Source organism: Xyrauchen texanus, chromosome 4, assembly GCF_025860055.1.
Source record: "Xyrauchen texanus isolate HMW12.3.18 chromosome 4, RBS_HiC_50CHRs, whole genome shotgun sequence".
Classification (NCBI taxonomy): domain Eukaryota; kingdom Metazoa; phylum Chordata; class Actinopteri; order Cypriniformes; family Catostomidae; genus Xyrauchen; species Xyrauchen texanus.
The window spans coordinates 31,365,324-31,426,532 of NC_068279.1; the positions used below are offsets into that span (position 1 = coordinate 31,365,324).

At 38.4% G+C, this 61,209-nt stretch overlaps 1 protein-coding gene across 2 annotated transcripts; it reads left to right on the forward strand.

The window, feature by feature from the left end:
* Window positions 1-4,888: 4,888 nt before the first annotated feature.
* On the forward strand, window positions 4,889-60,617 carry LOC127635178 (rho-related BTB domain-containing protein 1-like). 2 transcript variants are annotated; one of them, XM_052115052.1, is made up of 12 exons: window positions 4,889-4,966; window positions 6,150-6,508; window positions 33,212-33,413; window positions 33,754-33,857; window positions 37,712-37,897; window positions 38,466-39,267; window positions 39,812-40,031; window positions 43,857-43,975; window positions 54,795-54,945; window positions 55,975-56,063; window positions 56,298-56,403; window positions 57,705-60,617. In XM_052115052.1, exons 3-12 carry the CDS (start codon window positions 33,222-33,224, stop codon window positions 57,884-57,886), a joined length of 2,151 nt encoding a protein of 716 aa, XP_051971012.1. In that variant the 5' UTR covers window positions 4,889-4,966; window positions 6,150-6,508; window positions 33,212-33,221; the 3' UTR covers window positions 57,887-60,617. The 2 variants fall into 2 exon arrangements, with proteins under 2 accessions (XP_051971012.1, XP_051971005.1); XM_052115045.1 differs by lacking the exons at window positions 4,889-4,966; window positions 6,150-6,508 and adding an exon at window positions 22,935-23,267.
* The last annotated feature ends 592 nt before the right edge of the window (window positions 60,618-61,209 follow it).

Consider the following 61,209-nt stretch of genomic DNA (forward strand, 5'->3'; position numbering starts at 1 on the left):
AACTTGCCCAGTACTGGACAGTTTTTTCGGGCAGAAGGGTTGGGCCAGGGGGGCAGAATCTATGTAAATAACAGCTTTTGTAGGTGATTGTTCAAGCTCAATTGGCACCTCTTTAATGGGCTTTTGTAAAGTGGATCAGTGAAGAGAATGGCACGGCTCTGTGCCACAAAAAACAAGCCATTGTGGGCTCTGCCTATTCAGTGCCAGGGACACAGAGAGTTGCTGAGAGATATTGATCTGGCCGGGCTTAACCCCAGTCTTTCATCTGTCTATGGCTTTGGCCAGGATTGTCTTTGTTAAAATCAGCCTATGCAAGGTCTTTCTGACCCAATGATCAGCACTTTACTCCCCTGGGAGAAGGGAGAGAGGCAGTAGACTGCACTGAAGCCACCTTTATTCCCTATTATGTCCATGGGTACATCAATTGTGCCGGGTAAGGCTGAGCAAAAAAAAAAAAAAACTGCTGGGAAAGACACTTTGGAATAAAAACCCATTTAGGAGTTGATAATACTTCGGAAATCAGCAACTTGTTGTTGTACTGTAGGCTGTCTATAGACAAAAAAGACTACACTACAAAGCATTTAACCAATTTCAAAACAAACAAATTTAACTAGATAGATAATGTTTGTCATGACCAGCTTTGATGTTTTCTTGAGAAAGATTGTCTGAAAGTTAGTTTTAAAAATTAAAGTTTTAAGGACAGACAGACATACGCTGTCCGTAATTCCAATCAATTAGAAAAGTCATTGCAACCCAGATCAGGACAGTCTGAAGGTCTGTGCAGAGTCTGGTGGATGTAGCTTGAAAGTTGCAGGATAAGTTACAATAGCTGGGTTTCCATTCAACTGTGCATAAGAAATCCTGAATGGAAACGCTTGATATGCGAATAATCTCTCAAAATTTGTATACAATTGAATACACTATAGGAGGAGGATTTTCTATAGTTTCGCATTATTTCAAATGCACATTAAGATAATGGAAACCATTGACATTCAGAAGTGTTTAAACCCTAGCTGGTCTTTTGAGTGGGTCCTCACAATCCGCTAGAACAGTTTTAAATGTGGGCGCTCAGGTATGTGGAAGCTGGTGGCGTATGGGCATCACATCCATTTCAGTCCTCATTAAACTGTATCAGATATTACATTTTTCCTGAGGCCTATCCTGGCAGCATTTAATTACTGTACAATTGCTCCAAGCAAGGAGATCGTTCAGATGCTCCATCATGATATGGCGGCTCCCTGAAGATAATGTGCATGGCGTAGTGGATGGAAATGTGCAACGATTCACATTTTCTTTGGCTCATGTTTAGAAATGCACATAAAAAATGCAAAACATTTTGATGGAAACCCAGCTAGTCACAAGTTTTGGTCGTGGTTTAGGGATTTTGAAAACTGCAAACCTAAACCTAGTCTTTAGAATAGCAGTATGTTGGCTTTGGAATCTATAATGATTCAGGTAGAATACTTACAATATCTCTACCGAATAAAGACAGATTTTTCAAATACTTTAGTGACACTTCATATCTTAACTGAGAGGGACGAGTCTGGACGCATCCTACTGGCCTACTTTAAAAAACACTTTGTGGAGCAGACTGGCAAATGTGAGGAAGGTTTTTTCTTGGAACAGATCCCAGGATGTCTGAAAACCCTGGTGAAATTGCCAGTTGCCACAAGGTTAAACAAACTAGGTCATTAAGTTTGGACAGTGACTGGTTTTAAATATCTCTACCTGAAAATATCTCCTGGTCTATATATGTTCTTCCAAACTCCATTTTACTCTGTGAAATGAAACTGTATTACAGAAATACATTGTTTTATAGAGTCAAAAATCTGAGCTAGATTAAATCTATTTTTGTCGATTCACAATTAAAACTTGAAAAAGTCATGCATGATGTATCATACACTCACCTAAAGGATTATTAGGAACACCATACTAATACTGTGTTTGACCCCCTTTCGCCTTCAGAACTGCCTTAATTCTACGTGGCATTGATTCAACAAGGTGCTGAAAGCATTCTTTAGAAATGTTGGCCCATATTGATAGGATAGCATCTTGCAGTTGATGGAGATTTGTGGGATGCACATCCAGGGCACGAAGCTCCCGTTCCACCACATCCCAAAGATGCTCTATTGGTTTGAGATCTGGTGACTGTGGGGGCCATTTTAGTACAGTGAACTCATTGTCATGTTCAAGAAACCAATTTGAAATGATTCGAGCTTTGTGACATGGTGCATTATCCTGCTGGAAGTAGCCATCAGAGGATGGGTACATGGTGGCCATAAAGGGATGGACATGGTCAGAAACAATGCTCAGGTAGGGCGTGGCATTTAAACGATGCCCAATTGGCACTAAGGGGCCTAAAGTGTGCCAAGAAAACATCCCCCACACCATTACACCACCACCACCAGACTGCACAGTGGTAACAAGGCATGATGGATCCATGTTCTCATTCTGATTATGCCAAATTCTGACTCTACCATCTGAATGTCTCAACAGAAATCGAGACTCATCAGACCAGGCAACATTTTTCCAGTCTTCAACTGTCCAATTTTGGTGAGCTCTTGCAAATTGTAGCCTCTTTTTCCTATTTGTAGTGGAGATGAGTGGTACCGGTGGGGTCTTCTGCTGTTGTAGCCCATCCGCCTCAAGGTTGTGCGTGTTGTGGCTTCACAAATGCTTTGCTGCATACCTCGGTTGTAACGAGTGGTTATTTCAGGCAAAGTTGCTCTTCTATCAGCTTGAATCAGTCGGCCCATTCTCCTCTGACCTCTAGCATCAACAAGGCATTTTCAGCCCACAGGACTGCCGCGATACTGGATGTTTTTCCCTTTTCACACCATTCTTTGTAAACCCTAGAAATGGTTGTGCGTGAAAATCCCATTAACTGAGCAGATTGTGAAATACTCAGACCGGCCCGTCTGGCACCAACAACCATGCCACGCTCAAAATTGCTTAAATCACCTTTCTTTCCCATTCTGACATTCAGTTTGGAGTTCAGGAGATTGTCTTGACCAGGACCACACCCCTAAATGCATTGAAGCAACTGCCATATGACTGGTTGATTAGATAATTGCATTAATGAGAAATTGAACAGGTGTTCCTAATAATCAGGTAAGTGTATAGCACTGAGAGATAAAAGATCATACCACAAAATACTAAATCAAAATGATTATTTTGTAAAACAAACTGTTTATCTAGTAAAATGTTTATTAGTAAATTCATATTCACTTGAAAAGCGAATATGTATGAACTTTTTGTTCACCCGTCATGCAGGCTCAACAAAACCAATGTGCACATACAGTAATTATTCAGAATAACTCAAAGGATGTTACTTAATAGGATGAAGGAATATCAGGTCACTTCTCAGAAAGTTCTAAGGCCAATGAATAGTAAACAGCATCACCTAATTATGCTCATTCATTATGGAAAAGTGCACTGTATTGCAAACACATGGTAAAATCTTGCTTTGTCAGTGACATGCAAGGGCGTAGATATGGCTTGAGCATTGGGGTGGGGGTATAAATATTGGGCGGTGTACAACAAGGAAGTCTTAACATTTTTTGTGATTTTCTGACAACAAATAGAAGATGTTAATTTTTCATATGCAAAATATTTTCGTTAAGAAACCATTAAATGGTCCTAGAGTTAAGTACATATGAAAGGATTCAGGCTTTATCTTTCATTTTATCTTCAGGGTTCTGATGAGAACTTTGTCCATATCAAATCAAACCAATTGGAGAGAAGTTTCCAAATTTGAATTTCAACATTACATGTCACAGTGCAACATTTTAACAACTTTAATGAGCAGATATTAGCTTTAAAAGTTAAAAGGTTTAGTTTTACTTAGCTGGATTCTGTCTCACATTACATGGGGGAGTCTCAGTTCTGTGAATTTCTCTGAAATGTTCTGGAAAAACAAACCCTGCTGAACGTGCCCCAGGTGTGTTTGTAATGAGATGAAGCTGCATGGTTTCACTGATGTAGGCCATATGTGAGGCTCTCTGGCCAGCAGATTTATCTGCACAGAGATGCACCTTCTGCACAGTGGTCCATGTGTAACATGCTTTACTGCTGTATAGTGAGCGTGTCGCCTGTGGGTCAGTGCAGTTTTGTTAAACCATACCGCAAGACATGACATAACAAAGAAGCAAAGTGCAATGCTGATACATTTCCCTGTGAGCTTAGCTTGTACAAAAGCAGGTAGTGTGTCACATTTTCTGTAATGGCATAATTTGTTGCACAATGATTGTTTTATAAAAGAAAATTGCCTTTCCTTGATTGGAATAATAGGAGGCAGCACACATTGCCATTGCAATGCATTCAGTGTGACATTTTTCTGAGTTAAACCAACAGCAGGCCTCTTTCAATATTCAAGACGAAAACCAATGGTCAACTTATCAGCTAAAATAATTAAATTCCTTGCAATATTTTGTGTTTATCTTTGCTTTTATATTTTGACAATAACAACTATGATATTTATATTTCAAATATTTACATTCCTTTTATTTATTATGTTCTGGCACTGTAAACGTTTACAGTCAACGCATTCCTTGAGAGGAAGCCACTGACTGTAAAGAGACATTTGGTGACATTCATTGTCAATGCCTGCTTTTTGTTTGTTTTGTATTAGCTATTATCTGCATTTGTAACTCATAAAACACAGCCATGGTAATGACAGCTAACACAGACCTTTTTCTAAATATTCCTCTCTTAGTCAGCCTTTGAGCAGCGAAACACTCCTCTGTCCACGCGCTCGAGCGAGAACTGCAGAAGAGCTGCGCTCCAGTTTATGAATGGATGGGAGTGGCGCTGGAGTGTGAGTGTCAGTGTCGTCACGGTGTTATAGGCGCTGACGTTCGTCGGTGGACTTGACAGGACAGCAAGTGGACTCCGCGACAGCATACAACAACAGCCAGAGCGAGATAGAGTCGGGCATCTGGGGCAAAAGGCGACTGCTGGCGATACGGTGAGCACACAGCGCTGTGGGCAATTCACATGTTGGAGGGATGGGTGGATGGTTAGGGGAGACAAAGGAATCGCAGGCATTTAGTTTTCCATTTAGTTTGTCCACCCAGATAACTTGAACGCGTTTATGGACTGAATAATAAAAAGTTACATTCCTTAATTTTGATGCTTATATTTTATTTTATCCTAAACTATTTAAGCACCGAGTTTAGGATCAGTGGGTTTAATATTTACCGACAAAGCTTCAAATAGAAGCTTTGTTTGGTCGTTTTTTGTCTTTGTAAAATACGTTGCTACTATACACCGATCAGCCACAACATTAAAACCACCTGCCTATTGTGTAGGTCCCCCTCGTGTCACTAAAACAGCGCCAACTCGCATCTTAGAATAGCATCCTGAGATGACATTCTGCTCTTCACAATTGTACAGAGTGGTTATCTGAGTTACCATAGACTTTGTCAGTTCAAACAAGTCTGGCCATTCTCTGTTGACCTCTCTCATCAACAATGTATTTCAGTCTGCAGAACTGCCACTCATTGGATAAAATTTTTTTTGCCACCATTCTGTGTAAATTCTAGAGACTGTTGTGTGTGTGCTTGAAATTCCCAGGAGATCAGCAGTTACAGAAATGCTCAAACCAGCCCGTCTGGCACCAACAATCATGCCATGGTCCAAATCACTGAGATCACATTTTTTTCCCCATTCTGATGGTTGATATGAACATTAACTGAAGCTCCTGGCCTGTATCTGAATGATTTTATGATTATATAATGGATGATTGTTGGTGCCAGAAGGGCTGGTTTGAGTATTTCTGTAACTGCTGATCTCCTGGGAACCGTCACATTTTAGAATATACTCAGGATGGTGCCAAAAGCAAAAAACATTCAGTGAGGGGCAGTTCTACAGACTGAAACACCTTGTTGATGAGAGAGGTCAACAGATAATGGCCAGACTTGTTTGAACTGACAAAGTCTATGGTAACTCAGATAACCACTCTATACAATTGTGAAGAGCAGAATGTCATCTCAGGATGCTATTCTAAGATGCAGGCTGGCGCTGTTTTGGCAATATTAGGCAGGTGGTTTTAATGATGTGGCTGATCGGTGTATGTTGATGTGTTAAAGTGTATTCCTACAAAGTTGTGTGAAAGTGGAGAGATAATTTTGACATTCTCTTTTTCAAAGGCGAGACAGATTTAGAGGCACGAGATAGACAACTCACATCAGCACCACTATATCCAGCCCCACTGTGAGCCCGTCTGAAGATTTGGGCGAGAAGAGCCCGTTTCCGCTGTATGAAAGAGATTTTGAACTGAAGCACATCGATTCCCGGAACGTCAAGAGATCTCAGAAATTTTGGTCTACAGCGCTAGTGTTTCCCACAAGAGTCTTGGGCTGTCCAAACTCAATGATCAGTTTTTTATTTTATCCTTATGGAAGAAGGACTCAAACATGTCTCATTTTTAAAGTAAAAGGCAGTGAGCAATTTATTGACGCGTGTGCTGTGCACCCCGAAATATTCCTGCGGCGAAATCACACTAAAGGTAAGTGTTTTTACAGACAGAAACGTTTTTGCATAGCTTGAAATATGATTGTGATACCCTTTTCCTCCTGTATTTTGGTTCAGGTGTGTTTTCTTTTTTTTCGTCAGTTTTTAAAAATTTAGTCTTTAATTCATTCTTTGGCATGTGCTTTAATTAAGGCTGATGTCATTATAAAATGTTATTTCTTTTTTGTATGAAGTAATAGAGGTGCTTTGTGCATGAGGAGATGAATTCAATAGCTTACACTGTTTCTTTGACGGCACCAAATTCACCAAACTTGCTACTTCCAAATAACTACAAACTTGTCTTCAGATAAAGAGAACTGCATCATTCACTCTTCTGTGATTTCTCATCTTTTGCACAGTTCTGGCTGTTCTTCAACCACCCTAAGATGCCTAGACAGCATTTGTGGGCCCTTGGAGTACTTTTGTGAGCTTTGTAAATGCACAATTATGTCCAAAAATATTGCAGGTGCATAAGATGCCCACTAATGCTGTCTAGATAGGCAGCTTAATGGCTTTTGGAATCCAGCCAGTGTTTGTTTTGTAAACTTTATCATCAAGTGTCAGTGAGCCACTCATGTAATATGGGGTCTGAATACATTGCATGATTTTACTAAAAGAACACATACAACATGTTTGCGACAAGAGAAATCTCGCTCCTTCGCTGGCAAACAAATTTAAATTGCTTCCACACACACAAACTGAGTTTTGGGGAGTTCACACAGCTGCGTAAACACTGATTGTCCGGTCGTAGTCCACACTGCACCCTCACTGATGTATTTTCTAATAATTAATCAAAATATACAAGAATAAACACATGATAATAGCTAATGATAGTATCATGGTAGATAATGATAATAGATTTTATTTTAAATTATTTAAAACCAATTACAGATGGAAATTCTTATGGTTTGTAGATCACAAATGAAAATCTTTTTTTTTAAAGATGTGATCTACATTGGTGGCTGAGTTCATGGGTGTTTCTAGGATTTAAAAACTTCAGGGGCTAAGGGTAAAAGGTGTTTAATGTTCTAAAGTATCCCGTTACTTTTTTATAGTATGAGAAACTGTTCCTAAAGATTCATTCTGTGCGGCAGACGTCTGAACGACTCAATCACGAACGGATTCAGACTGTTTGCTAACCCCTTTGAGCAATTCACTGAAAACAACCGACTCAAAAAAGTGACTCATACAGGAGACAGACATTTTTTTTAAAGATTTTAGCAAATCAACAATCCATCTTTATGAAATAAGGACTTACTAAGTAACAATAACCAACATTTACTCCATAACTCTAACTTCAGTTCCATTCAAAACAGTTCTGAACAAAAAACATTCTGGGCTAAAAATGTTTTGCCTTAATGACGCCCCTGACTGAGTTGACTGATCTATATCAACTAATTTAATGGGACCAAGTCCGTTTCTGACCATTTTGCCACCTTAGGTGAGATCCCTATTGGCACCCCCATGGGGGACAGGGTAGAGTGAGGGGAGCTGTAGGTATATTAGAAAAACAAACATTTGATATTAATTCAGTGAAAGAAATTAAGGCACAACACAATTTCGGAATTTTTGTTTGTGTTTTGGCCTGTGTGATACCGCCCACTGCCCATTTCCCAATAGTATTTCGACACCACGGGTTGCCAGATTTGAAACAAGTTAGCAGGAAAATACAGCACGCTGCAGCCATGGATGCCAGCAAAACATCTAGCTAACATTGAGAGAGTTATAAAAAAAATCCACATGAGCTGGTTTGTAATTTGCAAACAATAAAAGCATTGCAAACGTATACATTAGCTGATCAATTTACAGTGTTAAGTTTGCCTGTTCCTGTGGCGTGTCCTCTACCTGGCAACCCGCGTGAGCTTCGAGTCTGTGGAGGAGGTGGTGGGGAATACAACTCTCTACAATATTTTAAATGTGGACTGCAGTACCCATTTTAAACGCTTGATATCAATGTTACATATTGCTCCTTTCAGCCATAACACAATAGAAAAGAAACAGCACAAAGAAATTAAGCTACAACACAGTGATATTAAGCTATAACAGAATTAAATGAATGAATGAATACATATTGTGACAGTCTGACTCAATGCATGCGAGATCATGAGGCTGTTCGGAGATAGCAGAGAACTGCTTATTCCACTGCAATCACTCACAATATAAGTTCTCCAATCAACAAGTCAAAAGAAAAGTTCCCCAGTCAACGTGTAATGGATTTCCATGGAGGAAATTTAAACAGAAGACACTTCAATGTATGGTAGGAATATATACAGTATATATGTCTATATATAATTAGAATATAAATATAAATAAATATGGACATCTACAATTAGAGTTCTGGTAGAAACCCAACCAGGCATGTGTTGTTCACAGCACTTCAAGGAGTGAGCCAGTACACACCGGCAATGATGCAAAAATTATGTTACACTATTGCTCAGATGCCGAAATTATCCCCCATCACCCCTCTGATACCCCATATCACCACCTCCACTCACCGTACAATAGCAGCCAACCAATCAAACACCAAACGGAATTTAAAATCGATACAATACAGGCATCACATTTTAGCAATCTCAACACTTTATTTTGAAAAAAGGAAACATCAGTGAACAGATTTGGTTCTCAGGATGGTTAACTTTGGTTTCACTTTCCATTTTTTATTAATGCAATAACAGTAATTTGACTGATGTATGTCAATAATCTGTACGCTTCCCTCTTATTGTTAAAAAAACCCTACTGTTTTCTTTCTTCCATGGTACTACATATATTTTGTATTAAAATCATGGTTAGTTTTAGGGTTTGGGTAAGGGTTAGACATAAGTTTAGGTTTAGGTTTGGGTTAGGGGTAAAGAAAATCATAATAACATTGTTAGTTGGTTCAATTATTTTGTCGAAGTAAAAGCTGTGCATTTTTGAACGAGCCAACATGTTAAATTTAGCATCTCTTTAAATATTATTATGACTTGTCAAAAAGACTGCTTGTTTTTTATCATGGCAGCGTTTGCATTTCTGTATTTTGAGAGTATGTACTGAATTTGATCTTACTTCTTGACCTTGGATGAAGTATGTTCTATAGGTATGTGGTATAAATACATTCCCAGACATAAAATGTCCGCCATGTTTGAAATGATGTATCAGTAACAACTGAAAATCTATTAATTTGGGTGTTGTTAAATAAGTAATATTTAACCACAAAGAATGAACGTTCTTGTTACAGAAAGCACTTACACTTGAACACAGTCGCCCAGCTCACAGTTTTCTGATATTACTGTATGAATTTGTCTGATTTTTTAATCTAATTTGACTTTTCAGAATATCAGCAGTTGCAGCAGGTCATTTAGGTATTGTTCACCTACTCTATCATGAATTCTAAGTCTCCAGACATCTTACACAAATATCTTACTACTTTTTGCATACTGTGTAACAGGGAAGTATGCAAATTCGGTCAAGGGGTTTTTCCTCTGGCCGAACAAATGGATTGATATAGTACTGTAGCATATGCACATTCATTACACGCTGTACCTGGAGGCACATCTGAGATCAAATTTTTATTTCCTCTAAACCTCAAGAAATGAGAACTTTTGACTCCTAGATCTCTCTGATATTAGCACATTGCTCATTAATAGGAACCGTCATTTAGCTGCAAGTAAGAATAGACTCACACAGTGCATGAGTGACAGTGCTGAAAGACGTGAGGACAGGGAGGTGTTATGCTGGAATCACTCAGTGATCTACTGCTCTCCCCCTCCTTGTCTTGGTTCCTTCCTTTCCTACTCTCTGTCAGTCTGTTCATGTGTGTATGCTTTGAGATTCATGGAAACTGCAGATAGGGTTGCACATTGCACAACTATTGACACACTTTTGGGGAGCAAGAACCCAGTCACCCAAGACTGCTTGCCACTACAGGAGTCAATGCCTCCTGAAGTTAGATTACATTTTTCATCTTAAAGTATTGTTTAAATTTGACAAAGTTTAGATTTTTTTCTTTCACATTATTACACAGATAATGTGCACTGCAAAAAACTGTTTGCCAATGAGTTAAGAAAAATAAACTTAAAGTAATATTCCATGCTCAATTCAAGTTAAGCTCAATCAACAGTATTTGTGGGTTAATGTTGCTATAAAAAATATTGGTTACAGTACTTACAATAGAAGTGAATGGGGACAATGAAAGAGAATATGGCCAATTTTTGAAGGGTTTAAAGGCAGAAATGTGAAACTTATAATTTTATAAAACTGCTTCTGTTAAAACCCATGTATTATTTGAGCTGTTTGTTGTTTAAATTGTAATTTTTACAGTCGTTTCTGGGTTTGTTGACATTACATCGTCATGGTAAAGAAGTTGAAAAATTGTTTAACATTGCACAGAAAATGTTTGTAAGTGATTTTATCCCACTAAAATCACGTTTACACACATATCCTTTATGTCCTGTATTTAAAGTTAAGCTGTGTTAATCAAAATTATGCTACAAATGCTGTCAATTGAGCTTCACTTGTTTTGAACTGAAACATTCATTTAATTCAAAGAAAACAAGCTTACTTTTCGTACCCCACTGGCATATACACTCACCTAAAGGATTATTAGGAACACCATACTAATACTGTGTTTGACCCCCTTTCGCCTTCAGAACTGCCTTCATTCTACGTGGCATTGATTCAACAAGGTGCTGAAAGCATTCTTTAGAAATGTTGGCCCATATTGATAGGATAGCATCTTGCAGTTGATGGAGATTTGTGGGATGCACATCCAGGGCACGAAGCTCCCGTTCCACCACATCCCAAAGATGCTCTATTGGTTTGAGATCTGGTGACTGTGGGGGCCATTTTAGTACAGTGAACTCATTGTCATGTTCAAGAAACCAATTTGAAATGATTCGAGCTTTGTGACATGGTGCATTATCCTGCTGGAAGTAGCCATCAGAGGATGGGTACATGGTGGCCATAAAGGGATGGACATGGTCAGAAACAATGCTAATGCCCAATTGGCACTAAGGGGCCTAAAGTGTGCCAAGAAAACATCCCCCACACCATTACACCACCACCACCAGACTGCACAGTGGTAACAAGGCATGATGGATCCATGTTCTCATTCTGATTATGCCAAATTCTGACTCTACCATCTGAATGTCTCAACAGAAATCGAGACTCATCAGACCAGGCAACATTTTTCCAGTCTTCAACTGTCCAATTTTGGTGAGCTCTTGCAAATTGTAGCCTCTTTTTCCTATTTGTAGTGGAGATGAGTGGTACCCTGTGGGGTCTTCTGCTGTTGTAGCCCATCCGCCTCAAGGTTGTGCGTGTTGTGGCTTCACAAATGCTTTGCTGCATACCTCGGTTGTAACGAGTGGTTATTTCAGGCAAAGTTGCTCTTCTATCAGCTTGAATCAGTCAGCCCATTCTCCTCTGACCTCTAGCATCAACAAGGCATTTTCGCCCACAGGACTGCCACATACTGGATGTATTTCCCTTTTCACACCATTCTTTGTAAACCCTAGAAATGGTCGTGAAATACTCAGACCGGCCCGTCTGGCACCAACAACCATGCCACGCTCAAAATTGCTTAAATCACCTTTCTTTCCCATTCTGACATTCAGTTTGGAGTTCAGGAGATCGTCTTGACCAGGACCACACCCCTAAATGCATTGAAGCAACTGCCAAGTGATTGGTTGATTAGATAATTGCATTAATGAGAAATTGAACAGGTGTTCCTAATAATCCTTTAGGTGAGTGTATGTATATATATATATATATATATTCTTGTTTTAAGCAAAAACCTCACTAAATTGTTATTTTATTGTTATAATAAAAACTTTATGTCTTTTTTTTATATATATATATAGCTTTAAATATATCTTGTTTTAAGGGTCTATGTAATGTTTATGCTTGGGTAAATGGGGTAATTCTGCACCCTCTTGTGTTTTTTCTTTTTCTTTTTTAATTCTGTAGATCCAATGTCTGTTTGGTATGCATTGTTTTAAAAGCTCAAATGTTGAATACAAATTTCATTTAATTTTTGTTCTCATGGGCTGTGGTTGATGTACATCAGGTTTTACATCTCTGGCTTGACATTGGACATTTTTTAATTACGTGTCATGCTTTGTTTTTCTTTTTCTCTGAAACAGAGAGTGATGCAACTGACATAGATATTTCAGCTTACTATATTTGAAGGAAGACTACTTTAACATATAAAGCACAGTCCTCGAAATGCAGTCAAAATGAAAGTTGTAACAGTTCCTGACTGTGTTGTATTTACTAAATTAATTATGCAACTCAGCACAAGACGTTATAACTAGTTTACATCAATGAAATCATTTCAGTGCTGCCTATGTTCTACACCATTCAGCCACAACATTAAAACCACCTGCCTAATATTGTGTGGGTCCCCCTCGTGCCAACCCGCATCTCACTCATACTCAAACCAGCCCGTCTGGCACCAACAATCATGCCATGGTCCAAATCACTGAGATCACATTTTTTCCCCATTCTGATGGTTTATGTGAACATTAACTGAAGCTCCTGACCCGTATCTGCATGATTTTATGCACTGCACTGCTGCCACAAGATTGGCTGATTAGATAATCACATGGATGATGGTTGGTGCCAGACGAGCTGGTTTAAGTATATTTGTATCCGCTGATTTCACACACAACAGTCTCTAGAATTTACTCGGAATGGTGTCACAAGCAAAAAACATCCAATGAGGGGCAGTTCTGTGGATGTAAATGCCTTTGTGACAGGGCGAAGGGTGGGCTGGGTGATAATTCTGCACACCCAGTCCCTTATCAGACTAATTAAACCTCCTTGAGAGGGATAAAGGCTGACTGTGGATGGTGGTGCGAGAGAGAGAGATTGTTTACTGGAAGCTGACCATCATGTGTGCGTTTGTGTCTTTTTGTTCATTTTTATATTAAAACTATTATTTATATTGTCAAGTCGGTTCTTGCCTCCTCCTTGCCCTTTTCCCCTTTACAGCCTTGTTGATGAGAGAGGTCAACAGAGAATGGCCAGACTAGTTTGAACTGACAAAATCAACAGTAACTCAGATAACCGCTCTGTACAATTGTGAAGAGCAGAATGTCATCTCAGGATGCTATTCTAAGATGCGAGTTGGCGCTGTTTAGTGACACGAGGGGGACCTATGCAATATTAGGCAGGTGGTTTTAATGTTGTGGCTGATTGGTAAATACAGTATGTGCTCTGGAATTTTGTCCTTTTTTACTGTACTAATTTGCTGGAAACCAAAGGCTTTTGGGTGTGATTTAGCCAGGCAGCTGACTTTCTGGGCTCATCCTAAATTCCAGTTATGGTGCCATTCAGTCATACTAATTTGCACTCATATTCATAAATAATTCATATTAAATATTTTATCATTTTGCGGTTGGTATCTAATCTGTTTGCTTCGACGTCACCCTTTTATTTTACACTTTTATGAAGACATGCCCCAATTTACTTATTCCACTTGGGAAACCTGCAAAAACTGACAAGACCTGCTATTTTGCTCATCCAAAAGATGCAATCTTTAGGTTATTCTCACACTTTGGACAAACATTTATTGAGTGACGAGTCTTTCCAGAAAAATCTTCTGGTTAAAATTATATTGTAGACTATCAAACAAATGGCTTGCACTTAATTAAGTTTTATTAGGCCTTTCATTTTAATGAATGTTAAAGCCTTTAAATAAATATATAGATTTTTATGCTAGCTTATGTCCTGCTTGGGAACCTATAAAAATTCAATTACACATGATATTCAGTTATTTTCTCTTTCTTTCACGGCAGCAGCGGTGTTTCTTGTTGTGTAAATGTTCAAAAGCGCAATATTTTCATAATGACTTCTTGATCTTCAGCAAAGACATAAATCACGCTGAATTGCTGAGAAGTAAATCGTGTCGACTCTCTCTCCAAGCTTCACCCATTGGCTGTTCGTGGAAAATGTCATTCATTTCAGTGCACAAGTTTCAGGGTTGACCACAAACTCAGGAACAAACTCTGAGTTGAAAGAGAATGTTTGTAGTGAGTCTGAGTTTGTTCATCTCACTTCATGCAACAGTGGTGGTTCATTTTCATTAGTTTTTTTCCTTACATAGCAGAATAACTGCAGTGCTATGTACTTCCCCATTCTGCCTGAGGTGGACAGCCAGGTTCCAGTTTTGCTTGCAGTGCTTCAAAAACATTTATTTTGGAATGCTAACCTATTTATTCAACTTGATTATCAAATGAGGTATTTCCTCCTGCACCCTGCTACATTGTTTTTAATGTCAAGTTATACTAGTTTTTCATTTGCGTGGAATACAATATAGATTCTTTTCATTAGGCGTGCCTTGTAATTACATTTTGTGCATTAATACTTTATGTTCAGCTAAATGCACCTGTAAACACTACATGCTTACAAAACAAATATTGATTTAATATTTACATTTGTAGTATTTTCTTAAATCCAATTCCCTATAATAATATAATAATAACCTCCATGAAATATTTCCTGTGTCACATGCTAAATAATACATGTATATGCATTGTTAAAGCCCAAGAAAGGTTAGTTTTGCAATTGTGTCAAAGTTCTTGGTTGTCCTGCTACAAAGAGTTCAAAGCGATCCTTCCAAAGACCGTAAGACAGTTTTCAAGCTCTCTCTTGTCTTGTACAGAGTTTTAGCATGTGACACAAGAAATATTTCATGGAGGTTATTCAGTATATAATTTTAAAGTGTTTGTGTGTTAATGAATGAATGAAACAAAGGAGCTTCTTTTGGATTGATGGCATGGGGGTTTGTTCAGAAGAGTAGTCGTTCATGTGATGACCATTAAGTGAGGAGGTTTCGGATTTACCACATGTACAAAGAGAGGTCTTGGTGCATCCACAGAACTCTCTTTGTTCTCGAGACAGTTGACACTCAAAAGAGCAGCTTTTAATGGACTCTTTTCAGGCCTCAGGATCGTTTGTTTTGTGTCAGCAGAGCTGAGTCTTTAATTTATGACGTTGAGGAATTTCCGTTTTGGATCCTGGATTCAAGTCATTTTGCATAGCAATTGTTCGTTCTTCTGCCCATAATATATTACACAGCCCACTGAGTATTTTAATTTCATCAATTGTGATTCCATGGTCTAAAAAGTAAGCTTAAGTTCTGTAAATTATCCCCTTAAACTGAGCTTATATCAATGCATCGATTTGTTCTTATGACTGCGGTTTTTGTGGAAAGCAACAGTCAGTATCAGCAATTTGCAACTGAGTGCATAACAAACTGGTTATAATGTAATTTATAGATCATGAGAGGAATTTGCACCTGATTAAAATGAAGATGGCTTTCATTATCCTTTGCTGAACAGTGCAAGAGTAAAGAAAAAGTGCAACATTTTTGCAAAAATGTTCCCTCAGCTAGCCTGAGTCATCTCAGTCAGTATATTTCTAAAACCAAGCTATGTGTAAAACTAAATTACACAATTATTTCAAGCCCAATATTGTCTGATTATAATGAATGAAGCTTGTGATTTGGCGCACAAAGTGCTCTCGGCCCCGGTGCAGCCCTGTGATTAAACAACTGAGTAAAGCCTTAATGAGACCAGCCTCTTCATTTGAGCAGTTGTGGTTAAAGATGTTCACATTTAACACATGAGTCACATCCTGCTAAGAGGGGCAGCACTTTTATCTCCTAATCTACAATAAGATTAGGATGTCTTGCTTATAGTTAAGATATGAACCGCAAAGTAGGTGGTAATGAAAATCACATCTGATTCAAGATATCTTATTCGTTATGGGATAAGCATATAAAGCCTAAAGTAGCTCAGATAACTTGTCACATCATATGGGGGATTTCACCCAAAAATTTAAATTGTTTCAGAATTTACTGACGTTAGACAGAAACAGGGACTAAAAACAGTTCAATGAACAAAAAACGAAAACTAACGAATTTTTTAGCAGAAAGTAACCAAAAATGTAACATAGTGATTTTCAATTGTTTTTACATTTTTATTTTTAAATGCTGGTAACTGGTTATAACTGGTATATTTTGTTTTGATAAAATTTTGCATTTATGCGTTTGGCAGATGCTTTTATCCAAAGCGACTTACAGTGCACTTATTACAGGGACAATCCCCCCAGAGCAACCTGGAGTTAAGTGCCTTGCCAACGGCTGTGGGGCTCGAACCAGCAACCTCCTGATTAACAGTTATGTGCTTTAGCCCAATACGCCACCACCATAATTCCATAATTTTTTCAAAGACTAAAGGGTTTATCACAGCAAACTTTTGGAAAAACACCACTTCTTGTTACCCCAAAAAATTAAACATGAGCTTTGATCCTGAAGGAAACTGCTGCATCACACATTTCTTTGCCTAATTGTCTGTTGTGGATATTGCATTCTGTGAACACAGCTATGTATAATTACTACATATACATGCACGGCTAATCCAGATACAAGGAAAACATTATTAGAGGTAAAAAGTACTTTTCTCAGTTGTTTCCAAGTCTTCACTGAATTAATGTTAGATATGATTCATTAATACAGATTTAATGCTGCCTGGTTTTGACTGAGAAGCAGATCTGTAAATAAAATTATACTTAACTGATAATTAACCGCTTTTTATTATTTCTATGCCAATATATCCACCACACAGAAAACAAAAGAGACTGATTTTCGCTTATTGTGGTGAGGCAAGTGGCTTATTTTGGGCTTTTTTTTCCAGACCATGTAGCTTGTTTCACTTGTGAGATCTGGCAACACTCCAAATGGTATTTAACCTACCCATTAGCGCAGAGTACTGTCATTTTAGGTTTGGAACAACAAGAGATTCATGGCAGAATTGACAGTTTTGTGTGAATGATTCCATTAAGTACAGGACATATTTGAAGCATTTATTGTCTCATGTTTGATTTGATATAGTCGTAACAATTTTTTTATAGAATATGACTGTTTAAAAAGAAATTGATATAGATTGTTTCCAGATTTACATAAAGCAGAAGTGTCTGCAAGTGTCTCAGTATACTGGCAACCCCATCCTATTGAGGCTTTACCGGTCAGGCATCCAGAGAATGCTGGTGAGTTCTTTCACTTGACCCAAAAAATTTAATAAAAACACACCAGACCTATGACCAATCCCTGTGTCTTGGAGGCTGCTCAAGCAATGCGCTATCTGTAACACCACAGGGAAAGGAAAACATATTTGAAATGATGCTAAAATGTCTGATGGGGGATGCTGCTTGTCAGTAATTCGACAGAATGAGGGGTCGATTTGTCAATTTCCCAGGTGATCATGTTGGAAAATAGGCCAGTTGGGCATTATGTTCTTGTTGTTTGTGTATAAATGTGGGTGGAGCCCATGCACTTAAGAACTTGTTTCATATTACAAGGAATACGTGTCCTTATGAAGACTTACTGATATATGAAGATGCACTTTTTAAAAACCTTGTGGAAATGTCACCTAGAGTGCTGTACATAAATCAGAACAGTAAGTAGGTCACATGTTGCACACTGACAGCTGGTCCGAACTCACAGTGCTGACATACTTGGAAAGCTTGAAATTGTGGGTTGATAAGACAGTGTGGCTTGTCCTTATGCTGTGGAGATAATGTATGTATGGTGAAAACAAACAGACTTCACTCTGTCTAACATTCCGTCTCGACATCCCCTCTTAGCCCCCCTCCATCATCCCCTGTCTATCTTTTTGTCTATCCCATTTTCAGCATTCCAAGGGGCTTTATTGGCATGATAAACAAGAGCTGACATTGCCAAATAATTAATAAACAGCCCACATACTGTACATTCACATGCATGCACACACACACACACACACACACACACACACACACACACACACAAAGACGTATCAGTGTTAATTTTTTGGAACTTAAGTAGCACACTGGAAGTGATGTAATAGCTGTAGTTTCTCTGCAAAGTTGGGTCCACATAAAAATATACAATACATTAATTTTATAAGGTAAAATATGGTGGGTAACCACTATGCATATATGCAGAATAGATAGTCACATGGACAAAACTGGGTGGTTACATACAGAAACTACAATGCAAATACAGAAAATACAAAATCACATGGAAAAATTGTTCTGCTTTCTAGTTTTAGAGAGCTATACCCTCAGGTTCTTCAAGTAGTGAGACTGGGTGAAGTGAAGAAGATGATGAGGAAGAGCTGAATTGTGATAGAATGCAGTGAGATGGAGGCAGTGATACTGAGAGTAGGGATGGAGATTAGGGAAGTGATACGTTGTGATGGAGACCAGAATACTGTTGAAGATCAGGAGAATGAACATAGTGCTGGATTTGAAGCACTGAACCAAAACAAATGGCAGTTAAATTAAGATGCAGTGACCATTCTTATCCCTGAATGGAAATCAACATGCGCATATGCGGTGTTAAAAAATCACAATTGTATCAATACTACTGGTCCTCCCATGCTGAGATTCAAGGCACATACATCTAATATCATCTCTTGTCCTTAACTGAGTGGTTGTTACTTGCTTAAAACACCTAAAAAATGACCTTTGACCCAAAACCTAAAAAATCTGATCCCACATTGGTTTTGTTTTGATGGTTTGAAATATGTTCATGACAAATAATGTTAATGTTTATAAGAATTTCTGTGTCTGAGCCTGAAAGGGTAAAATATTATTTCTTTCTTTCTCTCCATTCACCCACTTTTTCCTTTTTTCTGTTGTTTTTTTTTTTAAACCTTATCTTTGTTTGGATAATCTGCACACAACCTCTCAAGCCTATCACTTGGGTAACTCTATGCCACTGTTTGTGGACTGATACCAGGAAACCTCCCCCTGTTCTGAGAATGTCAGTCTCATATTTTTCTCCACATTATGCACTTAAGGACTTGATTTGTTTGAAAACTTTATGTCCATGGCACTTAGCTATTAACACAAGTTATTAGTACCCATGTCAGGAGTGTGAAGCATGCAGTTCACTGTTCCTACTAAGATATTGCATCAATGAATGTTTGTCCACTGTTATCGCTCTACTGATGTAGCACGACTTCCTGTTTATGCCTTCACACGGATCAACTTCATAGACATTTTGCTGCTTAAAAAGATTCCTCATTGGTTGACCTACTTTGGCTAGACAGAAGGTAAATAGGTTTACTGTAGGTACAAAGTGTTATCCCTCCTGTTATGATAACTAAACTTACACTGGTACCATGTAAATCAGTCTGTGCCGGGCTCAGTTTGTCATGCCTATTATGGGCAGTGTGTGAGTGGTGCACATGAAGGCCAGCACAGGGGGTCCATCCAGCTCGTATCCCCTGTGCTTGGGGAGCCTGGACAGTCAGTGAGATGCATGTTAGTGTTTTAAATAACAGTGAATGTGTGTGTTTATTTAAGAGAGAAAGGAGGAGGAATAAGTGTATAATATAAGAAATGTCCGAGAGAGATTTTTAGTATCTTAGTAGTTTTAGCATTTGTCTAAATATGGTTATGTGTATGCTTATGACCTATGCTCACATCCTCAAGCCACAATAACAAACATAGCTCAACTCTGCAAGAGACACTATATAATATTTCCCAGGCTTACCCTTCATCCACCCTGTCTCAGCTAGAGCACGCTACAGTAATTTATGTTTCTGCCCTACATTTCCTTTGCTTTGTCCATCCATCATGCCTTGTTACCACTGTGCAGGCTGGTGGTGGTGGTGTAATGGTGTGGGGGATGTTTTCTTGGCACACTTTAGGCCACTTAGTGCCAACTGGGCATCGTTTAAATGCCACGGCCTACCTGAGCATTGTTTCTGACCATGTCCATCCCTTTATGGCCACCATGTACCCATCCTCTGACCTCTAGCATCAACAAGGCATTTTCGCCCACAGGACTGCCGCATACTGGATGTTTTTCCCTTTTCACACCATTCTTAGTAAACCCTAGAAATGGTTGTGCGTGAAAATCCCAGTAACTGAGCAGATTGTGAAATACTCAGACCGGCCCGTCTGGCACCAACAACCATGCCACGCTCAAAATTGCTTAAATCACCTTTCTTTCCCATTCTGACATTCAGTTTGGAGTTCAGGAGATTGTCTTGACCAGGACCACACCCCTAAATGCATTGAAGCAACTGCCATGTGATTGGTTGATTAGATAATTGCATTAATGAGAAATTGAACAGAATTTGGCGTAAACAGAATGAAAACATGGATCCATCATGCCTTTGCTTTGTACTGTCATATTGTCACTATAAGATGTCTGACTGTACGTTAGAGGCTCTGACACTTTCACTGATCTTATATTATGTTTTGTTTCAGTTTAAACCATTTCATAGACAAATCCTACAATCCCAATATGCTCTCTCTCTCTCTCAATTCTCCATCTCTTTCACTCTTATTCCAAGTGCTCCGGAGGGGCTACAGGGGCATCAGTTTCTCAGGGTCCGCTGCTGTACTGGCACTGGCATGCCTGTGAGAGTCCAGCTGGGCCTGAGATGGATGGCAGAAAGGGCTGCATTGACTGAAGTGTGGGAACGGGCTGTATATGCTTCACTAAAATCAAAGTCAGACTTTGTGCAATGTCATCAAGCTCAGACCTCATCAGCAGTCTGAATGTTTGAGAAAGGAGTTTTTTTTTAAAGTGTTTGTTTAAATGAATATGGTTGAAATTGGAATACTATAAAAAGGGGCATTACCGTGTTGTGTGTGATCTTTGTTCTCTTTGAACTTTTTAATGTCTGATGTCTGTCTTTGCCAGTAGACATCGCTAGAGGTCAGTGTTCATTCATTTCTTTAGTGGATTACAGGGACAAATATCAATGAGTTTCCTGCCACTGTATGTCTTAAATATTTAACGATATTTGTTTAGAGCAATTACATAATTATTTTCCAGGAAATTTTTCTATTTTGTTTTCCCTCGTATTCTGCTTTCTATTGACACAGCTGACGAGCCTTATGAAATCAACCTAAGCTAAAACATTCATCTAGATGTTATCAACGTGCCAACAGTGAATAGCTTCTCCTGGATAGCTGCTGCTCAAAATATTATATTAAAAAAATCATTGATAGTATACTTAGTGCCAATAAAGATCTTTTGCCGAGACAAGATTGGCTTTCTGTAAAGATGACAGCATGTTAACCTGCTCCAATAAATGTATGACCTGCTCCATCACTTTCAGTCCCTTCAACCCAGAGACACGTTTTGAGTCTTATGCACTAATGTAAAAAGGAAAGCATTTAAATGAATATATCAGAAATTATTACATCTCGACAATGTTTGGAGTAGAAACATATTGTTTGAAAGCTTAGACTTTCCTTCTCATTAAACAAAAAATCTGCTTCTGTTTCAAAGTGACTCAAAATGATGGAGCAGGTCACAGTTATGTCACAGCTGTCGACCTTTTTTGAAAAGGACACCTTTAAATTAATAAGGGTTTTCCCATTACAAAAAGAATATTTGTAATTATTCTTATTGACTATTTTTTTAAAGACTTTTTCAAGAGATCAACTTCGAACAAAAAGAGGTACAATATTGATTGGCAGTTTGCAAATTAAAAGTTTACCACATGCTCCATCGTCTTGTTCTTATATGATATCTTTCAGAGATACGGTACATTGTTCATTTTTCATGGATCAAATAAGTAGGTGCATTCAACAAAATTCTGAGGACACATTACAGTTATAAAACAAGTGAATTAGGTCTTCCTCATTCACATCACAAAATTTATATTTGTTATCAATGTCCATGTTTAGATAAAGCTGCATTACAGGGGGACATTTGGGGTAAATTTACTGGAAATTTCCAGTGTCAGAAATTTGAGCATTCCAAAAGATTTTCCCCATAGGATAAACTTTATGCTACTTTTGAAATATTGAAATATTTGTCTAATGCATGTATTGTTATAAGGGGACTTAATCATTTAAAGCCATCTACTGTTAACTCTATAACAGTAGCATTGCATTATCTTTTCATTAAATTAAATGGCTTTTCATTAGCTGTATAATTCAGTTTGGCATGTCTTTTACAACCGATGAGAATTATTGAAAGGAAATAAGGAATCTGTATGAAAGCATACCTGATAATACATAATATTTCCATCATAGAGTATATTGTTACTGTCTGTCGTATTGTCAGTGATGACACCCTGTGTGACAGAAAAGTGAAGTAACGTCTGCGCTATCGTCATATCAGATAACGTCAGAAATATCTTGTGAATATCCGGTGCCTCAAGAGATTCAACGTGTGACAGGAGAAACTCAGTGTTTGTTCCGCCGGAGAAAACGTGTGCCTATAAACAAATGACTGGTAGATTGTGGGTTAACAGTGCGAGATTTACAGACGGGGCGGGGCCATTGGGTCGGATGTTTTTGATTGGCTGCCTGTCACCGCGATTCAGGGGAGAGTACAGTTAGTTTACGTGACGCAAAAGCAGGGGCGTGTCATCGGCTAAATCAGCTGTAGAAACATTAACACCCCTGCGAACGCCCCGAAATGAGAGCTCACCTATAAATGTCAATAATTCCAGGACAAAGAGGCACCTTAGTGAGAGTGTGGGAAGTCTAGATGTAGAAAATTTACTTCTTCACTACATTCGGAAAACTTGTTTCAGGGAATCTATCGGCTCAACAGGAAGGCGAGAGGGAAGATGCTGCCTTTGTGACAGCCGTAACACCCCAGCGAGCTTAACACAAAACAAGTCGAGAGTTTTTCAGAGTCGTCCTAATCATTCAAAGCTTTTATTTGATCTCCTGCGCCCGGTTAAACGGGAGCCGGGAGTGAACCACGAGCAAACTGGCATGTGGGTCAATTCTGGAAGCGTCGGAAGGTAAGGTGGTGAAATTTCACTTTTGCACACCAGCGACGCGAGTCACATGTTTCAACAATCTTGCAGCATTTATCTGCGAATTCCCAGCCACTGTTGCATTCTTAGGGGCCGTTCACACCGAATGCGTGCTTGTGACAAAAACAACGAATAGAGCACAACGCAGTTGTCTAGAGATGCGTTTTAACAGCTTAAGTTGTTTTTTAACGTGACACGACGTCTAAAAAACGTTCAAAGACCAACGTGTTTACGTTGGAAAACAATTGGGAAAACCACGCGAGCGGGCGCAAAAACGTGTTTGATTTTGAACGTCCACTGACAGCTGCATCACAACTGACCAGTTCCCTCGATAAAAACACTAACCACCGCCCATCCATAATGCGAGATGTTGGAAGCGTATCTTTGTGTGTGTTTGTGACTGCTCTTTATCTCCACTACTTCGCTTTGGACAGTTTGTTGTTTTGCATCCTCTCAATTTTCAGTATATTATGTATCTTATGCTAATTTATTCATTTCCAGCTGTATATTGTGATTCTGCGGCATGCATTGGCTTGGCTCCTGTTTCCCTGCATCTCTCTTTCTTATATGAACTCGCATTTCATTCACTGGAAGTCCCTTTCATCTTAAAGCTAGAAATCTCAAAATGACACCCTGGTGCAGGGTTTTATTTCTTTTTAGACATAAGTTCTTCCATGAATCCTCATGAGCAAGAGATGTTTGTCCTTTGAAATCCAGGGACTAATCCTGTTTTCTGTTCAGAACTTGATAACACAATTGTGATGCAATTGCAGTTTTAACGTGAGTCAGATTTTTTAAGTTCGCATAATGTAAACTTTATTTTACCCTCTCCTTATTTGACTCAAAATGTTGATAATCATCAAACATGCAAGAATGCTGCTCGATCATCCAAAGCAAAAATGCTCTCAGATAAGCTCTCACAATCCGCAATATTATAATAAATTCACTTTGACAGGTCCATTGAGAGCTGAAGTCCGGAGACTATTTTTTTCCATGACCAACGTTAATGAGTCACTCTTTTCTCTCAAGAGCAAAGGCTCAGTGGCATATAAATTGCACCTGACTGCTGAGGTCCTTGTGGCCAATGACGCATGTGGGCCACTGTGCTATATGGCTAAGCTCTTGGTGAATGCTAATTGGATGGCTACATTGTTAAGAATTATCTTGACTTTCATGCACATCTCTCTGTGTTTCCATGAGTTGCGAAGATGTCTTTCTTGCTGACATGAGCTTGAATGTTTATTGTCAGGGGGCCTCCTAAAGCCAGCTGGAAAAATGGTTGCAGTTGCAATCAGGTAGATGGTTGTAAAGCACCAGCAGGTATTGACCCCACATAGTTATAATGTTGTAATATACTGTCTGCCTCACCATTGACTTCATTGAAACACAATGAAGTTTTAAAATAGTTAGTGAGTCACTTTTCCCTCTTCTTTCTTGTGCCTTTTCTGATTCCAGATATGTGGAGCATGTAAAGCAAGCCTTAAAGGAATAGTTCACCCATAAAATGAAAATTCTCTCATCCTTTACTCACCCTCATGCCATCCCAGATGTGTATGTTTTTTTTCTTCTTCTGCAGAACACAAACAATGATTTTTAGAAGACTATAGCTGCATTCACACTGCCAGCGACACGCAGTGACAAAATAACCTCATCTCATTCATTTTCAGTGAGAGCTGGCGACTTCCAGCAACTCGTGCGACGGCGACCATTGGTGACCGCATGTGAGTCACATGGGATAACCTCCTTTTGGGCACGATTATGTGGTTCTCGCTCTCAATGGGGCACGTGGTAAGTTGTGCGTAGATCGCGGAGGGTAGCATTAGCCTCTACATGCTGTGAGTCTCCACGGTGTCATGCACAACAAGCCAAGTGATAAGATGCGTGGATTGATGGTCTCAGAAGAGGAGGTAACTGAGATTCGTACTCCGCAACCCTGATTGAGGCGAGTCACTACGCCACCACGAGGACTTGGAGCGCATTGGGAATTGGGCATTCCAAATTGGGGAGAAAAGGGAAGGGAATTGTACCCTTTGGAACAATCTTTGCATTGGGAGCGTGCCTATGGTGTCTGGGGGCCCTCGTAGTCACAGGGCCCTGTTTAGGGGCCTTGTATAATCCGTTAGTAAAATGTTAAAGTTTTTTTTTTGCAATATAAATATGACAATTTACCACCCTGTCTCAGGACCTCTGTCTGAATGCTCTGTTTTGGCCTCAGCTACTCCTTTAAACTATGGATGTGCGGAACAACCAATTTCACTGACATTTAAACTAAACTTCTGGAGTTGATTAGTCTAAAAAGAAACCAGCCATCAGGAAACAGTCCAGATAAATTGTGTTTATGCAACCCATTTAAAATACTTGATCTATTCCAAATCCAACACTAAATTCCACTGAAAAGGGGCATTTATCTATGTCGTGCTCATCTGTATTATCATCGTTGTACATTAAATATAGAGTACAACATGCATTCACCTTTAGCGAGTACAGGTTTATTTATTGTAAACAATTGAATGAATAGTGCAGGACCAATAGAGCAACTGTAACCCTGTTCAAAATGGAATTCACCACGTAAAAGTTACTTAACATATTAAAACAGTCAGGACATTGTTGAAAATAATTAGGCTAAGGCAAATCAACGAGAGAACGTCTGCGCTGAAAAGTTGCACATTTTACAACATGCAGTCATGCATTAGCCATTAATCTGATATGACAGCTGTTCTGTAACAGTTACAATGTAAAAAAAAAAACTTTGTCTGTGATTTAACCTACAATAAACCTAATGTATTACAAACATTACGTCACATGGAATAAAAGAGAGTTTAACCCTTTAAGCAGTCAGCACCTTGTTTAAAATAGCCTTCTTAATCAGCAGATTAAGAAATGGCATTCTTAGCATAAAACAGTTATTTTCTAGGCTACTTACTCAAAAGCATGCATTTTTTCATGAGCATAGTTATGGTCCAGTGATAGACAGGACTTGACTCACCTGAGGTTGGAAAATACCTTCCAAACATGCACAGATTTAAAGAAACCTAAAATATGAATATCTCAGACTTTCAAGCCATTTGCTTCCCGCAACACCACCGAAGTGATTTCATAGCTACTTAACTATGCTGACTTTGCAGGTCTAGTGAGTGGACAATTTCCTGCACATGCTTCGAGTGAGAGAGGGAAGCAGCACACGCAACCTGAGGTGAAATTAAACTTTGGATCTGCTCCAGATATTCTGTTTTAAATAATATTTGTATTATTAATTATTTATAAATGTGTAACAATAATATGACAGTAATTTAAGTGCAGCCTCTGTAAACCTAAATATGTAAAAATGTTGAACATTTTAATGGGGTAAAATATTAACCGACTATTAATTCCAGTGTTGACTAGCAGCATCAGAACCGTTTAGTCAACTAGTCTTGCATATCCCTAATTTAAATGTCATCATAAACGGCAACTGTTCTGATCAGCCTCAAGCCATGCGTCACATCAACGGACACTCACAGTGTAGACCGTGTGTCAGCACCATCAAACAGTAATGGTATTTGAAATATTCATGAATGGAACTGTTTACTGCGTTTTGATCTGGTCCAAATGTTTTAACTTCCCTATCCTTCAATTCCTTGGCAAAGCTTGAATCGTTTTATGACTGGTTCACAAGCAATTACACTGCTACAAGTTGACAAAACATGCAGTCTCCTGTTTTTCTTGTGCGACGGAGTTCTGCACCACGACGGGGCACATATTTTGTGAGCGAGATGATGCACCCCCATTTTTCCCACAGCTGTTTTGAAAGCATTGTCATGTGGGTACGCCTACGTTGTTATCAAAGCAACCCATGCAGATAGGTTTGCGTCTGAATGTGCAAATATGATTTGAGCACCTTTAACATCCAGCTTGTGTTTCTTTGAATGTGCTTGATTTAGTTTGCGTATTGTAGTTTGTTTTTGCAAAAGGACGTTTATTTGCTCATTAGCTTTAGGACAGGTGCTCTCTAAGAGGGAAGGTTTGCTGAGGATTCTGGTTATGTGGTTATGGGCAGAGCAGCCTTTGCCACTGGAGCTGTTATGTAACACACACACACACACACACACACACACACACACACACACACACACACACACACACACACACACACACACACACACACACACACAGAGTATGGGGGGGGGTGAGCAAGTCTTCACTGCCCAGCTCTATAGAAAGACCGACAGACAGACAGTGGGAATGAACAGTCAAACTTACTGAAGAATTCTCTTTTGATATTCATCTAGTGAGGAGATTCTGAAAGTGTTTTTAATCCTTGTTCAAATGTAGTGTTTTCCACAAGAAATACAGGACACTGATAAAGTTTAAGTGAGGTTATTGGAGGATATCAGACAGTTTATTTTTCAATATCAGTCATATTTGCTTGTTGGTTTTTTTTGTCCAAAGCTGTGATATTGCTCTCTCAACCTACATACACACCCAGGCTGGCAGGACTGAATACATCAGACGAACTGTTGTGTGGGCCGAACAGTGTTTGTGAATGGAGTGGGCGTCTGCCACGCGTTTCATCTCTCTCTCTCTCTTTCTCATTCTCAGACCTCACCTCCTACTGTTTCTATCACTGCCTGTCACTAAAACAAGTGCTAGTGTGGCACACTGCACATCTCATTCCCCATGACACAACACTGACTCACTCAACTGACTCCGCTAAATGCTACATGAGGCATCCATAAGCCACTGGTATCATTGCTTTCATTATACACATTTGTTTGTTGTGTTTGTGTGTTCCAGAGAAAAGGATGCTGTATACTTTGCTTTCTACAAGCTCTGACCAAATGTTCTGTTGTTTTTAAAGGAAGTTATTCACTCAAAATGTATTGTGAGAATTTACTTACCCTCACGTTGTTCCAAACCTGTATGACTTTCTATATGCAGAACACAAATGGTCTGTAAAAGGTATTGGTTACTAGTGTGCGCTGCAATTGTGGTTACCATCCTGCCTGATGCCTCACCTCCTTTGACGCTTCTTCTGAGTTTCTCCGCAGTGATGCGTCACTGCACCGGAACTGCTCTGCACATGACCACTATGCACACAAGCCTACGAACACACCATCCTTCTCCATGCTGCAGTCTGTGCTGGTCATTGTTCTGCGGACTTGGATCTTTAGTCTCATCCTTCTTGACATTTACAGTCAGTTGGCCGTCCGTTTAATGCAGTCTGTTGTAATAGCTTTGGGAGACCACGGGGGGGGATAACATAAACTACTTAGTACATTTGTGCAGCTGGTGTTTTGCATAGTGTTTCATTGTGGATAATGTTATGTTATGGCAGCTAAACAAATTGGTGAGTTTTGGGGAAGGGCAAAAGAAGTAAAGTTTTGAATAATTTTGGATTCTGGGTTGATGGAACAGGCCAATATCCCATATGAACAGATATCATGGTGAATGGCAGGTATGTGCAGCGATAGGCAATGAACAGGTACAACCTACAATTGCGGAAGCTTTGAAACCTAGGAAAAATTATCAATTGATTCACCACATGCCAAAAATTTAAGAAATTGTGCAGCTTTGTGTACTGTAATATGCAGCCGATTAAAGGAATAATTCACTCAAAATTTAAAATTCTCCACCTTTTATGTGCAGCAATGACAACTTTGCAGATCCTTGACATTCTAGCTGTCAGTTTGTCCAGATACTCGGGGGACATTTCACCCCACACTTCCTGTAGCACTTGCCATAGATGTGACTGTCTCGTCGGGCACTTATCATACACCTTACAGTCTAGCTGATCCCACAAAAGCTCAATGGAGTTAAGATCCATAACACTCTTTTCCATTTATCTGTTGTCCAATATCTGTCTTTCTTTGCCCACTCCAACCTTTTCCTTTTTGTTTTTCTGTTTCAAAAGTGGCTTTTTCTTTGCAATTCTTCCCATAAGACCTGCACCCCTGAGACTTCTCTTTACTTTTGTGCATGAAACTGGTGTTGAGGGGGTAGAATTCAATGAAGCTGTCAGCTGAGGACATGTGAGGTGCCTATTTCTCAAACTAGAGGCTCTGATGTACTTATCCTCTTGTTTATTTGTACATCTGGCCTTCCACATCTCTTTCTGTCATTGTTAGAGCCAGTTGTCCTTTGTCTTTGAAGACTGTAATGTACACCTTTTATGAAATCTTTGCACTTAGCATTGTATAACCTTCATTCCTCAAATGTCTGACAATTACCTAGAGAAAGCGGTTTCTTTTTTTTTTGCAATTCTTTACCTAATATTGACCTCAAGACATGCCAGTCTATTGCATCACAAAGACAATGTTAAGCTTCATTTAATGAGCCAAATATCTTTCAGCTGTGTTTGATATAATGGCAAGTGATTTTCTGGTACCAAATTAGCAATTTAGCATGATTACTCAAGGATAAGGTGATGGCTGCTGGAAATGGGGCCTGTCTAGATTTGATCAAAAATGACTTTTTTCAAATATTGATGGTGCTGTTTCTTTTTTTATTATTTTTTTTTTTTTACATGATTTATGTCCTGACTATACTTTGTGATTAGTTGAATGCCATTTTGGTGAATTAAAATACAGATTTCCTTCTGAAATGGAAAATCTGTACATTATTCCAAACTTTTGGCCACCAGTGTATATTGTTTTTCCAGCTGAAGTGCTTGGCAAGGGGTGAAAAGAAAAAACCCAGTTTGTGTTTGATTTTCTCAAAAAATGAATGCCCTCTAATGTGACTTGTTGGACAGTTTCTTAAAAAACAGTGAGATACAGTGCAACTGTCAAAGACGTCCAACTTGCTAATGTTTACATAGAAAAACAAATGACAAATCAACACAAGTTTTGCGTGTATGACCCTAAGAGAATTAAACAGGAAACATTGTGGTTTGTGCTTAGTAGGTTCAAGTGCACAAGCTCACACCCACACCTCTGTACTCACTGCCTCTCTTTTTGCTTGCTGATAAGACAAGTTTTGCTTCTATGAAAATTAGGTCAAGGTCTCCCAGCTTTTTACAGGCTATGCAATAATTCAAATCTTTACATTCACAGCACTTTGGTGAATATCACACAACATTTAGAACTACCATAAAGATTACCGTTAAATGGCACAAAGATGTAGTAACATTCACCGCTTGGCTCATTTGACATGACACACCACCCTTGGTATGCAACCTTGAGTGAAAGATGCTTCCTCCAGAGCACCTTTACCACTGACAACATTCAGATCTGACTTCTCTGAAACCTTCACAGAGCCAAAATCTCAAGGGAGGCAATGACGTCTCCTTTATGAGGAACTAAAATGAGCTCCCCTGCTCTTGATTTAAAGCCATCTCTGTTTACCTTTTATGGGTGAATCTGACATTACTAATTTTGGTCAGTATCTCTACCTTCCTCTATGCTTCTCTATGAGTGAATTGAATGAATTTGAACAATGTTTAGACCCCAGCTTGTCATTTGAGGCCTGAATTGTGACATCTTTGTCAACGGAATAATAAAAAGTGGCCGCATTAATCTTTCATGAATTCTTTTTATGGAACGTTAGATGACTAGGACAGCAGAGCTCTGGACGGCTTGTAATATAGATAACTGTATCACAAGAAAGCACTGCACTTTGTTGGCAAAGGATGTTGTTTGTGTGTTTGTTCGAAGTAATTCTTAATTGAATTTTGTAAGATCTCTTTGGATATTGTGGATATTGAGTTACAGTCATCATATTTGTTGGCACGCAGGTCTCTTAATGGTTTGTTTCCGCTGCATCCCTCAGCAGAGAAGCTTATTTTCTCTCTCTTCAGAGAGAATGGCATCAGATTAATGCCACCAGAACTTGAATTTGAAAAAGCCTCTGAATTCATGATCTTGAAAAGAGTGTAATTTGATGTTGCTGTTATTTTAAAATATTTTGTATGGATTTACCTCATAGAAATTCAGGTTGCAAAATTTGAGGATGACATACGGTAATGCAAAAAGAGCAAACAAGCATAAATGTAATCCATCTCTCTCTTGGACAACTGCAAAGTGATGGAAACAACTCCAAATGATTTTAAACAACTGTGACTGCAAAAATACAAAAAGGTATCCTTTAGGGATACTTATTATAATGTTTCACAAATGTGAAGATCAACTTAATCAGTCATTTGGATCTAAAACCTTATATCATTTTAACATTTAAAAATGTCTTGAAATTGAGACCAGAATTTCATGACCTGAAATCCACCACTTGAATATTTAAAATTGAATTTCACAAACTGATCTTCTATGAGCTAAAATCACACACAAGATTTACAAGTATTTAAAATGAACAGCAAAATTTTTTGATAACATCAAATTTCACTCATGATCATCAGGTACTCTTTCATGATCATGAATTTGGAGGCCTTTTCAAATTCAAGATCTGTTGATATTAATCTGATGCCACAAGAGAGTTGCTGCCTTGGCCTCAGGGTTTTAAAACCTAAGGGTTTTAAAGGGATAGTGTTCCCAAAAATGAAATTGCTCTCATAATTTACTCAAACTGACGTTGTTACAACCTGTATGTCTTTGTTTTAAGCATGGAACACAAAGGGAGACCACCTCTGTCATCAGTAGCTATGTTTCCATCCAAGTTGTGAATTAAATTTATACTAAAAACCACATTATCGCAAAAACAATGTGCAAATAAAGTCGCGTTTCCATCCAAGGGTGTTCAAAATAATGAAATCAGCACTTAATGAGAAATTGTAGCCATTGTGAGTTTAGAGCACCCAGTCAAAACACTCAAAAGAACTTTCTCACATGTTTGGGAGCGATAGCATGTCACACACTTCTGGGAGCTCCATACTGTATATGTGCGTTCATCCATCCTTATGACTGTGCAAATCTATAAGATATTTTTCAAAAGTGTCAATAAACCTTCTCTTTCATACAGTTCCTTTTCGACTTATTTGCTCTGCAATCTCTTTGTAGGCTTTGGACTTTCTAGACACTTATTTCAGGATGACCAGAGTAACATTTCAGATGTGATGATTGGTTTGTCCAGTTATGAACAAGTTAATCTAAGTACAACCAACCCAATATTTATACCATGATCAATTGAAACGTAAATACTTCATACTGTAACCATAGTGCACATAAACTTTTGCCACTGCCAACACAAAAGGAAAAAAAATATGCTAGATGTATTTGTTCTTAAAGGTAAAAAAAAAAAAAGAAATTAAAAGATGCTGTCTTTGAAACTTCAAAGGGTGTATATACTGTAGGCCAGTGCAGAATTGTGATGGTTGTCTTTGTTGTTCCTTCCTCAGACAGAAATAGCATCTGACCCAGATTTCGGTTTAAACTTTGAACATTTGGTGAATGAGTAGTCAGTATTGATGATGCCATTCATTATGGTGAACATTTGTTTTGAGTCACCACATTGTGAATGGACTGTGTTTTTTATTAATCATTGTGCAAGTTAGGTTTACACTTATTTAACTTAAGTGTTTACTAAAAAAATTACAATACAAGTTTGTATTTAAGCAATATCACTAGCAAGAGTGCTGTTATACTGAATATCAGTACTGCTACAGTATAACCGCATAATTGCAGGTATGATACTAAAGTTCTATAAACAAGAAGTTCGTATTGAGTAACTTGCATTTAGACATAATATAGCTAGTTATTTATTTATGCACTGCCAATAAATATATTAGAAGTCAAAGCAGGGTCAACCTTTGCATGTCGACGATCAATGCACAGACTGATGGCCTGTCTGGAACACTGCAGACACAGACAAGTGAAGTCATGCAAACATTGACTCGTCCCAGTGATGTAACAAGAAATATCAGCTCTCTTGAAACACCACTAAACCAATTAAATTAAGAGACTAGAACCAACTTTTGTAAAATAGACGTGAAGATAAACAGTTTTCAATAATATAATGATTTGCTTCATTTAAACTATCTCTCTCTTTTTGTGTATGTCACTCAGGGCCCTCTCAATGGATATAGACACCGACTATGAGCGACCTAATGTGGAGACCATAAAGTGTGTGGTGGTGGGTGATAATGCGGTGGGTAAGACCCGGTTGATCTGTGCCCGTGCCTGCAATGCCACCCTTACTCAGTACCAGCTGCTTGCCACCCACGTGCCAACTGTCTGGGCTATCGACCAATACCGTGTGTGCCAGGAGGTGGGCAGGCCTTTGGCATATTGTGTAGATTTTAAAGAGCGTTGAGTGTTGACAAATACATCTCATTTGCCGGAAGTCATACCATAATAGTGGAATAGCTACAGAGCCATAGGCTACATATTATTGTAAGAAGTACAAAAAACATGCAAATGGAGTGCAACCTGTTTACCAGTATATTTTCAAACTTTACTATTACAATTTAAAAAGAAATTCATATAAATATTTATATATAAAATATTAGCTGTGTGTAAATTGAGATAAAAATATTGCAAAGAAAGCAGTAGGATGTGCTTTCATTGGTACAATTAAATCCTACTGAACAGTTGAATCTGTTGTCTAGGTGCTGGAGAGGTCACGAGACGTGGTGGATGAGGTCAGTGTCTCCCTCAGGCTGTGGGACACGTTTGGAGATCATCACAAAGACAGGCGCTTTGCTTACGGCAGGTCAGTTACACAATACAATGTTATAAGCCCCATACACCAGCTAGACCTTCACCAATCCCTTGCTTTCATTATGTTTTGGATGTTTGCCAATGTTTTATTCAGAGGAAGGTGAAGAGAGGGAACACAGTGAATGGGATTGGGAAACATGACATGTCAGATACAAACTGCCATTGCCCGTATGAGCACCACAGCTCAAAGTGTGAACTGCTAGGCCACGGCTGCAACCTTTACCAATCTCTTGATATACATATTTGCTTCATATCCCAGAACACTATTGCTCAGATCAGTCTTTCATTTGTTTGTTCTGATCCCTCATTGCACTTGGCTATGTCATTTGTTGTTCTACCAAGGATTGGTTATTGCCCAAATCCTCTCAGCTGGGAAGGTAATGTGCTAAAGAGCACAACGTGGATGCTCTTATTCCCAGTGCAGCATAGGGCAGTGGAGGATCAGTGGATCAGCGGCAGTGCTGTGGTGCAGGGCAGAGAGATGAGTTAGAATGAGTTAGATTGACACTATTCCTGAAACCAACACTACGAAACTGAGATAAATGGCTTAGGTTTTTGTGGAAATTTGGATTATAAAATAGTCTCACTCAGTTTTCTCTGAACCTGAGCTTAGTTGAGCAAAACTCATCTGTCACAGTCATTGGACAGATCAAAGTCTCAGAGACCCGATATCAGTTAGAACTCAATTTTGACATTTGTAGTTACTCCATTTTTGCCTTTGCAGGGTAGTATATCTGTATAAATTTCCTTGCATTAGATAAAATATCAAACCAAGATGCATCCGAAAACAAATGATGCGAGACCTTTTCTCTGATCTAACAGTAATTTTCTTTACATTTTTGCAATTACTTTTAATCAAGTTAATTTCTAGTAGATGTAGGAATTCAGTTTACCTCAAGTTCACACAGGTGTCCTAGCTAGTAGAGTAACCACATATTTGTTCATAACATTGTTCCACTAAGTTTGACAATCAGGAGTTGTCCATTTTGTGTGTGTATTTGTGTGATATTTTATGCTTAAAGTGTGCTCATGCTGTCTTTCTTTCAAATAAATGCCAATGTGTTGAGTATTTTGTTATTTAATGCAATGGAATTGCAAAATATTTATGTTGTGTAAGTGTCCAAATACTTTTTGGGGACATTGTTAAAGGCTGATGATTATTTATGACATCATTACCAACCCAGATCCTTGCCCACCAAGCTGCCACAAAGTATACATGCATTACCTGCACATCAAATGATGTCATGGCAAGTGAGGTTTTGATTATGTAATGCATCTAATAAAAAAATAATATGTAACAGTGTGGCTGTAGTATGGTTTTGTATGCACTTGTGTTTGACACTCAGAAAGTCAGCGATATCAGTGTGAATGAATCAGTAGAACGCGTGTCTGTGTGAGCTCAGACTTGTCTCTCTCTCTCCAAAAAAATCTAAATATTTGATTTCATTTAATCTTTTCAAATTGTTTTCCTTCCTAGATATATACTGAAAAAGGTGTTTTAATTATTGTAATTAAAGGATTTTTAAAGTAAAAGAAAAAGCGCATGTGTGTGTGTGTGTGTGTGTGTGTGTGTGTGTGTGTGTGTGTGTGTGTGTGTGTCCTGTTATGGAAACACAGAATTAGATGATATTTACCCCCACTGTCTGTTATTTAAGCTTAACACACCCACACAGACACATTTAATATTTCTTGACAATGTCCAATGCATCAATTATTTGTGAAAAATTTTTCAGAAAATACATTGTGAAATGTAGTTTACTTAATGCAACAAAGTAATTGTAATTTTAGAAGACAAATAACCTAGCTTAAAGCTTTCTCTCTGAAAGCCTGACTGCTTTTCAGAACATCAAACTGATCCATAGGAAGAGACAGCCTTTGCTTAAATAACAGCATTGCTTTAAGGTGATATATGTAATTTCTGTGCCACTAGTGGTACTAAACATAATTGCAAAGACTGTTACCAAATAATGTCTTCAAACAAATTAACATCATTAGTTGTTCCTATGTTGTCCATTCAAGCAAACAGATTGCAAAAATTTAAAACTCTAACCTTAATTATCAAAATGGTTAGTGATTACAAAAAAAAAAAAAAATAAATATGCAATAGTATGAAATACCTTGAAGTAACATGTTAATACCATGGTACATGAATATGGTAAGCATTCAATACCATGGTGTATATCAAAGTACCTTCTAATGCCCTGCCCTGGCACCACCATAGTAATTGTTTTTGCAAGGCCTCTTAGCTTAATTTTTATCTTCTCACAGTTAAAACTGAGAGCTATAGATCATATTTTACCTTCGTTCATAGAATGGTAAGACAGTCATCTCGAATGCCCTCTAGATTTTTAGATCTGTGTCTGTTATCAAGATTGTGTTTACATTTCAGTCAGGCAGACGCACAGTCAGGAGTTTGAACTTGAGACATGCTCTACATAACTATACAGAACACCACACACATTGATTACATAACACAGTCCTTTATGACCCTCAACACTTGCTTTTATAGCACATGCCATTATTATTCACTGAGGGAGATGGTAAATGATTGTTGTGGATAGATCTGTGTTTGTGTGTTACTTTCTGTCGTATCCCTGACCAATTCCACATATTCTTGCAGACATTCCCATATTCATGAACGTACACGTGTGTTCATGAATATGGGAATGTCACACACACACACAGATGTCGACTTTGACTCCTGTTGGCTGTAAGCTTATTTGCAAATATACCTTAGTATGGCTAAAAATGCTTTCTTAGGTTTAGTAATGAGGCTTGGGGAAAATCAAGTGTTTTCCAAACACAAAACCCTTTTTTAATTGTCCTCGTAGGTCTATATTTTGTTGTTTTGAATACCTTTTTAATGGAATTTTATAGGAAATTGCAGTGCTTGGGCAACATGCATGAGATTTGCGGCGACACTAAAACAACATGTTTGAGATGCTATAATGTTTCAAAACAAGGGTCTATCAATAAGCAAGACAATATCTGAGAAATGTTGTCTGAGAAACATACACTTTGACATATTATAAATGTAAACATGCATGTGAGCACTTTCCAGTTTAACTGCATAACTCATGTGATGTAATCCGTTATTGCAAGTGTGTTTACATTACAATAGCAACACAGTGTTCCGTTAGTCATTCCTGTGTATGCTGGTCTCACATGAAGGGGTTAGACAACACGCTATTATTAAAAAAATGGCTTTTACTGAGTCAGAGAATATGTTTTAAAGACTTGTGCAAGAGAGGGGTTTCATGACTTGCTTTTTATACTATATCCTAGTGCATGCTTTTGCTGGAAGTAGTCATTCCTTGAAAAAGCACACACACAAAACTGTAACTCTGTGGCTGCTTGTTGATTTTTTTTTTTCTTTTTTTTTTTTCTTTCTTTAGATGTTTGTTTGTGCCTTTGGGAAAATAGACTGATTATAATTGTTGAACTGGTGAACTTTGGATCTGCATTCATGCAAAAATCCCATTATGACTGATCGTTAAAGCTATAACTAAAATAATGGTTTATAAATATCACTTTGGTATATAATAGTGCCATAACGGACACTTGTCAAATCGTTTTATGTGGAAAAACACAAGTCTTTAACTGGGTTTATGGCATTTTAAAAGTGAGGAAGCAACTTTCTAGCTCAGAGTAGTATTGTCTGTTTTCATCTGTTTTATTCATTGCTTTTCACAGATTTTATTATTCCAGAAGTATTTTATTTTTTTATTTATTTTGCATGTCCATTTTTAAGCCTCCAGGGTTTGCCAATTTCATGGCCATTACATGTTTTTTTTATTTTATTTATTTTTAGACAATGCATCCAGATTTCTTTCTCTGTGTGTTTAGATCAGATGTGGTAGTGTTGTGCTTCTCTTTGGCCAATCCCAATTCCCTGCGTCATGTCCGCACCATGTGGTTCCCTGAGATTAAGCACTTCTGCCCACGCACCCCAATCATCCTTGTGGGCTGCCAGCTGGACCTGCGCTATGCTGATCTGGATGCTGTTAACAGGGCTCGCCGGCCCCTGGCCAAGTAAGGACTACATCCTACACAAACACGTAGCATATATTCCATTGCTTAAACTTCAGCATGAAAAGTTTTCAAGATGTTCAGTCTTGAGAAAAAGTTGCTCATTGGTCTTTGTATGTTTGTAGTCACTTATGCATTTATAACACTTGGTACAAAAGGTGCATTTGACCATGGTACAGAACAGATTCCATTGTTGATTTTTGTCATTGTGAACCAATCCGTAGTTGTTGGCACAGTTACGGTTTTCTATTGTGGTGCTGCAAAATCAAGATTAGATTGGACGGACTGGGCAAGTGACCATTTGTGAGTCACCATCACTGTTCTCTATCCTGACTATGGTTAGCTAACCATGTTGAGAAATCTGGGGTCAGGAACGGTTTGTAATTGGACTGTACCAAACTGTTTTCTAGTGGAAATGCCACTGGAACTGTTACTCACAGTGGTTTGGCCTGATGGTGGAAAAGTGGCTAAAAAGATTTTGTCTTTCCTAGCTCATATACATTTTCACATTTTAATCTGTTTTATTTAATGAGTTTGTCTTTAACAATGCTTCTATATTTCCCCCTTATAGACCCATCAAACCCACAGACATCCTTCCCCCAGAGCGAGGCCATGAGGTTGCTAAGGAACTGGGCATTCCATACTATGAAACAAGCATTGTCGCTCAGTTTGGTGTAAAGGATGTGTTTGACAATGCTATCCGTGCTGCACTCATCTCTCGACGCCACCTTCAGTTCTGGAAGTCCCATTTAAAGAAGGTCCAGCGTCCCTTCCTGCAGGCCCCCTTCCTTCCCCCCAGACCACCTCGACCAGTGGTGGGCATCCCTGATCCACCTCCCATGGATGGAGAAGGTCCAGACTCTCTCTTCTGCCAACCTTTGTGTGCAGACGTGCTGTTTCTTCTCCAGGGCGGGGCTACTTGTGTTTTTGCACACAAGGTGTACCTGGCCACCTCCTGCTCAAAGTTCTATGACCTCTTTACATTGGATCTTGGGGCAGCTGGGGAGGAAAAGGAGGGTGAGGAGTGCTCAGAGGGGAGTGAGGAAGAGGAGCAGTGCCGAAGAGGAGCTAAAGAACAGGCTGGGCGTACCAAGAGCCTGGACATTGATAAGGAGGGTGATGGTGGCACCAGGGGTTCCAACAGGCTGCTCATGTTGCAGCAAGGCTACCTGAGGACTTCACAGAGTGATAATGCTCTGCCTGCCAGGAGCCAATGCTCTAAGGGACACCTCAAAGCAGGACGTGCTCTTTTAGGATGGGGACGTGGTTTCTTAGGGGTATACTTTGAGATGGTGGATGACCCTGTGACAGGTCGGCCGAGACTCATAACAGTGGTGTCCATGGATGATCTAATTCAGAAAGGGCCTTTCCAGGTAAGAACAAACTTAGATGGTGACACAATCTATAGCAGTGACTCATGCAATGCAAACCATACATTTGAAAGCAGTCAGAAATATTTCATGCTCTGAACCAAACAAGTTTTGGTGATGCTCGCTCTACTGTAGAGTCATTTGTCATGCTAAAACTGAAAGTCTTGGTTACATTTACCTTTGCCCTGTTAAATTCCATTGAGGAAATACAGTCATATTAACAGGAATCCACGCAATCCGGAATTTTGCCTGATGTACTTCCAGTGGCAAAGAAAGTTACCTACATCAAATTCAAGTGGGGTGTAAGTTTGGTGAACTTTAACCCGCAAATTCACAGCACTGACCAATAGGAAGTTGCTTGGTTTTGCAGTGACCTCTGTGTGGCCAGTGCTCGTAAATAGCTAGCTACATTGAACATTCACAGGAAATAATTTTAGCACTGAGTTTCAGTGCATTTTGTCAGAAAATTTAGACAAACTAAAGGAAGAAAGTTTGCCCAGTAAGTATAAATTATACTTAACTGTTTCCCTTCTTTCTGTTCTTTCAGGCAGTACTGCAGTACCTTTACACAGGTCACCTGGATGAGAGTCGTGGGGATCTAATGCAGGTGGCCACCATCGCTGAGCTTCTAGAGGTCTTCGACCTACGGATGATGGTGGCCAATGTGCTGAACCATGAGAGCTTCATGAACCAGGAGATCACCAAAGCCTTCCATGTGCGTCGTGCCAACCGCATCAAAGAGTGCCTGAGCAAGGGCACCTTTGCTGGTAGGGAATCTTATCAGGGTCTATCTATTGAGCTATCTATCTAGAATCATACTGATATGAAGTATTATTAATATCATAAATATTAAAACAGAAACAGTTGATGAACCGCAGTTTATCACATTATTGCCACACATACAAGTAATCTCAGTACATATTGTATTGTAACCCAATTCTCGTGACAATTCTACCTATCGTATTGGAGGATCCAAGGTGATTCAGAAGCCTTCAATATATCCTTTTTATTTTATCCTTTTACACCAAGCAATTGAATCTTCCAGTTCTTCTGTCCAGTTGTCAATCTCCAACTATATTGACTTATAACAAACAGCTTACAGCTGCTGTTGCTGAGGAAAAGAGCCTAAAATATGAGCAGTTTTCATGTTTTTTATTACTTTTATTACTTGTTCTAATTAATATAGAGGAGATTCTTCAGGAATCTCTGGTGTTAATGGGTAGCTAATTTCCATTACTCGTCAGCGCGTCACATTCAAAAGTTTTTCGTATTGACACCATTGTCTCGGGAGTCTCATGAGTTCTATTTTCGATTCCAAAATTCAGTGGAATTGGAATAGAATAGTACATGATCTAGAAAAGTCAATTTGCACAATTTGTCTTTCTTTTCCTTCATTCTGTCTCTGTGTTCTTGAGGAATTATTCAGTGGAGAGCTATAATATATTCCTTCATTGCTGTTAGTGATTATTTGCATTTTGTGAATGTACTGCTCGCTTACCCTCTGTTGTTGTCACATCTTGTGTTTTCTGCATGTTTGTTGTAAATTACCTCTACCAATACTTCTGTACATTCACACTTCACCTGTATATATCATTGCATCATTTGTAATTGCCATAATCTCACAACCCATCCATGAAATTGCTTCTCTCATGTTTGAGAACCAGAACATTTTCAACTTCATTGTGGCCTGAAAACTCCTTGTACATTCCCTGTAGGCTTGCTGAAGCATTAGAAATGTATTTGTTTTCTCCTAAAGAGTAGAAATCAGCATTTAATTCAGTTCAGTCAGTACCACTTCCATCAAATGAGTACTTGAATTAATACTTTTTGATTTGTACACAATTTAAGTACCTGTTGGTGTTGGTGGTATGGTTCTGTTCCGGGCAAACACCCTGTCCATCCATGCAGCCATCCCCACAACCCCGTAGTAAAATAACAGATCCAGCAGAGTTATTACAACATTATACAATTTTTGTAAAATATTTCTGACAGTACAACATAGTACAATTGTAGAATAGATGGTACAATAGATTAAAGCTACACTATGTAACTTTTGGCCCTCTAGCAGTTGAATCATAGAACTGCAAGTTACTTGCGGAGGAACACTGTTTTGTTTATTTGGTAATTAGGTCAGTCAGGCATTGGCTCTGCTCTTCTGCCTGGATGAATCTGATGGTTTGAAAACTGCCGGTGTAGCCATGGATACAGACAATCAACTTATCAGAGCGAATGTCACGATAACAAAACTTTCTCCCTCCCCTCAATATATAAAATGAAAAAATTTAAATAACAATGGAAGACAAAGACGGATATCTGAAAAAATATGTCTTAATAGCAGGTAAGTAGCATATCTTCCACTGTTGTTTTGAGATGTTGAAAACAATTGTTTTTAAAATAAATAACTCTACAAAAATTAGGCAATGATGACATTAGACATAACGATTGCTAGTCATATCAGATGAAGTCAAACAGAGGACATTTTATCTTCGCTAGCAGGCAAACAGACCAAAGTAGTACTGATTTAAAGATTGGCGTTGTTAACAGCATAAAGTACTATTTATTTATTTTTTGTCCTTCCTCGAAAATGAAATTGAAAGCACTACAGTACCACAATCCATAATAAAATGCTCCATTTGAGTGGCTAGCGCTATCTAACAAACTACCGCGCTAAAAGACAGTCCAATTAACCAGACTTGTCTCTTAATTTTATCGGTCCAACAAAATACTGTATTTTACCTGTCGAGCGAGGAAAAACTCCATCTCTGGGTAAATTTTTAATTCTTTCTTGGAGTTGTCGCCACCTATGAAAAAGCCCTTCCGATGTAGCTTTGTGTTTTATTACGGGTTCTGTTGCTTTCCCTTTTTCGCTTGTAGACTCTTCTCAGTTTGAGGTTTCTTTTCTTCCATTTTGCAAATGGGTGATTCCCCAAAGGGTTGCCTTTTTGAATGATCCATGGTCAATGTTGCTCATGTGTAATGGCTACATGCTGTCAGCTTCAAACTACCACCACACCTATCATCGCACATACACATGTGCGGTAGTAGCTAGCTGGACCTTCTTTTCTTTATTTACGGATATTACGTAAACTTGCACGATAACTGATGGAAGTATGCAATTTCCTGCCAAATTTGTCCCGACAGCGCTAAAATGAAAATAATTATTGTAAGCTTACCATAGTGAATCAGGGAGGCAAAAACATGGTTTGGAAATGGAGTGTTGGTGTATTTGCTCATTAATTAAATTTTTTTCATTTCTAACAAATTTACATAGTGTAGGTTTAAATATACATTTAATAGAACTTTTAAAAGGATGCTTTGATTAGAGTCTGAATTGCTTTGGTAGACATCATGATCAGCTGAGTGTCAGCTCACTGCAAGCTAACTAACATGACCTGCATGTACTGATGCTAGGCTTGATTGCGGTGCATTTTTCTCATCATGGCCTTGGGATGTGCAAAATTACATATTTTCAAAATGAACTAGTAGGTGGGTGTCCTGAACAACTGGTCAATTCATTGTTCTAAAGGAAGCCCTGTACAATTGGGCTAGCTTCAGGAGTCACCTGTCCCGATCAGGAATGTTTCTTAGGGGGCTCTTACAAAAGAACAGCTAGATGGAGTGTAATGTAATGCAACAGGATTCAGGGGTTTTGAAGAAGAGCATTTAAAAAGTTTAATATTTGTAACTTGACACACCATCTTAAGAATGCAATGCTCGGGGCGGGAATCTTTAAAAAAAACAGCGTTAGACACAATGTAACAGACAAAGACGTAATAATAGCAGTGGCTTAAAGGAATAGTTCATTCAAAAAGGAAAATTCTGTAAAGATATTCTCACCATCATGTTATTACATTTAATCATATTATTCCAAACCCATATGACTTTCTGTCTTCTGTGGCACACAAGCAGAAATTTTGAAGAATGTTAACACTGGTCTTTTTCTATAATATCATAATGCCTAACATTTCCTTTTGTGTTCCACGGAAGAAAGAAAATCATACAGGTTTGGAACAACATGAGGGTGAGTAAATAATGACAGATTTTTGTTTTTGGGTGAACAAACACTAAAAGGGATTAATTCAAGGACTTCTCTGTGAGTTTTACTGTGCAAATCTCTAACAGCTAAAACTAAGCCCCACTAAAAATATAAAAAATATAAGAAAAACAAATTGAGGTAAACTAGCCAACCTCACTAATGGACTTGTCAGTTGTTGGGCAATCATGACCCAACTCTACTTGATGCTCAAAGCATACTAAGTAACCTCCCCAAAAGCATTAGTGTTTCCCGGCAGAAATTAAGAATGATATTGAACTGCTGAACAGAATTATTGAGCCAAAATAAATATCTTAAGGTCTCAGTACTAAAATTAATTCTCGCCCTATATGGTCACAGTCTGCTTGCCCTCCCTTCACATTTTCTGTCTTCTTATCCTTAGCCTTGGCCTTGTCTATCTGTCTATTTATTCTTGGTCTGTGTGTCTATCTGTCTCTTCGTCTGTCTCTTTGTGTTCGTCCGTCCACCTGTCTCCTCCTCTGTAGCCTCGACTCTGTGACACACGCCGAGATGTGTGCTCTTTTCCTCCCGGTTTTAGATGTGGTGTTTCAATTGGATGATGGGTATTTGCCGGCCCACAAGCCACTGCTCATCTCAAGTTGTGATTGGATGGCAGCCATGTTTCGAGGATCCTTCATGGAGAGCTACACTGAGGAGGTGAGCAGTGCTTCTACTGAATCATATTTCATTAGAGCAGGAACTATGAGGTAATGTTTGTTATAAGGAGAGATTGAATAATATAATGAAATATACTGATCTCCCGCACTTAAAGGTTCACCCAAAAATGAAAATTCTCTCATCATTTACTCCCTCTCGTGCCATCCAAGGTGTGTATGACTGTCTTCAGCAGAACACAAATTAAGATTTTTAGAAAAATATTTCAGCTCTGTAGGTCAATAAAATGTGAATGGTGCCAACTTTTTGAAGCTCCAAAAAGTACATATAGCCATCATAAAAATAATCCATGCAACTCCAGTGGTCTAATTAATGTCTTCTGAAGTGAAATGCTAGGTGTGTGTGTAAGAAATAGATCAATATAAAAAATGTTTTTACTTAAAATGCTCACTTCCAGCCAGCCTGAGGTTTGTACGTTGCCGAGGGTTGAGTTCATTTACATTACATTTATGCATTTGGCAGACGCTTTTATCCAAAGCGACTTACAGTGCACTTATTACAGGGACAATCCCCCCGGAGCAACCTGGAGTTAAGTGCCTTGCTCAAGGGCCCAACAGTGGCATCTTGGTGGTGCTGGGGCTTGAACCCCCAACCTTCTGGTCAGTAACCCTGAGCCTCAACCACTGAGCCACCACTGCCCCCAGTTCAAACGCGTGACGCGTGCCTCTCACGTGACGTAAACAGGAAAGCCTCCTCTGCATAGATTTTACTTTTTACTTTTTAACACAAAAGGAGTTTATGCAGCAGTCTGAGCAAGGAGCTCGGTCTGAGGCATCATCTCCACTCACTCACTTGCATTCAAACCGATTCAAACAGCTCTCCTTGTTCACCGCTCCAAGATTCTCATTTACCCATTAATTAGCATTTTATGGACCCACAGAGATGAAATATTCTCCTAAAAATCTTCATTTGTGTTTGAAGAAGAAAGTCATACATATCTGAAGAATTTTCATTTTTGGGTGAACTAATCCTTTCAAGAGATAGTTGACCCAAAATGTACTCATTCTCATGTTGTTCCAAACATGTAAGACTTTTTTTCTTCAGTGGAACACAAAAGGAGATGTAAGGCAGAATATTATGAGACATAATGTCTAACATCTCCTTTTGTGTTCCACGGAAAAAGGAAAGTCAATACGGGTTTGGAACAACACGAGGGTGAGTAAATGTTTCTCATTTTGGGTCAACTATCCCTTTAAAAGAAGAAATATTAAGGAGCCCACAAAGACCTCTGAAGTTCATAACTGTAAAACAGTCTGTTATATGAGTTTGATTAAAAGCTCATTAGAAAATTTGTCAAAACTATTTCACATTTTTCAAAGTTTCAGCAAAACATATTTATGGAACCACAATGTACTGATTAGACTCAGTCACCTTGATCCTGCCTACCCTGGAGCTCTGACAGATCCCACAAAAAATTGGCACAGGTAGTAAAACTAGGCCACCTCATACTACAGCCTGACCTACATTTATGCAGGCATGACAGGAGACCATCTCATCCATATGATGAGATAACAGCCCCACAGGAATAAACTCCAGGCAGACAGATGCTGAGGAGTTGGTAGATGACCTGAGAATTCACCTAGATATATCTACTTTTTGCCTGTGCACCTGTTTGAGGAGATGCTGAGGGGAAATCATAAGAGGTATATAATTGTCAATAAGGATTTCCTATTTCCTCTATGTAAGGAATAAATTACTATTACTAAAGCCATATTTTAGACATATTTTTCTGGATAAGGTAGATTGTTTTGTTTTTTGTCAGCATATTGTTAGTTTCATTGACATGTGATATGTGACACAGCAGTTGATATACGAGCCGTGTGTGTGTGTGTGTGTGTGTGTGTGTGTGTGTGTGTATCACTTTGTGGGGACCAAATGTCCCCATAAGGATGGTAAAACCCGAAATGTTTGACCTTGTGGGGACATTTTGTTGGTCCCCATGAGGAAAACAGCTTATAAATCATACTAAATTATGTTTTTTGAAAATTTAAAAATGCAGAAAGTTTTCTGTGAGGTTTAGGGGATAGAATATAAAGTTTGTAAAGTATAAAAACCATTATGTCTATGGAAAGTCCCCATAAAACATGGAAACACTACGTGTGTGTGTGTGTGTGTTTTCTGTGAGGGTTAGGTTTAGGGTTAGGGGATAGAATATATAGTTTGTACAGTATAAAAACCATTATGTCTATGGACAGTCCCCATGAAACACACAATGTGTTTGTTAGGTTTCGGAACCAAATCTCCCCACAAGGAGAAATCACCTGAACAACATGAAATCACCTACATTGTGCTGGCCAGCCGACAGTCCCCACAATGAAAATGGCTTAATCAACATTCTTGATGATGTCTTAATAAAAATCTAAAGATGCAAAAAGGCTTTAGGAGTATAGTTAGGGGATAGAAAATTTTTAGGGGTTAGGGGATAGAAAGTTCCCACTATGATAGTAAAACATACTTGTGTGTTTGTGTTTGATGAATAACTTCAGTAATATAACTACACTGGGCACTTCCTAAACTGCAGGCAGAGTCACTTCCTAAGCATGATAACAGCCAATGCGTAAAGGATGTTTCGTAGATATTTGAAATGAACTATTTTAAGAAGTAATAATTTTTTCAATTACTCGAAGTACAAATTTATATTCATTTTATTAAACATAAGTAAACATGAGTACAAAATTGGTAATGTAATCTAATTACAATTACTTTATTTTTGTAATTGATTATGACCATAAATTTAGCTCATGCATTTTTGATTCTTCACCATTAAGTCATGTGACAAATGTATGGTTTCGCAGTGTTCCTTTCTGAGCCATCTCAGCCTCGCATAATTCTATCCAGGTCTATCCCGGTGCTCGGTCTCTGATTTCCCTGGGCTACCGGCTGTCAGCTCAAATTCTAGAAAGACTAACTCCCTGAGGGCAGAGACTCAGGACCAAGCTGACCAACACAAGAGCTAGAGACAATGGCTGGGCTATAGATGCCCAGGCCTGCAGGTGAAAAGGATCACCCTGTATAACATTACATGCATTACAGGGAGCTAGATTTACAGCACAAGTTCAAACTGGTGCGGGAAATAGGATGCTGGCCACTTTTCTATTCTGACAGCGTTGACTGAGAGAATGTCACATTGAGAGCAAAAGAAGGTGGCCAGAGACAAGTAAACTTGGTGCTACTTTGACATTGACATGCTCTTTGGTCAAGCATTGAATTTTACTTCTATTTTGCTTGATACTGAATTGGTTTCCCATATCTTATACAGTAAATACACCTTCAGTCACTTGTTAATAAGTTACTTGTTATTAGGTTAATAAGTTACTCAGTTACTTGATAATAGGATAATAAGTTACTTGATATTAGGTTAATAAGTTACTCAGTCACTTGTTATTAGCTTAATAAGTTACTCAGTCACTTGTTATTAGGTTAATAAGTTACTCAGTCACTTGTTATTAGGTTAATAAGTTACTCAGTCACTTGTTATTAGGTTAATAAGTTACTCAGTCACTTGTTATTAGGTTAATATGTTACTCAGTCACTTGTTATTAGGTTAATAAGTTACTCAGTCACTTGTTATTAGGTTAATAAGTTACTCAGTCACTTGTTATTAGGTTAATAATTTACTCCATTACTTGATATTAGGTTAATAAGTTATTCAGTCACTTGTTATTAGGTTAATAAGTTACTCAGTCACTTTTTATTAGGTTAATAAGTTATCAGTCACTTGTTATTAGGTTAATAAGTTACTCAGTCACTTGATATTAGGTTAATAAGTTACTCAGTCACTTGATATTAGGTTAATAAGTTACTCAGTCACTTGATATTAGGTTAATAAGTTACTCCATTACTTGATATTAGGTTAATAAGTTACTCAGTCACTTGTTATTAGGTTAATAAGTTACTCAGTCACTTGTTATTAGGTTAATAAGTTACTCAGTCACTTGTTATTAGGTTAATGTTATCAGTCACTTGTTATTAGGTTAATAAGTTACTCAGTCACTTGTTATTAGGTTAATAAGTTACTCAGTCACTTGTTATTAGGTTAATAAGTTACTCAGTCACTTGTTATTAGGTTAATAAGTTACTCAGTCACTTGTTATTAGGTTAATAAGTTACTCAGTCACTTGTTATTAGGTTAATAAGTTATCAGTCACTTGATATTAGGTTAATAAGTTACTCCATTACTTGATATTAGGTTAATAAGTTACTCAGTCACTTGTTATTAGGTTAATAAGTTACTCAGTCACTTGTTATTAGGTTAATAAGTTATCAGTCACTTGTTATTAGGTTAATAAGTTATCAGTCACTTGTTATTAGGTTAATAAGTTACTCAGTCACTTGATATTAGGTTAATAAGTTATCAGTCACTTGATATTAGGTTAATAAGTTACTCAGTCACTTGATATTAGGTTAATAAGTTATCAGTCACTTGATATTAGGTTAATAAGTTATCAGTCACTTGTTATTAGGTTAATAAGTTACTCAGTCACTTGATATTAGGTTAATAAGTTATCAGTCACTTGTTATTAGGTTAATAAACCAATCACATACCTTTTGGGAGACTGATATTATATATTATTTTAAATCATTCTCTCTTATTTGTGCATAATTGACAATTAATAGAGGAACATTTGAATTATGTCTTCTAATATATGTGTGTTTTCAGTAGAAATCCCATTAGGACGAAGTTCTGTCTACAATTTAACAAGGATGGAGATACTTTTTTTTGTTGCTTTTATTTGCACAAAATGGGCAAATGTAATATAATAATATTTGTTCTGTTTTTCATAGAATTACAATTAGGAGAAAGTTACAACTACAAGGAGAGAGAGATTATGTTTGTTAAATTGTCTTTAAACACTCAACAGACTCTTTTAGAAGGGGTAGTTTTGTTCCTTTGGAAATGCTGAATGGATTTAGTAAAAGCTCCACCAATAATAATACACTGTTGAAAATTTGAGCTTACAGTATTTCATGCCATGATGATGTGAGGCAAGGAGCAGCCAAGTGACTTGGTCCTAGTTTAAGTCTCTGTTGGACTGGCACACTAGGCAGTGCAACAACTAGCTGTGGTGAACACTGCACTATTTTTAGAAAGAGGTTTTCAATAGAGTGAGGCCTTGTCACTGTCTGTGTGTCAGCCGGCAAAGAATGTGTTGTATAAGTGGATAAAAAGCTTTTGTTAGACCTCAAAGATTTAGAAAGTGTCATTCAGTTCAGTAAAGCTATTTCGTTAATGAATTTTTGCAGAGTCTGTGCTCAAATGTTTCACTTCTACAACTGAACATCATTGTTTCACATCTGTTCATGATGCAAGTCAAGAGTTAAGCACACATTACCATAAAGGTCCATTGCTGAAGTATTTCTCAAGGTTTTTGAGGTTCGGCAACACTTACTACTTATTACTAAAGACAGTTTTCTTTAAAATTCATGCACTCTATAATGTCTGTGCTACTTACACATCAAAATGTTATTCATAGGTACATGTCATTAAACTGAATTTGAGTGTCTTAAACTGTTAAACATTTCCTGTTGTCTACTTGAGACTGGTCTTTCTCTTTTTTTTTTTTAGCTTTTGTGCAAGGTAGGCAGAGTTTGTACATATGGCAGATGCTCAGGTGTCAGAAATTCTGTTAGCAGCATCGTATTTTTGTGTGTGATTAGAACAAGACTGAACAGAAGCTCATATGTGAGAACCTGTCACATTTCTCCCGTGAGAGAAAGATTAAGTGAAAACAGGAACGATGAATGTGTAGACTGTGGTTTCGGTATGCACTGCAATTGGTAGTTGACAAGGAGTCTGGTTGCTTTGTAAGTGACCGCATCCTCTGTGACACACATAGCCCTGGGTCGCGACCCCTTTTCTTTTCATGGTAGTTTCCATTCTATATTTCATTGTATTTGTTTATATCTCTGTCCCAAGTAGGAAAGGTGAATCATTGTGCATTCCAGGGTAGGGATTTCAAAAGTACTGGTTCTTTTGTACCAAGGTGAGAACTATTTCTACAGTATTGGTATTACCAAGTACAGACTCTTTTTGGTATGCTGTTTAACTGGCTGTATATGCATATTTGCTAGCGTGCTCTGTGAAGAGTGCTAGCACCTCGCGGTATTACTACTGTGCACATAAGTAAAAGTCTTAGTGCTTCGGTATACTTCTGATTTAGTCTGATTAAAAAAAAGAACAGTGTACATTTTAGAGTTACAATGTCAATTACAAGTGGTAATATTTAACGTAAAAAAAAAAAAAAAGTAGTTTGTTTTTACTGTGGAAATTGGTAGCAAGAATCAATTTCTCTTGGATTGGTATTGACTATATTGGATTGGTTTGATGTATTTGTTTAGGTTAGCAAGATTTGAGCTGACAGAATTTCCATTCAATTACAGCGCCATTGTTAGCTTTAGGGTTTTGCAGGAAGTTGTCTTTTTTTTTTTTCTGCCCTTTAGCCGTAATGAGAGGTCATATTCACACTGACATTCTGTTAATTGGCTTTGAGACAGGCAGGTGAAGAGCACCCCTAAGGCTTCTGAAGTACCGCTGAGTGTCATCTTGCTACCCCCCAATGTACCATCTATGACCTATAGAATATTTGTCAGCTTGAGGCCATAGGCTCTTACTCGACAAGCTCCTTATATGATGGAAACGGGTTAGACTGTGTGGCAACAGTTAAGGAAGAAACATACTCTATGCAATAAAGTTGGGGTACTTGAGTTCATACTTGAGGCCAAGTCACGCATCCAATTTTATTGGACTTGGACTTGTCACGGACTCGGATGCATTTTTACTCTGACTCGAGTCTGTAGGATTTGGGATCTTTTTTTTTCAGAGTCCAGCCGAGTCAATGGCTTTTGTGATGCAATGACAAACAAACAAGCAAACAAATAACGTAACAAAGGGTGACCATACATCCTCTTTTTTTTACCAGACATGTCCTCTTTTTCAGACCTGAAAAAAGCATCCGGCCGGGATTTAGAAATTGGGCACACTCTTTCAGTACTTTTTTAACTCTCTCGCCCGCACGCCCGTGCTGTATTTGTGTGCGGGAAAAGGATCGCCACATGTGCTCCACCACTCTCATCAAGAAACATCAATAATGTATGTACACTTGTAAAAGTATTTTCCCCAACTCTGCAAATAATTAAATGGATCAAATATTTTTCAGAATCCCGTTACTACGCAAAGCCATTTCTAACTGAAAATTTTGACTATCGAGACAAAATCAAATATTTGTATCCATATCATGGATATTTAAGCTAATATGACTGATGAAAAAGACCAAGAACAAAAAAAAAAGTGTAGTAGAATAAAAATACATTTCTAATGGTATCTTAACTTCTATTTTTATTAATTTTTTAATTTTCATGGGCATTATAAAATGTTTTAATGTTACCATTTATTAAATGTATTAAACACATTAAATGTATTTAATTAATTACAATACATGTATTTCACCCATCATTTTAAATAAAAATAAACTAAATTGGATGGACAAAATAAAAATGAAGTAGAAAAAAACAAAACCACTTTGAGTTTTGTTCAGCAGGATACTAATCATAACATGTGAGTATGAAATACAACAGAGGTGTTTTTGTTGCATTTATATTGACAAATAGTTTTTCTCAGTTGTGAAGTTTAAAATAAGCTTAAAATATTGATGTTGAGTTTACGGTTACAATTTAAATTCAGATTCATGAATAGATCCATTCGGACTCGGCCTGTTATGGGCTCTGTCCCTTTTGGACTCTGACTCAATTGCTTGACTCGGACTCGACAAAGCTGGACTCGAACACTACTACACAAGTACATGAACGCGGCTCAATTTGATGTATTAATGTATTATGAAAAGTGCCAAACCGCAACTCCTATCACAATGAAAATATGTGTTACATTCGCAACGTTGACGCAAGGGGGCACTATAGTGGATATTAATGTGAACTGAACGCTTCTATGTTGAGTTTTCTCTTTCAAGCCAACTATTTTCATGGCGGAAACATGTCAAACATGTTTAACCAACCACACATTTTCAGTGCGTTTGACAAGCGCTCGAATGTGTGCATGCATACTTGCATAAAGTATGTTTCTGGCCTTATTCTGTTTGATTTTGAGTCTTGCTCTTGTTCCAGTTTACTTAAAGATATATCTTTCCTTGTCTACTCACGACCCACTCCCTTGAGCACCCGTTGCCTGTAATTGTCAATGCAGAGGACAAACCCCTTCACAAGATAAAGATACACAAGTGCTTATGGTTTCCAGGTTGCTGTAAGCTTATGTGCCCTAAGCTTTCATTCCTCAAACAGGGTAACGTCAGAGCCAATTAAATCCACTGCATCCTGTCCTAATTCACAGAGGAACAACTGCCTAGTCTTGAGCAAGGCAACAACATGAGGAGAAGGTTGCCATGGATTGATTCACAGGCCCGGCACTTTCCTCTTCTCAATGTTTTGCTGAAAGCTCTCCCCTAATTCCTTGGTCGTTCCTTGGAGCTGAAAGCGTGCCTTTGTTTGCTCTCCACCCTCCAGCCAAATCAGAGTCCAAACATAAGCTCTCCTCCCTTTTAGCATTGGTTTATGTGATTTTGGATATGAATAGTGTTTGGACAGGGGGATCTTATGAGTGTCACATGATGCTAAATCTCACCAGTTTGATCCAGATTCCTTCACTTACTCTCTTTAAAGTTCCCAGGTTATTCTGTCTGAAATGAAGATGATATTTCAGTCTTTAGTCTTTTTTTTATTTGTTTTTATTGATGTTTGAGCTTTCCTAAAATGATCCAAACTGCTATGTCATTGTAGGTTGAAACACTGTTACTGTTTGGTCTGCATGTACATTGAGGAGATAAAAATGGCTCCCTTAATGTGAGGCAAGATATTGTTCTAGAACAATAGAATTTAGGAGTTCAAGGCACTGGTAATCAGGCCCTATGCCAATCTAAGCCAAAATGATTCTGGACTGCATTAGGTTATCAACATGGCTCTCATAATTCTCACATTGAGGCTTAATCAATGTGTAATTGTTTTGTAAATATTCTGTTCATTGTTATATGATGACAGTCCTGTAGGCTGGCTTGTTGGCTCTGGTTTATGCCGAGGTCAGGTTTCCCATAGCGACAAGCCCACAGAGTAATTTTTCCACAACATTAAGCTGAGATTGTCAGCAGTTTCACACAGTGCTTTAATCTCCTGAAGGATGAAAGACCCCTCGTGGAGGTTGCTGTCCTCTGCCTTTTATTGCCCTCCCAGACCCCTTCCTCCGTGAGCCACATACACTCACCTAAAGGATTATTAGAAACACCATACTAATACTGTGTTTGACCCCCTTTCGCCTTCAGAACTGCCTTAATTCTACCTGGCATTGATTAAACAAGGTACTGAAAGCATTCTTTAGAAATGTTGGCCCATATTGATAGGATAGCATCTTGCAGTTGATGGAGATTTGTGGGATGCACATCCAGGGCACGAAGCTCCCGTTCCACCACATCCCAAAGATGCTCTATTGGGTTGAGCTCTGGTGACTGTTGGGGCCATTTTAGTACAGTGAACTCATTGTCATGTTCAAGAAACCAATTTGAAATGATTCGAGCTTTGTGACATGGTGCATTAATCTGCTGGAAGTAGCCATCAGAGGATGGGTCCATGGTGGCCATAAAGGGATGGACATGGTCAGAAACAATGCTCAGGTAGGCCGTAGCATTTAAACGATGCCCATTTGGCACTAAGGGGCCTAAAGTGTGCCAAGAAAACATCCCCCACACCATTACACCACCACCACCAGCCTGCACAGTGGTAACAAGGCATGATGGATCCATGTTCTCATTCTGTTTACGCCAAATTCTGACTCTACCATCTGAATGTCTCAACAGAAATCGAGACTCATCAGACCAGGCAACATTTTTCCAGTCTTCAACTGTCCAATTTTGGTGAGCTCTTGCAAATTGTAGCCTCTTTTTCCTATTTGTAGTGGAGATGAGTGGTACCCTGTGGGGTCTTCTGCTGTTGTAGCCCATCCACCTCAAGGTTGTGCGTGTTGTGGCTTCACAAATGCTTTGCTGCATACCTCGGTTGTAACAAGTGGTTATTTCAGGCAAAGTTGCTCTTCTATCAGCTTGAATCAGTCGGCCCATTCTCCTCTGACCTCTAGCATCAACAAGGCATTTTCGCCCACAGGACTGCCTGCATACTGGATGTTTTTCCCTTTTCACACCATTCTTTGTAAACCCTAGAAATGGTTGTGGGTGAAAATCCCAGTAACTGAGCAGATTGTGAAATACTCAGACCGGCCCGTCTGGCACCAACAACCATGCCACACTCAAAATTGCTTAAATCACCTTTCTTTCCCATTCTGACATTCAGTTTGGAGTTCAGGAGATTGTCTTGGCCAGGACCACACCCCTAAATGCATTGAAGCAACTGCCATGTGATTGGTTGATTAGATAATTGCATTAATGAGAAATTGAACAGGTGTTCCTAATAATCCTTTAGGTGAGTGTACGTTCCCTTCTGACCACTTTCCTGGCCGCTCCTGGTCCTGCCATGTCAACATAAAGGCCTCTTCATATGGTCAGCGGCCAGGACCATGCAGGTCTCAATAGGTGCTGGCAGACGGTTTCATCCCTGGATCAATCTGCCTATTGAGTTTCCATGTCATGGATATGAGCTACGAATAAACATCTCATTACTGGTTATGAAATGTGTTCACACAAGTTTTCTCAACATGGGCTTTTGTTAATAATTCTGAACTGATATATTTGGGGTAATTTGTGCTAACCAACTAATTTATTTGGTATTTCTTTGTTTCTCATCTTTTCAGGTGTCTATCCCTAACACCAGTTGTGCCTGTATGAGAGCAGTTCTGGAGTTTCTCTACTGTGGTGTATTGACACCATGTCATGAACTGGAACCAATGGACCTTATAATTTTAGCCAACCGCCTCTGTCTTCCCCGCCTTGTAGCTCTAACAGGTAGGCTTTGTAATGGCTGTTTGTTTACCTGGGGGCAGACAGTGTACCTTGAAATACTACTGTATAATTCAGTCGTTAATGGGACTGGGGAGGAACAAAAAATTACAAATTTTCTGATTTGCTAAGTTCTAAACTGTCATTTGGATCTGTAAAATTAACATGTGCCATACACAAAATGTTGGATTGTTGACCCAGAAATGAATATTCTGTCGACATATCCTCACACCTGTGGTTCTTTCTTCTGTGAAATGCAAAAGGAGAGTCACCATTCACTTTTATTTCATCTTTTTTCTATACAATAAACGGTGACTAACATTCTGCTTTGTCTCACTTTAAAGTTTGAAAGCACCCAAAAGTATCATAAAAGTAGTCTGTGGCTTGTGCATCATCAAGTCTTTTGATGGTGTATAATGGGTTTAGCTGAGAAGCAACCCGATATTGAAGTCATTTCTCAGAGAAAATTAGACATCCACTCAGCGGTCGTTCACACTCGTTCTCATTCTCTTATGCGCTCATAAATGCACAACGGTCATCAAATTATTTGCTGAAAAAATGGTATTAAATATTGAATGCCTTCAGAAGACTTTGAAAAAGGAAACAGACTTGAAAGACTTGGGTATTGCAATTCAACTTGTAAACTTGTGAAATCTACCAAACATAACAGCAGCCAACTATTTTGCAAAAATTAAAAAATATTACACTTTGTTTTCAGGTCAGGGCCCATCTTTAATTTGGTTTGTGGACCACAAAGATCATTTTCTACTGGAAATAATATATTTATGTGTAATACACATTGCATTGTGCTATCCTTGCAAATACCCACCGTTATTGCATACAATATGACACTCGTTTCGCCACATGCTGAAAATCAGCATATTTGTTAAAGATACACAAGTGAGGTGAGATGTAAAAATTTTATGTCAATGTTGGTAATTTTGTTGTCATGGAATACTATGCCAAATGTTAACCATTAAGCCTCATGGCTGACACATTAACACTTGTTTTGTGGTGTTTTGCCATGGCTTACAGAGCAACATGCCGTTGAGGAGCTGTTGCAGCTGTCCGTTAAAGGAGTGGACATTGATGGACAGGTGCTTGCCTATCTGGAGATGGCTCAGGTAAAATTAATAAAGATGAAACAAACATAGGCATTAATAGTATGCAAAGCACACTCTTGTATAGTAATGAAGTGGCTATATAGACAAATGAAACGCATTACAGAATTGCCATTCATTCATAGCCTAATTTTATTCTAGATCAAAGGAGCTACAGACTTTGCTTTATAAATGAGCCTCATTGAGAGAAATCATGCTTTGATGTTATCAACCAACTCTGCTTTCTGTCTGCTATAGTTTCACAATGCAAAACAGCTCTCTGCCTGGTGTCTACATCACATCTGCACCAACTACAATAGCGTTTGTTGCAAATTCCCCAAAGACATGAAGACTATGTCTCCTGGTAAGGACTCATCCATTGCCTTAAGCACCCTTCAAAGATGTTTTCTTTAAGGATAAGTTCACCCCAAACTAACAATTTGTAGGCATTTACTCACTCCATGTCATTCTTAACTGGTATGACTCTTTCTTCCATGGAACACAAAAGAAGATCTTTTGAATTACAATATGAACTGTATTTTTCCTCCATACATTTACAAGGAATGGGGACTGTAGATGTCAAGCTTCAAAAAGGACCCAACAGCACGATAAAGGTATCACAAATGTGGTCCAAATGACTTGTGAGCTCTATTCCAAGTCATCTGAAGCCATACAATAGGTTTTAGAGATGAAAAGACAAAAGTCGTTATGCAACTAAAACGCTGGATAACATCCTAGCTCTCATTTCATGATTTCAAGAATATCTACTTAAATGTCAGTCTGTTTCTCACACAAAGCTATCAAATGGCTTCAGAGGTCTTGGAATATAACACACAAGTCATATGGACCACTTTTGTGATACTTTAATGGAGCTTTTACATTTTCTTTTTTTTTTTCAAGTGTCAACTCAAACTTTATTTATAAAGCATTTTTAAAACTACAAAGTACACCAAAGTGCTGTTCAAAGATAAATAAAAACACAACACTATAATAGATGATTATTAAAATGCCAGAGAGAATAAATTAGTCTTAAGGCTGCTTTTAAACATATCAATATTGGTGGAAGATTTAAGGTACAGCGGTAATTTATTCCACAGTCTCTGGACCGTGACAGAAAAAGTGCAGTCACCCTTACACTTCAGACGAGAGCGGGGGACTGTAAGATGCAGCTGGTCAGAAGAACGGAGTGATATCTGGGATAGTTAAGTCTGAGATGTACCCTGGCACCAATACATGCCCGGCATTAAATACAAATAAAAGCATTTTGTATTGGATTCTGTAATTTATATGTAGCCAATGTAGTAAGGCTAGGTGAAATATGGTCCTTTTTGTTTGTGTTGTTAAAAGCCTTGCAGCAGCATTTTGCGCAAGCGAGATAAAGAGGATTGGCTAATGCCCCAATACAAGGCATCGCAGTAATCCAAATGGGAGGAAATTAAGGTATGCGTAACTTTCTCCAGGTAACTGGGAGAGAGGACTGATTTCAGCTTTTAAATAGTTCTTAGATGGAAAAAAAATATTTGGAATGACATGAGGGTGAGTAAATAATATAAGAATTAACATTCCTGATTAACTTTTCTTTAAGGTTTTAGGTTGACAATTTAGTCACATTTTGTACTTTATTGCAATCTTATGTTTCCTTCATCTTCTAATTTATCCTACCAGAGAACCAGAAACACTTTGAGAAGCATCGCTGGCCACCTGTCTGGTTCCTCAAGGAGGAAGACCGCTATCTGCGCTCTCAAAAAGAGCGAGCACGTGAGGAAGAGATCTTACGCAAGCAGCACACCAAACGGGGCTGGTGCTTCTGGAGACATACTTCCTCCTCAGCACCCCATATTTCCTGAGGGTTTACTTCCATCCATCCATTGATCCATCCACCCTCCCACCCCCTCCATACCTCTCACCATCTCTATCCAGAGGCATGTAGCCGAGCCTGGGGAGCCCTGTGACTCTATCCAGTGTGTCCGTCCTGGCTGATGGAAGTTAATCTGGGGAGGCTGAATTTTTGCCTTCCCTCCCCAAGGTGGGCCTTAGTGGGTGGCTCTCTGAGTGTCCACAGATTGGATAAATTCTTGAATCTCACTGTGCGAATTCAACAGGTGTGAGGTCTCACTACAGCATCATGTAGGGAATGCCATTAGTGCAGTGGACTGCTTTCACCTCTTGTGACTGTTATTGTTTTACATACACACTCACACTAGCACCTTGTCTGAGTGCTGGCGCCCAGGCAGATGGATGCTGCATGGTACTGCTATGTTGAGCTTTTTCTGCGAGACCTATTTCTGGGAAAACAGTCATGTTCAATGCATACAAGCTGAAACGCTGAAAATTTCAACTTTGAATTAAACAAGCAATTAAAATGGCGGCAGGGAAATATACATTCTTTTGTTAAATAGAGGGGTGGTAATTACCCCCATTTCAAACCTATGTCTTGCCTACATTTCTCACACAAAAAAACAACAACAAGAAAACACCATTTTGAATCTTCCGTTGTCCCATATTAGAACTACATACCAATTGTGTTGCCTACTGACAAATTGTTTTTCAATTTAGATTGCTTTTCCTGTTACTAACCCTTGGTAGTCCAAGGGTTAGGAACAGAAGGGTTGTATATTTTGTGTCGGTCACTCATAAAAGCTTTAGAAAAGCACCAAAGACAGACGAAAACGCCTTACCAAAATCTACTGAAACATGACAAAACTTGACAGCAAGTGAAATACTACTTTTACCACTGCCACAAGAGTATTAATCACAGCTTTTATGTCACTTCATGTTTAAGTGGATTGATTCTTTTTTGAGAAATATGACCATCTTCTTACCTTCCAACTGCACCACTAGAGGGCGCCCATGCCTTCTGAGTTAACCCATCTTTAGAACTTATTAGTTATAAATTAGATATTTACAACTGTGCAGCTCAGAATCCTTGCGAAATATACGCATTGTAGCACTACTTTTTAAAATCTCGACTATGGCGAATCATGTCTGATAACCAAAAAGATGTTTCTTGTTTCACGCTAAAAACAAATCTGCTCCCCGCTGGTATTCCTCCGGTCGTCTACCTCTGCTGTTAGCCACACAGAGGAAGTGGTAGGAACGATCAAACCTATAGTTTTTGATACGTTGCAATGTGATGCCTCACAATTAGAATCTCACTTTGCACTTAACACGTGGTAAAGTTGGTGCTCAGGATTAGCCTGCTAAACATCACCACGTTAAACCTCTCATTCTTTCTACAAGTTTAACTGTTTGACAATCTTAATAACAGAATAGCCCTACATGAGCTGTAAATTTGAAATGCATCTTTCTTTCTTTTTTATCGAAAAGCTTTATGGATTTTAATTTCGAGCTTTGTATTTAGTTAAAACAGGTTTTGTGGTTAAACTGGCACTGATAGGCTAATGTACTCATTCACCTCCGGTTTGATTCCTTCTTTCAGATGTGCATGCGTTGTGAAGCATTGTGAAATCCGCATTGAATCCGAATGCTAAAGTCTGTCTGAACTGCCTTCCATCTAAGAACATGAGTGCCTATGGCCAAGTAACACTTTCCCCTTCTACATCCATGTAGACTTATTCTTCAAGCATGTTTGTTTTGCCTGTTTTGTGCCTTTGAACAAGAGTGTTATTAATAGCTACTTTGGAGGTGAGTGAGATATCTGAGATATTTAAGTTTTTTATGGCATCTATTTCTGGCACTCTGATTTAGCTTTCTCAAGGCTGCACCCTGCTTTTCTCTGAAATCATCAACAGCTACAAAAATAGACATGCAGAGCCCATGTGCTCTGCCAGGCCGATCTGCACACAAATAATGAATACAATAAAAAAAAATAGGGAACTAGAGAGCAGATACTTTCAATCTGTTCATTATTATGGTTTTAAAAATAAATGCAAATAAAAAGCATTTATAAATCATAATTTTTTTATCTTGTTTTTCAGTAAAACAAAATTCTTAAAACAAGATACTGTACATTTGCTTGATAATAAGTTAAGAGAAGCATACATTTAACATTTAGTAAAAAAAAGGGTCAATGGGGTAATAAATGTAAACTTTGTTCAATATATTTTCTCTCCAAACAAGTCTTATTATCTTGAATATTTTCTCCAAGTAAATAGAGTAGATCTTGTTTTAATTTAATTGGAAAACAAGGCAAAAAATGTTGATTGAGCAATTCGATTTTTATTTTTTAAGTTTGATCAAAGATTTTGACATTCCACTATCCCTCAAATTCTTTAATGGGTACTTTATTGGTTTATTCCACTGTCCCCAAAGCCTTTTTTAAAATAAAAATACAACTTCTTGCAGTATTTATGGGGCAGACAAATGAATGAATGTTTATAGAAGCACAAAGACACTACGCCTAAAGGCTCTATAATTAGTAAAACAAAGAATTTACACCATTTATTGTTTATTTGCAGACTGGCTCTGCAAAGAATTATGTACTTAATCACAACTCTCCTGTCCTAGATAGCTTTTTTTGCCCATTAAAGATGCTCTAGGTCTTTGACTTGGCTTTTTGAGCTAAGTTAAAAATGATCAATCCACAAAAGTAAACTACTGTAACTCCAGATAAACGGTTAGAGACACACACACACACACACACACACACACACACACACACACACACACACAGTACTACAAACATCAGCACGCATCTAGGGATGGAAAGCTTTGTTTCCATGGAGATTTGGGCTTGTTAGCACTTTTTATTTCTTTCGCTGTTTGCTTTTTTTGGTCTGCCTTTGATGTGCATAGCATTGACTGTTTGTAAACTATAGCTTTTTAAAAGAGGTGACATTTTGTAGCATGAAATGTTTTTCTTCCATTTCAAACGGTGCTCCTGATGGCCCAAAACATTTCGTGATTTCCGTGAAAAAACATATTTTATGCTTTCTGTAAAATTTTGTTATCTGTTGTTTAAGGCTTCAAAGTCGTTGTACCTTGTGCTTTAATCAAACATGCTGTAAAGCAGTTAAAGGATGGGCAAGGAGGAGGCGAGAACCGGCTTGACGATATAATCATATTTTAATGAGAAACTCAAAAGACAACATAAACACACATGACGGACATGTCCACTAACGAGCTCTCTCTCTCCCGCACGGCCCTCTGCAGTCAGCCTTTAAACCTCACGGAGGCATAATTAGCCTAATACGGGACCGGTGTGTAGTAT

Coding starts and splice junctions, on each gene's coding strand:
- LOC127635178 (XM_052115045.1), top strand. CDS start 23,239: ATGTGGGTCAATTCTGGAAGCGTCGGAAG. Junction 23,268..33,211: donor AATTCTGGAAGCGTCGGAAG/GTAAGGTGGTGA, acceptor TATGTCACTCAG/GGCCCTCTCAATGGATATAG. Junction 56,404..57,704: donor CATGAAGACTATGTCTCCTG/GTAAGGACTCAT, acceptor TTATCCTACCAG/AGAACCAGAAACACTTTGAG.